The sequence below is a fragment of the Lonchura striata genome, chromosome 31 (assembly GCF_050655825.1).
Source record: "Lonchura striata isolate lonStrDom1 chromosome 31, ASM5065582v1, whole genome shotgun sequence".
In the NCBI taxonomy this organism is placed as follows: Eukaryota; Metazoa; Chordata; class Aves; order Passeriformes; family Estrildidae; genus Lonchura; species Lonchura striata.
Genome location: NC_140733.1, coordinates 548,082 through 618,404, shown reverse-complemented (window position 1 = coordinate 618,404; position 70,323 = coordinate 548,082). Strand labels below are relative to the sequence as shown.

At 53.0% G+C, this 70,323-nt stretch overlaps 1 protein-coding gene and 1 long non-coding RNA gene across 5 annotated transcripts; one reads left to right on the top strand and one right to left on the bottom strand.

Moving 5' to 3' along the window:
- The first annotated feature begins 37,501 nt into the window (after positions 1-37,501).
- On the top strand, positions 37,502-38,916 carry LOC146764718 (uncharacterized). Its single transcript, XR_014950531.1, has 2 exons — positions 37,502-38,609; positions 38,697-38,916. It is a non-coding gene; the product is annotated as an uncharacterized LOC146764718 (long non-coding RNA).
- Positions 38,917-41,249: 2,333 nt separating this feature from the next.
- LOC146764717 (uncharacterized) lies at positions 41,250-56,093 on the bottom strand. Of its 4 annotated transcripts, none has more exons than XM_085563687.1 (2): positions 56,015-56,093; positions 41,250-46,255 (listed from the first exon to the last, which is right to left on the bottom strand). In XM_085563687.1, exon 2 carries the CDS (start codon positions 44,556-44,558, stop codon positions 43,584-43,586), a length of 975 nt encoding a protein of 324 aa, XP_085419813.1. In that variant the 5' UTR covers positions 44,559-46,255; positions 56,015-56,093; the 3' UTR covers positions 41,250-43,583. The 4 variants fall into 4 exon arrangements, with proteins under 4 accessions (XP_085419813.1, XP_085419812.1, XP_085419815.1 ...); XM_085563686.1 differs by lacking the exon at positions 56,015-56,093 and adding an exon at positions 46,573-47,046; XM_085563689.1 differs by having other exon boundaries at positions 45,402-46,255.
- Positions 56,094-70,323: the final 14,230 nt, after the last annotated feature.

The following is a 70,323-nucleotide window of genomic DNA, read 5'->3' as shown; positions in this document are numbered from 1 at the left end:
AAGTGAGGGTCATGCATTAGAGGGGAATCTTTGGTATCAGGCATATCAGGAAGTCTGTACCGCTTAAGTGCCTCATCCAGTGTGGGAAGACAGAAGGGAAATTAGGGTAAAAACGAGGCTGCGTCCTCCAAAAATTGAAAAGACCTCAAGGGAATGCCCCATGGCCTCTCCCTTTATTTGAATAAAATAAAAGGACTCCTCTGTCTCTGTTTAGGACATAAACCTGTGGCAGCAGCTCTCTGGCCACAGAGAGAAACAACTTTCCCAGGCATTGTCCTGGGGGCAGGCTGTGAGAAGATCAGAGAAAAGAATGAGAAACAATTCTTATCTTCAGTTGCTGCACCTGCTGTTGTGAACATGTGGAATGGGTTATGGAGATTTGTTTACCAAAGGGTGTTTTTTTAATTAGCCAGTGGTGGTGGTGTTTGGATTAGTGGACCAACTAGGTCTAGGTGCATTATAACTGTATAAAAGCAATGGGTTTCTTAATAATGATATATAATATAATGATATATAAGATAATAAAGAGATGGACCAGCCTTCTGTGAATCCTGGGGTCAATACTAATTATTACCCAGCTGGGGGCCCGTGGCTATGACATAAACCTCTGGTGTTTGTGAATTAATTTTCCTGACAAGATCTTCCCAAACTGTTCCAACGGGGATCACTCTTCCACAGAGCGCAGTCCTTCAAGGACAGCCTGCTCCAGCTCGGGTCCCCCCAGGATCACACGTCCAACCAGGAAACCTCCTCTGGGGTGGGCTCCTCTCTCCACAGGTCTGCAGGTCCCTGCCAGCAATCTGTTCCAGCACAGGCCTCCCACGGGCTCACAGCCTCCTCTCAGGCATCCTCCTGCTGGGGCATGTGCTCCTGCAGGGCTGCAGGGCAATCTCAGCATCCCCGTGCCCTCCCTGTGCTCAGGGCTCAGCTGCCTCCCCAGGGCTGCCCCAGGGCTGCAGGGCAATCTCAGCATCCCCGTGCCTGGAGCACCTCCTGCCCCTCCTGCAGGGACCTGGCTGTCTGCAGGGCTGCTCCTCTCACACATCCTCGCTCCTTTCTGGACACAATTCCTTTGCTGCAATTGCTTTTCCCTTCTTCAGTGAGTTTACATACTCACAGCAATAACAGAGGCATCAGCACATCCCTGACGGGCCCAGCCCAGGCCAGTGGTCCTCTCCTGGAGCCAGCTGGCATTTGCTCTGTGGGCATGGGGGAGCTTCCAACAGCTTCTTACAGAAACCATTACTTTACCTACCAAAACCTGGCCATGCAAACCCAACAGAATTTCTTACCTATTTCCCACCTCCTCACTACACTAAGAATTTAATTCTAGTGACGATAATCATCAAGTGGTGACCAAGAGAGAAATTTAATATGTAAGTCTGTAGGCACTGAAGTTCGCACTGAAGACTAAATGAAAAAATGCCTCAAACCTACTCATCAGAGACTAACTGCTGGCACATTTGTACATGTGCATTTATTCAATAAAACTCATAATTAGTTGTAATGATTAGGCTGGATTCTAATTTCGCACCAAGACCCTCCTGCTTTTGGACCCAATCAAAATTGAAAGGTATTATAATAACCATTACATTTTTGGTAAAGACACATGCCTGATCCACATCCCACTGGAGCCACAGGTGGCACTGAATTTTAATGTTAAGAGGGACTGGAACATACTACATTCCTTATCATGATTTAAATTGACAGCTCACCCTTACTGCTTATGTGACAGCCCTCAGGTATCCAGCTGACACTACAGACTGTCTTTCCCAGGTTCAACACCTACACAAACAGAGAGATGGCCTCCCATCACATCTGCATAGGTAAGATGGGCAAAAGGAGAGAAAAATTTCCTTTTCTGATTCTCCAAGATTGGAGCACCAAGATGTTTCTTATTACCATCTGAGTAGGAGCTGCCTCTGGGCAGTTTTCCTTAACTCCTGTTAATGGCCCATCAATGTCTTGCCACATGGCTCAGAGACACTCTCCAGGAGACAGTTCTGTTCAACAGGTGATCAAGGACACACCTCATGACTCAGAATAACATCAGCCAATTGTGAGATGCTCCACCCAGGGGGAGGAGCTAGGCATTCCCGCCTGGATAAAACTGGGAATTTCTAGACAGAGAGGCAGCCTTTCCACAGGTTTCCAAGAAGACACAGCAACCACATCTGCCATTCCAAGAGGACTGCAGCCACTCCAATTTGGACTGCACCAGCATGCTGGCCAGAGGGGTGTTAGTTTGCATACTGACTTTGTCAGCGGTCTTCCTTTTGTATTATTGCACGTATTTTTGGTTTTTTCTCTTTTCCCAATAAATTGTATTTCTGATTTAGAGTCTCTCACTGGTTTTGCTTTCAAACCAGAACACTGATACTAAATAAAGAGGAAAGCTGGCAGTCCTCACCCAGAGCTCTGCAGAAGGCTCTACGGGAAGAGCACCTGACATTATTAAAGCTGTGTGTTCAGCCCAGAGCCCTGGAAAGATGGGATTGGTCTGGCTGCCTCAGCCTGTTTGGCGCTGGCTCTTGCACCGTTCTGGCCGTGCTGGTACAGCACTCACTGCTTGCCCAGCTTCCCTGCCATGTGTTGTACATGTTCCTGACCCATAAATCCTGTGAGACTATTGCTAATGGAATAGGGAGGAGTCACACTTTGAAAGAACCCTCTCCAGTTCCCCTTTGTTTGAAAAGATGTACAACCTCGACCATGCCTGGGAAGAGTTTCCTCAGAGCCTGCAGTGCACCCTCCAATCCCTGGAAGTCCGAAGGGAGCACTAGGAATTCCAGCATCCATTAATGCAGACAAGGATTGAAATCCTTTCTTACCTGAAAAGGGTAGGAAAATATATTGATACTGTGAAGAAAGTAACATTCCTTCCCAAAATGTTATGGGTTTGAGATTCAATGTTCAGTTTAGGAAAGCTTTGTCCCCATCACTGAAGTCCAGACATCATCACTAAACATTCTGAGGCCCTTTTCTCAGCTTCTCTGCTCCACCCTTCTTGCCAGCACTGGATGGCAGTGTCAGACTCCACTTGACACAAACTCCTCTGTGTGCTCCCCTCCTGCTGAAGGAAAGCTCCTGCCAAACTGTTCCTTCCCTGCTTTCCAGCCACAATGTCCACAGCCTCCTTCTGAAACATCCTCCCCTAAATGTCTGTCCCTGCAGAGGAGCACACACCCCTGGCTGTGCTTTGCACACAGGGTCTCTGTTTCTGTGGTGTTTGCATTTCAGCCTGTAAGGGGAGCACAGGGTGCAAGGAGAATGCCAGAGGCTAAAGATAACAGGAAGTCATCTGGTTGCAAACAAACAATTCTGAAAAGTTTATTCCTTTGCTTAAATCTATCTTATTAATGGAAGTTTGGTATTTATAACATTGAATACAGAGAGTATTTCTAACAATCAATAGAAAGCGTATTTCTAAAAATCAATAGAGTATTTGTAACAATCAATACAGAGATTATAGCAATCAATACAGTATATTTAACAATCATTACAGAGAAATAAGGACATTCTTAACCTAAGGAACTTAAGGAATTTCAAGCACCAAGTTTGTCTTACAGGAATGAAGCAATTGAAGAGGTAATTCAACAAGTCTATCCATAAATGCTGGAATATATCCTCCAGTTCTGCCCATGGAGATGCAAATGGCCCTGAGCAGCACAAGGGCTTTGTCAGGAAGGCCACTCCTTTCCAGGCTTTCCCCAGGAGCCCCGGGTCAGTCTTTTCTTCTCTGTGCTCCCCTCTGGCTCCATTTCTATGCTGCCTCCAGATCACGAACGTGGCAGGGACAGCCAAGCAAACCACCGTCCATGTGCGCCAATGGATCTTTCCTCCAGTTCCCACAGAGGCCATGCCAGACACTCCTGTCTGGCTTCCAGGTCTGCAGTTTCCTCCTCCAAGTGCAGCTGGTGCTGCCAAAGGATCACCTCCTGCTCCTTCATCCTCTGGACAATTCCTTTATCATCCTCAGGAGAAATCCTATTCTTTCCAGAGGGCTGGTTGATGCTGAGAATGGCCATCAGCACCAGGTACCTATGGAAGATTCCTTCAGCCATGGCTGATCCTTCCCTGAAAGAGAAAGAAAGGAGGACAGAGCCAAGATCCAGACTATATTGCCTCGGGAGGAGACAGGAAAGAGGCTCGCCCCTGGCAGGAAGGCTCTGGCCAGCCCTGCAGAAAGGCTGGAGGCCAGAGGTGCTCCTCAGGGCTCACCTGCTGCTGCCAGTTCCAGTCCAGCTGCCCAAAGAGGCTCCATGAGTACTTGGTGAGGAGGAAGAGGAGGAAGGTGCGAGACACAGGGACACAAACCTGAGCAGCCAGGTTTGAGGAGAGAGAAGCTCAGCATTGCAGATGGCAGAAGAAACCAAGCCCAGTCCCCCAAGCAGGAGGAGGAGAAGAAGGGCCCCCCAAGCTGGCTGCAGGCAGACAATGGAGACCTTGCCCAGATGTTCCCAAATGGGCTGGGGGGAGGGAATACACGGCCCTGCTTTCCAGCTGCTCCCACCACTTCTGACCCTGCCACTGCCTTGAGACAAAGCCCGATGAAATCCTGCTCAGCGTGGGCAACTGAGCCCTTGAAGGATTTAGTGTCAGGTCAAGGCTTCCTTTCCCTCCCAAAGCCTTTCCTTGGCAGCCTTGGGCAGGGGATTCATCCTCCCTCCCTCCTCCTTCCCACAGACCTGCTCGGAACCACTCTGTGGGCACTTTCCATTCTCTGTGTCTGTCCTCAAGTGCAGTGCCAACCTGGGTGAGTCCTGGCTCTGTCCTGAGCTCCCAGGAGCTCACAGGCTGAGATGGCAACGCTCAGCCACACCAGGGCCCTGCCCCTGCCAGCAGCACCCCCACAAGCAGCAGCAGCAGCGGCAGCAGCAGCAGCAGCAGCAGCAGCAGCAGCAGCAGCAGCAGCAGCTGCAGTCGCCTCTCAGCTGTTGGTGCCCCTGCACTGCAGCCCCTCCCGCTGGCACCAACATTCCCTCATGGCCTTGGAGACAGTCCTGAATCCATCCATGGGGTCACAGAGCCTTGGAATCCCAGAGTTCCAGGTTCCTGGAATCCTAGAGTCATTGAATCCTGAGAACCACACTCAGAGGAGGAGGAGGAGGCGGAGGAGGATGAAAAGGACGTGGAAGATGAGGAGGAGGAATAGGAGGAGGAAGAAGATGAGAATGAGGATGTGGAGGAGGATGATGAGGAGGAAGAGGATAAGGATGAGCAGGACAAGGAGGAGGAGGAGGAGGGGGAGGACTAGGATGACAAGGAGGACAAGGAGGACGAGGATGAGGAGGAGGAGGATGAGGAGTATGAGGACAAGTAAATGGAGGAGAAGGACGAGGAGGAGGAACAGGACAAAGAGGACGAGGAAGACCAGCAGGAGGAGGAAGATGAGGAGGATGAGGAGGAGGAGGCAGAGAAGGGGTTGTTAAAAGAGCAGTTAAAGAATGAGTGCTGGGAACCTGTCCCCATGGAGAACCCATCTCCAGATGTGCTCCATGCCCTTAACAATGCCCCCTGGGGAAATGGAAACCCCCTGGCTGTGCACGGCTGCTCCGAATGTGCAAATACAGCCCTGGGCAGTGAGACTGGGACTGCCTGGGAAATTGTTCTGGGTGTGATGGCCCTGGCAGGGCCAGCCCAGAGGCTGCAGGGCTGGACCTTCATGCACTGGAATTAGTCAGGATAAATCAGAAGCAAAGGAGAGTTAAAAATACAGGATCAGGAATCCAGATTCCTCCAGGACACTTTGGTTTGGTAACTGCTCACTGGAGCTTGGCCTTGCAAAGTGCTCCTGTCATGGGAGGAGGAACTGATGCAGATTATCAAGGAGAAAATGAAGTAATTTGGTTAAAGAATACTGAACAAGATTGGATTATTCAAACCCATGACAGGGTAGCACAGTTATTGATATTGTCAGTGTTTAAAACAATTGGGAAAAAAGGAGATCCACCTCAAATCACTGCTGTTGGTGGAGATAAAGGGTTTGGATCCAGCAGTGCTAATAATGGAGCCAGAGTGTGGCTCCAGAGGCCAAAAGGCCCTCCCGAGGGAGCTGAAGAACAGCTCCTGGGAAGGACAGCAGTGTTTGAATCCTGAAACCTGGGCAGGAACAATGGGAATGTGTCCCTGCAGCCAAGTGCTCTGTGTGAGAACAAGTAGATATTACAGGAGATTGTTTTACACATCCTGCCAGACCAAATCCCCCTCTTTGCCCCAGTTAAAACTTGTGACCTGGACTCCATCTAGGATGGAGCCAGGGCCAGGCTCTTGTACTGCCCAAGGTGTATCCCTTGAAGGCCTTTTAATAAATACCTGCTTTATTCCTTTAACACTGCCTAGCTCTGTTCTAGGCAGCCTCTCAAGGCATCACCACCAAACCAAGGGAGCACGGACCAGGTCTGGCTGGCTGGGCCTCCTGGGGACCACCTGACCACCTTGGCATGTCCAGGGCTGCTTCTCACCTGCCCTGAGGCACTGGGGCTCTGGGCTCTCCTTCCTATTGGAGAGAACTCTCCTTCTCCTCCATGGGCCATGGCCAAAACTGGGATTCCTCCTCCAAAACTCTGTACATCCAAGGATTGCTCCCAAGTGAAAACTGCCAGAACAGACAGGTCTGACTGCCCTTGGCCTCTTGGGAGCTGCTTGTCATCTGCTTTTGAAACACTGGGGCTTAGTGCTTTCCTTCCAATGAAAAGAATTGTCCTTCTTCTCAAGATGTCTGTGATAAAAATTGAGATTCCTCCTCCCAAATTCTGTGTATGCAAGGATTCCTCCATGACAAAAGCTGCCATGAAGATCATGTCTGGCTGTCTCAGCCTCTCAGAAGCCACCTCTTTCTTCATCTGCCTTTGAAACACTTTGGCTCTGGGCTTTCCTTCCTACGGAAAAACCTGTACTTCTCCAGGTGTCCATATCTGAAACTGTGATCCCACCTCTAAAATTCCCTACATCCAAGGGTTGCTACCAGCCAAAATCTGCCAGTACCGTCAAGTCTGGCTGGCCTTGGCCTCTGGTGGCTGCCCCTGCCACACTGGGGCTTGGTGCTTTCCTTCCCATGGAGATCACTGTGACACTGTGGGCACCTCATGGAACCAAGGGGATCATTGTGGCACCACTGGAGCCCATGGAACCAAGGGGCCATGGTGACACCGCGGGGCTTCATGGACCCAGAGACCATTATGACTCTGTGGGGCCTGATGGAACCATGGAGACCATTCCGACCCTTCAGGGCCTGGTGTCACCAAGGGGACATTGTGACACCTCAGGGCTGCCTGGAAGCCAGGGACCATTGGGACACTGTGGGGCCCCATGGAAGTGAGGGAACATGGACCAGGTCTGGCTGGCTTGGCCTGCCAGGGGCCACCTGACAGGTCTGGCTGATGTTGGGATGTCAAGGGCTGCTTCTCATCAGCTCCTGGAGAACTGCAGCTCCGGGCTCTCCTTTGTATGGAAAAGAACCATCCGTCTTTTCAGATGCCCATTGCTGAAACTGACACTCTGCCTAAAAAATTTCCTATATTCAAGGGTATCTCTTCAAACAAAATCTGGCAGCTCTGGCTGGCCTTGTCCTTAGGTGGTCACTTCTCATTTGCCCCTAAAACAGTGGGACTCTGTTCCTTCATTCCTATGGAAAAGAACTGGTCCTCATGTCCAGGAAGCATGGCCAAAATAAGAATTGGACATCAAGCCCAGCTGGAGTCAAATAGCCATATGCAGGCCCAGGGGTAGATACTGACTCTTCCAGAGCTTCCATCCTCCCTCCAGTGAGAGAAAAGACACAGGGCAGGCACACAGAGGAGCAACGTGAAGACACTGAGGTCAGGGAAGTTGAGTCCCAGATGGGAGGGATGAGGAGATGCCTTGATCTTGGGGCTGAAATCCTCTGCTAAAGCTGTGGAGAAGGATGTCATTGATACATCAGACTCTCTTTTTCCCTACAATGCATTGAAAAGTATGGGGAGATGACTTGTTCAGCAAAGGCCTTCATGCTAAAGTAGGGAAATGTTGAAGTAGCTGTGATCTCATGAGAAGTCTGAACATTAAAAGAGAGAAGAGTGATGAGACCCTGTGCCCTCAGGGAGAGAAGAAGGCGTCTGTTCCCAGAGATTAAGATGATTTCATAAATAGATGAAGAGATCCTTTGCTCTTAAACAGCAAATCTTGAAACTAATACCCCATAAGTTGGCATGGCCGCTAAACACAGCTGTGGGAAAAGCTGTGAAAACATGGGAGGGACTTCACAATTGAAGATTTTTCCAGGCAGTGGCTATTCATGGAAATGAAAAGCCATGAGATAACTGTTTTCTTGTGGAGAATTCTCCATAACATTAACCAGAGGTACTTCTCTCCTGATGTGAACTGAAGAAAGATTAGAATATTCTAGAGGTGGTAAACTGACTTGAAAATTTCAGGTTTTGTCTCTACATTGTCAGGTTGTATGGAGAGAGGATGTGATCTGAAAGTTTTGTTCATATTCTTATTACTCTTTTATTTAGTTACTGTTAATAAACTTTTCTTTACACTCTTTTAAAGTTTTGAGCCCACTTTTCCTTTCTCCTAATCCTATCTCACAGCAGGAAATGAGTAAGTATATTCTAGTGAGTGCACTGGTAATTAGCCAGCACTGAACCCACCACACTAATTGATGCGTTGACCGAGAAATATCAAATAGGCAAACCAAAACTACCATAGAAATCTACCTGATGAACTGCCGCAGACAAGAGGGAAATGGTTTGTCAGGACTTGCATGATCCTAATGAGTCCCGTGGTGCATTTGGAGCTGAGCCCTGGAACCTCAGGGCCTGAGAGGAGATTGCACAAACCTTTCCAGGAGGCAAAAGTCAGAAAAAAACCCCAAAGTTTCTCGAGGTATTAATGGGACCCACTGAGGTCCATCCCCAACAACGGTTCCTGATGGACTCCTTGGAGGAGTGAACTGGAGGCCAGGATGGCACAAAAACCTCTCAGAGACTCAAAATGGCACAAAAACCTCTCAGTTTTGGAAGAAGAATTCAAAGACCCTCACAAAAGTTGAGTATCTCAGAGTATTAATGAACCCCACTGAGTGTCAGTACAAAGCTCTCAAGGGACTCATTAAAGCAGATAATTGGGGCCATGATTGCACAGACTTCTCACAAAGTCTGTAACAAAAGTGAAACACCAAGTACCTTAAAAGAACTGAGTACCTTGAAGTATTAATGGGCCCCACTGAGTGTTGTTCCTGACAAAGCCTCTCCAGGGACTAATTACAGGAGATAATTGGAAGCCATGATTGCACAAAGCTCTCAGAGACTGCAAGGCAAAAGCAAAAGCCAAAGTCCTTTGAAGAACCTGCAGTCCCTGGGAGCATGAAGGAGCCCCCAGGGCCATTCCTGACCAAGGCTCCCCAGGGACTCCTTCCAGCAGATCCTTGAGGCCACTGGGATGTGGGCATTGGGGGGATGCTGAGGACAGAACCAGGGGCTGACAGTGCCCAGCCTGGCTGGGGCTGTGCCAGGAGGCCCCAGGGCCTCAGGACAAGGTGTCTCCTCACAGCCCTTGGTGGCACAGACCCTGCTGTGCCCCAGGGCACCAAGACTTGGCTTCTCTTTGTCCCCACCTGGCATCAGTGCCTCCAGTTCTCTGCTCTGCCTGTGGTCTGGGGACACTTTCTCAGTCGTGTCTCTCAGTGGGACCCATTAAAAGTCAGAGAAACTTTGGAGCTGGATTCTGACTTGGAGTTCTGGAGAGGTTTCTGCAGCTCCCTCTCAGGGCCTGATGTTCAGGGCCTGAGCACAAAGCCCCAGAGGGTCATTAAAGTCCTTGTGCTGTGTCTGTGCTGCTGAGCTGGGCCGGGCTCCTGGCACAGAGGGTGATGCTGGTAACCAAGCAGAGCTTCAAAAGCACATTTCTCTTGCTGAGCAGCTCTTCTCCCAGCCCAGCAGGGCTGGGGCACTGCCTGCAGCCAGCCCGGGCACAGCACAGAGGCACAGAGAGCTTCAATCCGTCAGGGCTGGGAAGGGGCTGAGAAGTGCCTGGGGCAGAATCACTGCCAGCCCTTGGCACAGGAACCTCTGGCTGCAGGACAATGCAGCTGCAGCTCCTGGAGCCATCTCCTAAAGCTGGAACATCCCAATGCCCACAGAGCCTGTGAGTGCATTCTCTGCTCATCTCCTGTGCAGAGCAGCCAGGGGTGCCCAGGGCTGTCCTGCAGAGCAGGGTCCTGCAGCCCAGGGCGCTGAGCTGGGCCAGGGACTCTGCTGCCTGCCAGGGACAGCTCTCAGCCGGCCCTGGAGCTGCTCCCAGCGCTGGCCAGGAGCTGTGGGGGGAAGGAGCCACCCTGAGCAGGGCAGGTGCTGCTGCTGAGAGGGGCTGGCTGGGGCAGGGCTGCTCCCAGCTCCAGACCAGCTCCGGAGGACACTTCCCAAAGAAGGTAAGCCTGGGTTTGCTGTAAAGGTCAGGAGCTTTCCTGAGAGTATTTTCAATTTTCTGCTTGGAGAAAGATGATGAAGTTGTGATGATGATAAAAATATTTTTGCTTTTATATATTTTTCATATATTCATAGTTCTGTAAATTACTGTTACGTAGTTTTAAAATTATAATCCTTAACTAACTCTATTAAACTCTTAAATAACTCTTTTTAACTACTATTATATATTTAATGTATTTATGATCCTTAATTAACTCTAGTATGTTTCCTTACCTTCTCTTGGATTTTAGAACTATAACCTGTCTAAATACATTTTTAAAGTGCTATATAATCTTTTTATCAGAGAAAGAACCCACAAGAAGAGTATTTTGGGTTTTGAATGTGAGCAGTGACAAGAAAAACTGGGACAAAGAAGGCCCTGGACTTATTCCAGTGGGTTGAGCCAGGGGTGTGTAACTGGGTACTGAATCTCCCATAGGATGTTCCTGTTCAATATCCTAAATAATCAACATTAACAAATTGTTGAAATCAGGGGCTGGGTGTGCCTCATCCCCACTGGGACACCTGGAAGCTTCCAATAAAGGTCTGGTTTTTACTTTACTCTTCTAATACTGTTGCATGGTCTTTTTTTCTCCTTCAATTATAGACAAAAGGGGGTTGAGAGAAGCAGAACAGGAATTGAAATCCCAGAATGACAGAACATTCTGAGTTGAAAGGGATACACAGGATCATCAAAGGAATGTTCGAACATGTCCAGAGACTCCAGAACTGTGACTTTGGCTGGTCAGTGTCTCTGCTGGGAGCCTCCCAAAGGGCCTTCAGCCCCTCCTCAGCCCTGGGCAGCAGCAGCATCACCTCTGCAGGGCCCAGCAGGGCTCTCCTGAGCTGCCCTTGCCCAGCTGCACACAGAGCCTGCCCCAGCCAGGGCCCTGCACACAGGCAGGTTTCTGTAGGGCCGGGCCGAAGGCACACAGGGTGGGATGGGCTCTGTGAGCGCTGGCAGGGACAAGGCACCTCTCAGGAGGGGATGTCCAGGCCCAGGGAGATGCTCAGGGAAGCAGAGGGGGCTGAACAGAGCAGTGCTGGGGGAACAAGCCCATCCAGCCCCTCACCTTCCTTCAGCCACAGGGAATCCTTTGCCTCTCACATCTCTCAGTGGCAAACTCTGAGTGCAGCAGGAATGCTGGGGATTTCTGACCTCAAAGAGACAGGAATCGTGTGTGGGTAGGAAATCAATTCCTAAATCCAACCCCTGCCATCAATTTCTCTTAGGAGTGTGAATGCAGATGGTACCAAGCCTTTCTGCAGTAGGAGTGATTCCCCTGACAGATCCTGAATATGCAGCCTTGTTCCTCTGCCCCATGGCTACAAACCCAGGGCAGCAGAGCAGGGATGGCTTCTCCAGAGCCCCCACATACAGCCCTTGCTGCTCCTGGCACACTCAGCCAGCACAACTGGAGCTCAGGCAGGGACCTGGGTGAAGGTTTTCCCAGAGCAGGAACAAGGGTGGGTGAGTCCCAGCAGGACAGGCTGCAGGGAATGGCCCAGGTTTGACTCCAAGAAGCCTCTCCTGACTTGTCCCTGTCCTTTCTCCATGAACAGGTGCCCATGTGCAGCCGCAGCGAATGTCCAACAGCAGCTCCATCAGCCACTTCCTCCTGCTGGCACTGGCAGACACGCGGCAGCTGCAGCTCCTGCACTTCTGCCTCTTCCTGGGCATCTCCCTGGCTGCCCTCCTGGGCAACGGCCTCATCATCAGCGCCGTAGCCTGCGGCCACCACCTGCACACACCCATGTTCTTCTTCCTGTTCAACCTGGCCCTCAGCGACCTGGGCTCCATCTGCACCACTGTCCCCAAAGCCATGCACAATTCCCTCTGGGACACCAGGAACATCTCCTACACAGGATGTGCTGCACAAGATTTTTTTTTCTTTTCTGTGCTGCAACAGAATATTTCCTCCTGACCATCATGTGCTACGACCGCTACGTGTCCATCTGCAAACCCCTGCACTACGGGACCCTCCTGGGCAGCAGAGCTTGTGCCCACATGGCAGCAGCTGCCTGGGCCAGTGCCTTTCTCTATTCACTGCTGCACACAGCCAATACATTTTCCCTGCCCCTGTGCCATGGCAATGCCCTGGGCCAGTTCTTCTGTGAAATCCCACAGATCCTCAAGCTCTCCTGCTCCAATTCCCACCTCAGGGAACTTGGGCTTCTTGTGGTTACTAGCAGTTTATCATTTTGTTCTTTTGTGTTCATTGTTTTCTCCTATGTACAGATCGTCAGGGCTGTGCTGAGGATCCCGTCTGAGCAGGGACGGCACAAAGCCTTTCCCACCTGCCTCCCTCACCTGGCTGTAGTCTCTCTCTTTGTCAGCACTGCAGAATTTGCTCAACTGAAGACTGCCTCGATGTCCTCCCCATCCCTGGATCTGGCCCTGTCAGTTCTGAGCAATGAAATCCTGCTCAGCATGGGCAACTGAGCCCTTGAAGGACTTAGTGTCAGGTTAAGACTTGCTTTCCCTCCCAAAGCCTTCCCTTGGCAGCCTTGGGCAGGGGATTCATCCTCCCTCCCTCCTCCTTCCCACAGACCTGCTCGGAACCACTCTGTGGGCACTTTTCATTCTCTGTGTCTGTCCTCAAGTGCAGTGCCAACCTGGGTCAGTCCTGGCTCTGTCCTGAGCTCCCAGGAGCTCACAAGCTGAGATGGCAACGCTCAGCCACACCAGGGCCCTGCCCCTGCCAGCAGCACCCCCACAAGCAGCAGCAGCAGCAGCAGCAGCAGCAGCAGCAGCAGCTGTAGTCTCCTCTCAGCTGTTGGTGCCCCTGCACTGCAGCCCCTCCCGCTGGCACCAACGTTCCCTCGTGGCCTTGGAGACAGTCCTGAATCTATCCATGGGGTCACAGAGCCATGGAATCGCAGAGTTCCAGGTTCCTGGAATCCTGGAGTCATTGAATCCTGAGAACCACACACAGAGGAGGAGGAGGAGGAGGAGGAGGAAGAGGGGGAGGAGGAGGAGAGGGAGGAGGGAGAGGAGGAGGATGAGGAGGAAGAGGACGAGGAGGAGGAGGAGGAGGAGGAGGAGGAGGAGGAGGAAGAGGACGAGGAGGACGAGGAGGAAGAGGACGAGGAGGATAAGGAGGAGGAGGAGGATGAGGTGGAGGACGAGGAGGAGGAGAATGAGGAGGAGGAGGAGGAGGAGGAGGACGAAAAGGACGAGGAGGACGAGGAAGAGGACGAGGAGGAGGACGACGAAGACAGGGACGTGGACGAGGATGAGGACGAAGATGAGGACGAGGAGGAGGATGAGGACGAGGACGAGGAGGAGGACGAGGACAAGGAGGACAAGGCGGCGGACCAGGAGGAGGACGAGGAGGACGACGATGACGACGATGACGACGACGACGAAGAGGAGGTGGAAGATGAGGAGGAGGAATAGGAGGAGGAAGAGAGAGAATAAGGACAAGGAGGATGATGAGGAGGAAGAGGAGAATGAGGAGGAAGAGGAGGATGAGGATGAGGAGGAGGAGGAGAAGGATGAGGATGAGGAAAAGGATGAAGATGTAGAGGACAAGGAGGAGGAGGAGGAGGAGGAGGAGGACGAGGACGAGGACGAGGACGAGGACGAGGAGGAGGACAAGGATGAGGATGAGGAGGATGAGGAGGAGTAGGAGGAGAAGGAGGATAAGGAGGACGACAACGACGACAACGATGGCGACGACGACGAAGAGGAGGCGGAAGATGAGGAGGAGGAATAGGAGGAGGAAGAGAGAGAACAAGGACAAGGAGGATGATGAGGAGCATGAGGAGAACAAGGAAGAAGAGGAGAATGAGGAGGAGGAGGAGGAGGAGGACAATGACAAGGAGGATGAGGAGGGGGAAGAAGAACTGGCCCAGGGCATTGCCATGGCACAGGGGCAGGGAAAATGTATTGGCTGTGTGCATGAGAGCATTGAGAAAGGCACTGGCCCAGGCAGCTGCTGCCATGTGGGCACAAGCTCTGCTGCCCAGGAGGGTCCCGTAGTGCAGGGGTTTGCAGATGGACATGCAGCGGTCTTAGCACATGATGGTCAGGAGGGAATACTCTGCTCCAAGGAAGAACAGAAGGAAAAAGAGCTGTGCAGCACATCCTGTGTAGGTGATGTTCCTGGTGTCCCAGAGGGAATTGTGCATGGCTTTGGGGACAGTGGTGCAGATGGAGCCCAGGTCGCTGAGGGCCAGGTTGAGCAGGAAGAAGAACATGGGCGTGTGCAGGTGGTGGCCGCAGGCTACGGCACTGATGATGAGGCCGTTGCCCAGGAGGGCAGCCAGGGAGATGCCCAGGAAGAGGCAGAAGTGCAGGAGCTGCAGCTGCCGCGTGTCTGCCAGTGCCAGCAGGAGGAAGTGGCTGATGGAGCTGCTGTTGGACATTTGCTGTGGCTGCCCATGGGCACCTGCTCATGGCGAAAGGGACAGTGAAGAGTTAGAGGAGATGCCTGTAATTAAAGTTAACGCCATTTCCCATACACCCTCCTCTGTAACACAGATGTATACACTTCTGTATTTGAGAGTTTTGTGGTTTTCTTTTTATGCTGCCTCCATGTTTCTCCTGGTATTCCTGGATATCAGAAACCCTCAGCATATCTCCTTCCCATTGAAGAACACAGTGAGTTTTCTGAGGAAAGATGATGAGTGGAGACTGAGAGGAGATTATTTTTCATTCTGTTTGGAGCTTCTCTGGGCTTTCATCTTTCTCACTTGAAGGATGGTCACACTCCCATGTTTCTCTTACAAACCCCGAGGTACAGGTAAGAGCAGATGGATCCACCACAGCTCGCTCCACATTTATAGCCAAGAACTCACTTTGCTCATTTCACCAACCCAGCAGCATTTTCAGTGTCACAACACCTCTACCTTTCCCCATCAATCTTATAACTCAGAGATGCTCTAAGACAGGTTGGCACCCTGCATTGAAGCTCCCAGCTTGGACTGAAATCTCAGGGACACTTCCAAGTGTCCCTCTGATGGCACTGGATGAAGGGAGATGCAGCTCCATCCCTGGTTGCACTGCCAGCATTGCCCAGAGCTGGGCACTGGGGATAGCTGTGTCACCCTGAGCCAGCTGTGCCCCCTGCCAGAGCCCCCAGTGCCGGGCAGCTGCTCCCAGCCCTGTGCTCTGCAGAGGGAACTGGGCCCGGGGCTGCAGAGCTGCCCCACGGCTCTGCTGCACGCCTTGGAGCCCCGGCCCTGAGGGCAGAGGCTTGGCTGGGGCACAGGAGGGAGGGGTCTTGTGCAGAGGGAGGGGCTGCACTGGAGGGGATCCTCTGGACATCTCTAAACCCTCTCTGCCTCAGCATTTCTGGGTTTTGTTTTCTCTCCTTCCCTGATCTTCTCTCTGCTTCCGGGAGATTTTCCTCCTGCAGGTGTTTCCCTGCGCCTGATCTCTCTGTGCCAGCACTCCCAGACCCCAAATCTCTGTGCACTCTCCTTGGCCTGACAGAACCCTGCCTGTTTGCAGGGCACAGGCTGAGGGCAGGTTCTGTTTGCAGCTTGGAGAAAAGACAGCTCAGACTGAGCCAGATGGCTCCAGCAAAGGTGATGCTGGTGCTGTCCATGGGCAGAGTGGCTGAAAGCACAATAGGGATCTCCTGTGAACCTACTGATCACTAAAAGTAACAGTTCAGACGTCTCATGCACTTGTCAATATTCATAATCAACCTTTAATATTTATCCTTCTTTCCCTGCCACTCTTCAATAGTAGACAGCTGACTACAAATACTTAGGAAATTTCCACATTTTTATCAAAATCCTTGTCTTGGAAATATTATATGACTAATCAGAAGCCCTCAGTATGTCAGAGCTTCATGAGCATTTCACCTCCCTTGCACCAGAAATATTCAGTACTCACAGGATCTGTGGGCATTGGGATGTTCCAGCTTTAGGAGATCACTCCAGGAGCTGCAGCTGCATTGTCCTGCAGCCAGAGGTTCCTGTGCCAAGGGCTGGCAGTGATTCTGCCCCAGGCACTTCTCAGCCCCTTCCCAGCCCTGACGGATTGAAGCTCTCTGTGCCTCTGTGCTGTGCTCAGGCTGGCTGCAGGCAGTGCCCCAGCCCTGCTGGGCTGGGAGAAGAGCTGCTCAGCAAGAGAAATGTGCTTTTGAAGCTCTGCTTGGTTACCAGCATCACCCTCTGTGCCAGGAGCCCGGCCCAGCTCAGCAGCACAGACAGAGCACAAGGACTTTAATGACCATCTCAGGGGCTGCTGTTGTTTTCATTAGTCTCATTCCCAGAGAGTGTGCTCAAAAAACTTCTCAAGAACTCAAAGTGTGATTGAAACACTGAAGTTTCTTGGACTTTTAATGGGTCCCACTGAGGGACACGACTGAGAAAGTGTCCCCAAGTAGAGCATAATGCTGGAGCAGAGATGACAGCAAGGGACAAGCAAGGGGAAGGTGTCTCTGGTGCTGAGCAAACCTCGATGTGTTTCAGGAATGCAAAGGGCCCAGGCCTGTGCCCCAGCCCCTGGCAAGGCAGATCCTGTCCCTCCCTCATTGCTCAGGGCTCTTCCCGGGATGGGCACTGGCATGTGGGGATGTGCAGTGCCAAGGGCAGGACCATGGGGTGGCCCCTGCCAGGCTGCTGAGCAGGGACAAGGAGGCACTGAGGCCCCAGGGCTGCAAGGGTCACTTGTCCCCTCGTGGCCTCAGGCCCAGGGCCAGCAGCCATGGCCAAAGGGCTGCACAGTTTGGCTCTGTCAGGGCCTTGCAGCTGCTGCACATCCCTGAGCCCTCTGCAGCCCAGGCTGTCCCACGGTGTCCCTGCCCTGCACCTCTGTCCCTGCAGGCTGTCGTCATCCCCGGCTGCCCCACCTCGCTGGCCCTTCCTTTGCTGGCAGCTCTGCCTCCTGCTGCCCCTGCCTGGCCACACAAAGCCTTGGGCTGCTCCAGGCTCCTGCTGGGGATGTGTTGCACCACAGCCCTGCCCTGGGAGGGAAATTCCCTTCTCCTGTGTCCAGTCTGTCCTTCCCCAGCTGCATTTGTGGAATAATTTCTCTCCCTGCCTGATTCCCACTATGGAGAAAAGCTCCACCATTTCGGAATTCACCTTTCAAGCCCTGCCAGGCCACTCCTGATCTGTCGTCAGTCTCTTCACAGCTGAGCCCAGGCACATCAGCCTCCATACATGGGTTATGTTCCTGAGGCCTGCAAAACCCAGCTCGGGAGATCTCTCGGCCCTCTCCAAGGTGTTTTCAAAGGAAAACATTCTGCTCATATCACCAGAGGCCAAGGCCAGGCAGAACTGTATGTCCTGGCAGCTTTTGTCTGGGAGCAATCCTAGGATAGATGGAATTTTGGCGGCCACATTCCAGTTCCTGCCATGGCCCCTGCACAAGAGGGTCAGTTCTTTTCTGCAGGAAGGAAGGCACAGAGCCCCAGTGCTTCTGAGGCAACTGAGATGCGACCATCAGAGGCCAAGGCCAGCCAGAGCTGGAAGGTTTTTTTCTGGCAGATACCCTTGCATACAGGAAATTTTTTAGGGGAAATACCAATTTTGTCCATGGGTGTCTGAAAAGAGGGACAGTTCTTTTCCATAGCAAGGAAAGCACAGAGCCCCAGTGGTTCATGGGCAGATGAGAAGCAGCCCTTGACATTCCAAGATCAGCCAGATCTGTCAGGTGGTCCCTGGGAGGCCAAGCCTGCCAGACCTGTTCCCTCTTCCCCTCATTCCATGGAGCCTGGTCCCTTGTTTCCAGAAGGCCCTGAGGTGTCACACAAATGCCCCCTTGGTGACACCAGGCCCTGAAGGGTCGGAATGGTCTCCATGGTTCCACAAGGCCCCACAGATTCATGGTGGTCTCTGGGTTCCATGGAGCCCCACGGTGTCACCGTGGCCCCAAAGTTTCACAATGCACTCCATGGTTCCTCCAGGTCCTCATCATGCCACCATGCTCCGCACAGGAAGGGAACAACCCAGCCCCAGTGCTGCAGGGGCAGATGAGCCACAGCCACCAGAGGCCAAAGGCAGCCAGATCAGATGGTGCTGGCAGATTTTGTCCTTGGATATAGGGAATTTTAGAGGTGGAATGCCAGTTTCAGACCTGGCTGCCTGGAGGAGAAGGACAGTTCTTTTCCATAGGAAGACAAGCACAGAACACCGGTGTTTCAGGGACAGATGAAAGGTGACCATCAGAGGCCAAGGGCAGCCAGACCTCTCCGTTGTGGTATTTTTTTGTCTGAAAGCAACCCTTGGATATAGGGAATTTGGGAGGTGGAACCCCAGTTTCAGCCATTTCTGCATTGTTAAGAAGGATGGTTCTTTTCCATAGGAAGGAAAGCCCAGAGCCCCACTGTTGCAGGGGCAGAAGCAGAGAGAGAAGGCTCCTGGGAGGCCAGGCCAGCCAGACCTGTTTGTCCTGGCAGCTTTTGTCACTGAGAAATCCTTGGACCTAGGGAATTCTGGAGGAGGATTCCAAACTTTGGCCATGGGCATCTGGTCGAGATGGATGGTTTTTCCCATAGGAAAGAGAAGCGTGGAGCCCAGGTGTTTTGGAAGGAGATGAGAGGTGGTCACCATAGGCCAAGAGAGCCAGACCTGTCTCTCTGGCACCTTTCATCTGGGGGAAATCCTTGGATATTCAGAATTTTGAAGGTGGAATCTCAGTTCTGGCCATGGGCACCTGGGCAGGAAGAAGAGTTCTTTTCATCATAAAGGAAGGCACAAAGCCCCAGTGTTTCAAAGGCAGGTAAAAATCAGCTCTTTGGAGACCAAGGCCAGCCAGACTTGTCTCTCCTGGAAGCTTTCACCTGGGAGAAATCCCTGGATATAGGGAATCCTGGAGGCGGATTCCCAACTTTGGCCATGGGTGCCTGGATGTGAAAGGTGCTTTTTTCCCATAAGAAAGAAAAGCACAGCGTCCCAGTGTTTCACAGGAAGATGAGAGGTGGCCCCTGGGTGCCCAAGCCAGCCAGGTCTGTCTGTCCTGGCAGGTTTCATCTGGGAACAATCTTTGCATAGAAGCAAACTAAGAAGAGGAATCCAAATTTTGGCCATGGGCACCTGGAAGAGAAGGACAGTTCTTTCCACAGGAAGGAGAGCACCGAGCCACAGTGCTCCAGGGGCAGATGAGCAGCAGCCCTGGACATGCCAAGGTCAGCTGGACCTGTCAGGTGGCCCCCAGGCGGCCCAGCCAGCCAGGCCTTGAGGCCTTGAGAGGCCACCTAGAGCAGAGGCTGGACAGTGTTACAGGAGTAAAGTGGGGATTTATTAAAAAGGCCTTCAAAGGATTCACCTGGGCAGTACAAGGGCCTGGCTGAGGGTACACCCAGGATGGACGCCAGGTCACGTGTTTACATACTTTTGTAAGATTTGGTTCATTTCCATATTGGGGTTAATTGTCCAATTATACCTTCAGGTTATGCAGCCCCACCCTCCCAGTCTGCTCTCCTCAATTCGCTGGTGTTTTCAATTTTTGGGCCCGAAGCTGCAGCGGTGTCTATGGTTCTCGGGCAGGAAAAGGATTGTTTTGTCTGACTACACTGTAAGAGAACTTGCTGACACTCTGTATGAAGTTCAGAGTTACAGACTGATACAGCACAGAATTGGGAAAATATGGAAGCTAAAACTTAAGGCATCAGCCTGTCCCATGTTCCCTTGCTTCCATGGGGACACACAGTGTTAAAATGGCTCCTCCATGATACTCTGGGCTCCACAGTGTCACCCTGGGCCCTTGGATCCATGGGAGCTTCCCAATGGTCTCCTCTGATTCCACGAGGTCCCCACAGTGTCACAACTGATCCATGGCTCGATGAGGTTCCCCAGTGTCACCAGGGTGTCCTTGGACCTGCCTTGTCACAACTGACCCATGGCTCCATGAGGCTCCATGAGGTTCCCCAGTGTCACCGTGGTCGCTGTCAGAGGCTGGATGAGATCAATGTTCCCAGACACCTTGGGCTGAGCTGTCGATCAGTCACTCTGCTGGGACAGCGCTGACCCAGCTCTGAACACCTGAGATATCAGAAGTCCCAGCTGGGGGGAGGCCCACGAAGGCCCAGGGGCTTAAAACCAAGGAGCACAAGGTCAGCCCCTGGTATGGACTCTGCCTTCTCCTGGGGTTTGTGTCTCACCCACACTGGAGCCCCAGGAGCTGGGAGCCACATGTGTGTCTTTCTGTGGAGCTTCTGTCTTCCTGCCTCTCTCTCTTTCCTCTCCTTCTAATGCTCTTTATATGGAACAGTTTTGGGCACCTGAACAACTGCAGTGTTTAGGGGTTTCCAGGTTAAATGGGCTGAGGGAATGAAGTTACAGCTGTGACAAGTGATTTAAGTTGGATTGGATTTGTATTAAATACTTTTCCAAAGTTCCTTGTTCTTTTGTACTTTGCCAGTAAAATTCTGGGGTCCCTAATGGGCGCTGAGGGCACTTGGGGGTCCCGGAGGGTCTGGGGGACACTGATGGGACAGATGGGGGCGGTACCGGGGTTCTGTGGAGCGCGGGGCATGACGGGCGTTGTAGTCCTGGCTTTAATGGGGCTCTATGGGGCCGCAGAGCATGACGGGAGTTGTAGGCAAAAGAAAAGATGGCGCAGGCCTTAGGCCCCGCCCCCAAAGCCGTGATTCCACGCGCTGATTGGTTGGAATCGTGATAGGCGGGAGCCTCGGCCAATGGGAGGCAGTGCGGGTGGGAACAGCCATTCAACCCCTCCAGTCCCTCCCAGCACAGCCCAGTTCATCCCCAGTACAGCCCAGTACAGCCCCAGTGCCCCTCCAGTCCCTCCCAGTACAGCCCAGTCCCTCCCAATACACCTGAGTTCATTCCCAGGCCCTCCCAGTTCCCCCCAGTTCCATCCATATCCCGCTCCAGTGTCCCCCAGCCTTCCCCACAGTGTTCCTGCCCATTGCGGGGCAGCGGCGCAGACGGAATGTCCTGCGGCCCAAACCTCCTGCTCCTGCCACACAGCGCCAGCCTTCTCCCCTCCTCCTCCTCTCCCAGCACGGCACAAATTCCAGCTCGGAGGAGGCTTCCCCAGAGAGGGCTCTGGCTCCTGTCTCAGCCCGAGTGTCCCTGCAGAGGAACAGGGCATCTTTCAGGCACTTCCACAAGCTCAGGGTTCCCATTTCATGGTGAATCTGGGATGAAAATGGCCTTTTTCAGAAAGACAAATGCAGAGGAGATGGATTAGAAATTATTTGGGAAAAGTGACCCTTCTTTCAGACAAAGTTCACCAAGTCATTGCCTGCATTTCTCCTTTTCAGATTCTTACAGTCATCTCCTGAAAGGTCCAGATTGTTCTGGTGCTTTTCATGAACTGATTGAAGTCTTGATATATATCAGTGCATGAGATGTGGAAGCTTCTAAAATGAACACAGAAACAAACTCCCTCTGTCAGTCCATTTTCATCTTCTACATCACTTTCAAGCTGTCCATGGGGATGTTGGAATGATTATCACACAGCTCTCCATTTCTGGCTGCAGACTCTGGAGATTCTTTCTCTGCATTCAGTCAGGCTTGCATTCCCTGACAATTCCTGGTAGCCCATCATGTTTTCTTAGGGTAGAACAATAACAGTGAAAATCTCACCAATGGCCCAACTGCCCAGCCCACAAGGAAAAGAAAGAACAAATTGTAAAATTTTTCAACTATTTGTCCCGCTTTTCTGCAAGAGTTGAGCTGCACACACGGTGTGGAAAGGCAAGAGAAGCTGCAGCTGATGGCACATCTTGTGACAGAAGCTGCTCAAACCTTCCTCGTTTTCCAGCCAAGGTTCTTGGAAACAGCAAACAGGACTGTGTAGAATATTCTAGGAAAACTGAAACAGCTTTTAAGAAATGAAATGAAAATGGAAAGAAAAAATCCAAGATGTTTTTCTCTGTTTATTTTTATGCTACCCTTTTCTATCTTTCACTACTTCTCCTTCCCACTAATTGCAAATGGATCTCACTTTTATAATCCACGACGTGGCAAGTTTTAGACAAGTTTTGAGGTTGTGTTTTTTTTTTTTTTGGATATCAGTGCTGGGGACTAAGTGCAGTGCTTGGGTCAGGTACAAATTCAGCATTCAGGGAATGTGCTCCAAGAGTGTTTGACCCTCAGCAGGGACAATGCACATTCCTGTGCCCCTGGGCAGGACTCCAGACTCTGGGTCTGGGCTGGACATGGCAAAGTTCCCGTGTTTGGACAGGCTCAGGGGCTGCCCCGGGGAGCGCGGGGCTGGGCACGGGGGCGAGCGGGCAGCGGACACACAGACACGGGGATACATGGACACGGGACAGATGGATACAGGGACACACGGACACGGGGAAACACAGACACGGGGACACACAGACACGGGGACACACAGACACGGGGACACACGGACATGGGGACACATGGACATGGACACACGGACACGGGGACACACGGACACGGGGACACATGGACATGGACACACGGACACGGGGACACAGGGACATCGAGCTTAAGCTGCAGCGGCAGCAGCAGCAGCGAAAGCAGCGAAAGCAGCGAAAGCAGCGAAAGCATCTGGCACTGGGGCGAGCTGGTGAGCGAGCGGGGCCAGCGGCAGAAGCCGGGCCGTGCCGGGCGGGGCTGAGCCGGGGCCCGGCAGGGTGGGAGCTGCCAGGATGCCTGGAGGGAGAGCGGGCGTGGGGCCAGCGCAGGGCGCAGAGCATCCCGGGCTGGCTGAGGGGTTCCCGACCCCCGGCACGGCATCAGCCCCACTGACGGCATCGTGCTCCTCCCGCAGCCCCACGGCACCAGCGCAGCCCTGGAGATCGCGCTGCTGGACAAGGTCTCCTCTGGCTGTGCTGGTGTCATTCAGCTCCAGGAGTGGCTTCAGCTCCCCGACAGCTTTGTGCTGGTGCTGGAGCATCCGGAGCGGTGCCAGGACCTGTCGGGTTTCCTGGCGGAGCGGGGGTTCCTGCCGGAGGAGGAGGCTCAGGGGCTGCTCCTCCAGGTGCTGGAGGCCGTGCGGCGCTGCCCCAGCTGCGGGGTCCTGCACAGGGACATCAAACCAGGGAACATCCTGCTCGACCTGGCCACCGGGCAGCTGACACTGATCAAATTTGGCTGTGGCACTTTCCTCCAAGACACAGCCTACACCCAGTTTGCAGGTGAGCCCTGCCAGGGGATGCTCCTGGGCATCTCATGGCCCAGCCGAGGTGCAGCACCGGGGCTTCCCCTATTGCAGCCAAGATGGGATTAATGCTGGAGCCAGGTTGATTTGTGTGGGCTGTGAGGGGGACCAACTCCCATCCCTGCCGACAGCCTTCAGCACCCACTGTGCCCTGGGCTGGGGCTGGAGCTGGGGCAGCCAGCCCGACAAAAACCCCCATGGAGGTAGCAGAGAGGGGGGTCTGACCCCATGCCCCAGACAGTTTGGTGTGCAGGTGAGAAAGGGCTTGGACTGCTCTGCTCCCCTTGTTTGCCTTGGCATATTAACATTTTGTGGGGCCATGCAAGCAGGGAGGAGAGGGGGTTTTCTCCACCACTGGGTGAGTTTCTTTTGTGTGTCATGGTTGTGCCTTCCCAGGGCTTCTACTGCCCTCTTACAGCACCAGTGGCTTCTTTTCCAGGCCTGAGTCTGTACACAAGTCCCAGGTGCTGGCGAGAGGGCAGCGGTCACACCGTGTGCCACTGGGGCAGCCCCCACATGCCCAGGGGTACTGGGGCCAGGCTCTGGGAGCAGCAGCATCCCCCTGATGAATGTATCTGTGTTCCACAGGAACCCTGTCCTACAGCCCACCAGAGTGGATCCACCACCAACACTACCATGGCGAGGCAGCGACGATCTGGTCCCTGGGCCTCCTGCTGCACCACCTGGTCATGGGGAAGCACCCGTTCAGGAGGGGCCAGGAGATATCTGGGAGCAGATCTTGTTCCCAGGATGGCTTTCTCAAGGTGGATCCTCATCTCTGGGCACAGGGGCAAAGCCAGGGCGGGGAGACAGCAGCAGCTCATGCGCATCCTGCTCTGGTAGCTGCTGAGGAGGTGGCACATGTCCTGTTCTCCTGCTCTCCTCCAAACAGAGAATCCATGGGGAAGTTTAGGCCCAGCTCTGGGCACACCCAGCATGGCGTGGGCACGGAAACAGGGGGCAACTTCTCCAAATGACTGGTGATTTCTGGTTTCTCTCCCCAGAGTGCCAGGATGTCATTAAGAGGGGTTTGTCCATGCAGCCCTTGAACAGGCCATCCTTAGAAGAGATTTTCCGTGATCCTTGGGTGCAGGGTGTTCCTCTGCCCTAGAAGATGGGAGAGATCCAAGTGCACAGTTGGATCCAGGGGCCTGGCAGGTAACAGCTCCACACATCTCTTGGCACTCAGTAGCAAAGCCAACCAGACAGGTTTTGTCCTGCCTGTAGCTCTGAGCAGGGATCAGCAGAAGGGAAGACGCAGCTCATGGGCTGGAGCTGAGCTGGAGACCTGGTGTGGCAAGCACTGGGGCCCACCATCCCCCTGGTTTTGCTTGCCATGGTTCATGGATGGCTGGGGCCCTGGGCAGAGCCCTGACAGCCTGGTCTGGCCCAGGGAAGGAGAAGGAGCCCCTGGAGAAGCTGTCCCAGGTGGGGCTGCTGCTGCTGGGGACAGTGAGGATGACGTCAAGGATGACAACCTCTTGCTCCACCTGGTCTCTGGCAGGCTGGAGATGGTGGACTTTGATTCTGACACCTTCTCCAAAGCCAGGTTCCACAGGGAATTTGCAGATGAGTCCACACACAGGGGGATGCTCCCAGATTTGGGCATTGTGCAGCCTGTCTGGGAACCAAAGGTTCCCCCTTTGCTGGGGCGGATGCAGCTGATCCTTCAGTCAGCTGCCAGGCTGCTTTTGGAAGGGCTGGGGACATGGGCTGGGGTGGATATGAAATGGGAGTGGGCTCCTGGCCCTGCCAACAGCCCCCAGCACCCACCGTGCCCCGGGCTGGGGCTGGGCTGGGGCAGCCAGCCTGACACAAACAAACCCCCATGGTGGGAGCAGAGGTGGGACTCCAGACACTGTGCAGGGGCTGCTTTGCTTTGCAGGCAAAGGAGGGCTTGGGCTGCTCCACTGCCCTTGTTTGCTTTGGGATCACCATGGGGGCCATGCAAGGGAAGGGAGTAAGCCTGGGATTCCCTCACCCATGGTGGGTTTTTCCCTGGCATGCAGGGGTTGGGCCTTCCTTAGGGCCCTGACAGAGATAAGATTTTTGACCTTTTTTCTTGTTCCCCTTTTTGTCTGTAACCTATTTTCCATAATTTGATGTTTGTTTTTCTAGAGGAAGCGTTTCAGGTGGAGTCCAGTCTGGATCAGGACGTGCTTGGGAGCAGCTGCAGCGTGGATGGGCCGTGCCCTTGGAGAAGGCTGAGGGCATCGTTTGGGAGCAGCTTTTCTTCCAGCGGGGGATGGCGTGAGGTGGGTCCTGTCTGCTGGGGATGGTGGGATCAGAGCTCTGGGGAGATGGCAGCGAGCACAGGAGCGTCCTGCTCTGGGCAGCTGCTGAGGGCTGGAGGTGCCGTGGCCGGCTGCAGGCTGGGCACATGTCCTGCCCTCCTGCTCTGCTCCCAAAGGCAGCAGTGATGGGCAGCTCTGGGCACAGCTCTGGCACGGCCAGCATGGCCTGGGCACCGCGGGCGGCTGGGACAAGGGGACAGGAGCCTTCAGCTGACGGGGCTTTCTGGTTTCTCTCCTTGCAGCCGGGCTCTGCGGGTGCTGAGGCTGCTCTGGGCTCTGCCAGGGCCCTGCTGGAGCTCAGCACCGGGCTGCAATCAGCCAAAGGAGAAATGAGGTGCCCTGCAGCACAGACTGGCTTGAGCATTTTAGCAATACAGCTCAAGAAAACATGCAGCCACCCAAAAAATAAACTTGTTCAATAACTTCTGAAATGAAATCAATCTGGGACGACCCCTAATGACTTTTTGCAGCTTGCTCAAGCTGTAGCTCAGCCCTTCTCTGAACTGTTCTCTCCCCCACCTGCCTTTTACTTCCCAGCTGCTCCCTCTTTTCCCCCAGTGAGTTCCCAGCCCATTCCAGTCTCCATCACACTGTTGCGTTCCTTGTTGCCCCTCCCCATGAGGAAGGCTGAGCCCCAGGCTTAGGGACTCATCCTGTCACTGGCTGAGGAGCAGCAATGTCTCAGAGGTCTGGTGGGATTTTAGTGTCATTCAGAGCTTCTCTCCAGCCCCCAGCTCTCCTCACTGCTGAGTTCCTGCTCCCTTTTCCTCGTCCTTGCAGCAGGATGAGCTCTGTGAATCCCCTGGAACCTCCCCACTCTTTCCAGCCCACGCACCCACCTCAGTTAGGCTGAAGCTGCAGCTTCTCTGTCCCCTCTGGCACACCAGTGCAGTCCCCTGTGCGGGGAGCCCCAGCCCCAGAGCACAGCACTCAGCAGTGCAGTCGGGGCTGGAGCAGCTGCCCTGCAGCCCTGGCTTGGCTCTTTGTGGCAGGGAATGCTCCCGGTTTGCAGCTGTCCCTGCAGGATGGCCCCAGGGCAGAGCCCAGCCGGGCTCCCACTGCAGCCCCTGAAGCTTGGGGCAGACAGTGGTCCCAGAGCTGAGGTTCCCAGGGAGCTCCCGGAGCTGTGCCTCGCACTCTGTTGCCGTGTGTCACCGTGCAGGCTGGCTTGTACGGGGTGAATGTACCAGCCCTGCTTTGACTGACAGGGGCCGGGCCCATCACATCTCTCCCAAGGCTGCAGGCATTGCCCAGGCCAGAATCTGAAGGGGCACAGAGATCAGAGCAGTGAAATCATCCAGACCGGGTTTTCAAAGGCCCTTTAGAAGGAAGGGCTTGAGAATAAACGTGCTCTGTTTGCCACACAAACATCAGGGTGAGTGGTCTCTTTGTCTCCAACCCACTTTCCTCCCTGAGCCAACGTTACCTTCTCCCTCACACGTCCCCCTCGTGCCTTCCCACTGCCTTGTCCTGTCAGGGCTTCCGCAGCCCCTCATCCCTTCATGGCCCCGTCCCCTCAGGGTCTCCCCAGCCCGGCCAACCTGCCCGGCTGCAGCGACGCAGCCCCACAGGAGCTCCAGAGGAGCCCCACCAAGAGGCACCTGGGAGCCCTCAGCAATCCAGCCAGCAACACACGGGCAGGAGGACACGGATGGCGCTTCCTGCCTGGGACAGGGCTTGTGGCCATCTCCAGGCACCGCTCTCACAGTGATCCCCACAGCTCCAGCCCCTGCCCATCTGCTCTGTGGGCAGCACGGAGGCTTCAGCAGAACCACCAAAGGCCAAGGGGCTTCTGGCCATTTTCCCTGCAACCCTGCAAGCCTGGGCAGCTTGCTGAGCCCAGGAACCATTTTCTCCCTCTTCCCCTAGGCCCTGCAGAGCCTGGGCAGCCAAAGAAAGATCCTGGGAGTCTGTCTATAGCAACACATCCTATATTAACATGCTAAAAAAAAACAAAAAGAAAGAAAAGAACAATCTTAACGAAACAAAACATTCCTGCTGGCTCAGGTGGCCCCAGCAGACAGAGCCTCTGGAATCAGCTCTGTGCAGAGCTCCAGCAGCGCAGCCAGCCGAGCCCCGACAGACGAGGCCGTCTCCTCCATGCCCTGCAGAGCCGATCACACAGGCTGTCAAAGATGGAATATGGAGCTCTCTCTGCTTCCTGGACGATGTACGGTGTTTGAACTGCCAGGCTTGCGACGTCGACACTGATGTCATTGGCTGTGCCTTCAAGGGCTGAAAGAGAGAGGAACAGAGCCATGGTCAGTTCCCACATCTGAGGGGACCCGAGGGGACTCTGTGCCAGGGCCATCCCAGCGGGCTCTGGCCATGGCCAGCAGGGAGCAGGGACCAGCTGGATCAGCCCGAAGCTGCTGGCCACGAATCCCCCAGGTGCCCTGAAAGCTCTGTGTGCTCTGCCCACGCCGGCCCTGGTCCACACAGGGAGCAGAGCCCTCCGCAGCCGGGGCAGGGCTCGCAGCTCCCCCGGCAGCCCCCGCTGGCAGCCCGCTGCCCTTGGTCACCCTCAGAGAGGAGCTGGAGCTCTTCCTTCCTCCCCCTCAGGTACCGCCCGGCCATCCCTGGGAACACAGAGCCTGTCAGGCCCAGGGCACAGCTCCCTGCCAGCGGCGCCGCCAGCCCTGTGCCCACACGCCCTCCTGGCCCGGCTCGTGGCTCACCCATGAACCTGACGGCCGCCTCTCGCAGGGGCTCCTGTGGGCTCTGCAGGTAGGGCAGGGCCCGGCGCAGGTGCTCGGCCATGCTGCTGCTGTCCTCTGCCAGCTGGAGAGAGCGGCAGGAGGGAAGGGTTGGCCCCGCAGCCCCCCGGGCCGGGGCTCCATGGGCACCCGGCTGGGGCCGCAGGAGCCTGGAGCAGAGCCCGCGCGGCCTCGGGCTGCAGCAGCGGGCAGGGGCACAGCTGCCAGCCCGCACACCGAGCACCGCGCTCAGGGGCTGCTCCAGGCTGGGGCTGCGGCTTCCCGGCCCTTCTTACCAGGCACTCGGGGAACTGCCACAGCTTCTGGTTCTTCACCAGCTGTTCAAGGTCCCTCCTCTTGAGGAACTCGGTCGCACAAAGCAGTGTTTCCTGAGAAGCCTGGAGAGCAGCAGAGACGCGGAGATGGCCCCACAGCCCAGGGCGCAGGACCCCGTCCCTGTGCCAAGGCCAGCAGGAGCTGCAGCCTGCGAGGCGCCAGGGCAGGGCCAGCCCAGCCCCTGCCAGGGGCCAGCGGCAGCTGCCGAGTCCTCACCTCTGCCACTCGCTGGTTCTCATCGTGGCAGTGGAAGAAGAGTGGTACCAGGCTCTGGCGCACGTGTGCCTTGAGGACCTTTTTTTCCTCTTCCGGAAAAAAATCCAGCATCTCTCGGAAGATAAACAGGGAGCACAACTGCACCTGGCTGTCCTCCTGTATGAAAGGAAGGAAGAAAGACCTCAGCGTCAGCTGCTTCAGGCCCACCTGGGCACAGCCTGTGAGTGCACAGGGCACAAAGTGTGCGGGCAGCACCCACTGGCCGTGGCTGGAGGGGCAGAGCCTTACGTTATCAAAGAGTGGCAGGAGCGCCTCAGCCAGCTGCAGGGCGAGGGCGCTGGTTACTGGGGCACCATTGCAGAAAAATAACGCTCTGAGGAGAACCGTGGTCATCCTGAGCATGGTGCTGTCATCTTCGTGCAGGAGCTCCACGAGCCTTTCATGCAGGCTCCACATCCTTATGGCCATCTACTTGTGGGACACAAGTGTGTGAAACACCATCCTGCTGCCACAGGGCCCAGGGGCCACAGGCCTGTGCCAAAGCCCTGGGGCAGCTGCAGCAGGAGGCAGGAGAGCTGGCAGCAGCTGCCCCAGTGCCCCAAGGCCAGCCAAGCCCCAGGGACTGCCTTCCCCAGCCCCACGCTGGCAGCACGGCTTCAGCCCCTGCGCTCTTCTCACCGAGACACTGGTGGTGCCGAGCGCCACGAGGCCTCGGAGTGCCAAGCGACGCCTCCCCCTGCACTCGCTCTGCAGGTGCTTGGACAAGAACTGCAGGAGGCTGTCACGGCACTCACTCACATTCAGGTGCTCCAGGATCTGAAAGGCACAGGCCGGTGACGGGGGAGCGGCCGGCGGGAGCCCAGAACCACCCAGGGCCGGGCCCAGGCAGCAGCACAGGGCGCGGGCTCCGTCCCAGGCACTGCGGCCAAGAGAGGGCAGAGAGCCGGGAGGCAGCTCAGCGAGGCAGCGCCGGCCTTCGGCCTCACCTCCACAAGGAACGCCAGGGCGGCCAAATCCCGGCACGGCGTGTCCTTGCTGAGCAGCCCGAGCAGGTGGAACGCAATCGCGGAACACGCGGCTTCGGATGCGCGGTGCATTTCTCTGACAGGAGGAAACACGAGTCAAAGCCCTCAGCCAGCGGGGGCAAACCTCTCCCAGGACTGCCTCACAGAGGTCTGGCCTTTCTCCACCACCCTGCAAGGGGCAGCTGAGCCCTCTGGGAGGTTGCTGCTCTTGGGCACGCTCCTCTCCCAGCCTTTTGCAGCCTCCTTGGCCATCCCTTGGTGACAAGGCCTTCTGGCCCACGGCCACAGGGACTGTGTGGGGCACCTCGGGCACAGGGCACACATGCCGGGGACAGCTGGGGAGCAGGGGGTCTCACCTGGCCAGCACGCCCACAGCACAGTGGTGGGTGTCAGCACAGAGCAGTGTGTCCCAGCCACGCTTGTCTTCCATGGCCACCACCACATCCTCATAGTGCAGTCGGCAGAGCAGGGCCTTCAGGGTCTGCTCTGCAAAGCTGTGCACAGAGCAAAGCCCAGGTCACGCTGGGAGCACTGGCCCTGCCCTGGGCACATGGCAGGGACAGGAGGACTGGCATGGAGCACCTGCTGGGGCTGGTGGCAAGGCCGTGTTGCTGCTGGCATCCCTTCCAGAACGTATCGACCTCCTCTGGCACATCCAGAGTGCTGAAGAGCACTTGGAAGAGCAGATGCACAAAGAGGCCGGGGAAATGCACGGTGACTACATGTGGCACACAGGGCAGCTGGAGGATCTTCCACATCACCACGGTTGCCTGCAAAGGACAGAGCAGCCCGAGACAGCGCTCAGTGCCGAGGTGTCCATGTGGTAGAGCCTGAGCACGGGAGGGAGAGGCCCGGAGAGACGCAGGGGGAGCACCGGGCCTGGTGGCCCTGGAGCTGCCCCGAGGCCAGGTTTCAGCCCAGCGCCTGAGGCAGGGAAACGCCGAGGGGGAGGGAGGATGGAGAGCTGCTGGAGAGGTGGCCTTGGGGCCAGCAAAGGCAGAAACTCACAGCCAGGGCAAGGACAGCCGTGTGGTCCCCATCGCAGGTGCACGTGCTGTGCTCTGGCCAGCTCCCCAGCACATCGAGGAGCACGAGCATGGCCGGCTCTGCAGTCCTCAGCGAGCACATGATGCTCTTCCACATGGCCAGAGCAGCTCTGTGGGGTCAGAACTCTGTCTCAGAGGAGTCTGGGACACAGCAGCGTGGCCTGGGCGGCAGCGGGGAGCTGAGCTGCTCTGCCAGCCCTGCCTCTGCCCACTGCCCCTCACTGGCAGCAGGCAGGCAGCCCAGCCCTGTGGGCACTGGCCCCTGAGGGGCAGGGGGAAAGCATGGCAGCACGCTGGGGGGCTGGCAGGGGCCAGGGCTGGCAAAGGGAGCAGCCAGAGGGCCCTGGAATTCTCTGTGTCAGACACCTGGGACAGGCTGCACAGGGGGAAGGGCTGCTGAGCCCTGAGCCCTCTGGGCAGGTGGGCACCGTACCTGTCACACAATGGGGCCACACGCAGGAGAGCCATCACCACGTCAGAGGGCTGTGCCTCTGTCAGATCCAGAAGGGGCCTGTACAGATTGTACTCAGGAAACTCATTGGCCATGAGCCACTGGTGGATGTACCTCACCATGGCCGGCACCTGGAGAAGGCGGGGGAGACTTGGAAAGCTACTGGAGGAAGGAATGTGCCCAGCTGCCCCAGAGAAGTGCTTCCCTTGCCACCACACTGCCATGGCCTCAAAGGCTCCCAGGGAGCAGCAGGCGTGGCTTGGGAGGCCAAGCAATTGCTGGGAGAAGAATAGCCAGGCCACAGGCTGCTTACTTGCTTTGGGCTGGAAGGACCCTCCTCCACAAGCATATCCAGCAGGGCAGCGCTGGTCTTGGTTTTGAAGATGGGAGAGTACGCTCTGAGCACGGTGCCCATGGCGCTGCTCTCTTCCTCCCGAATCCTCTTCATGAATTTGCAAACCATCTGCAGCAGAAGGGCAAGAAGCCCGGGATGCTGCATGGAGTGCTCCGAGCACAGTGCTGGGCTGAGCAGTGCCAGCAGGCCCAGCCCAGGTGGGGATGGCTGCAGGTACCTGCGCTGTTCTGCGGAAGCGGCCACGGGTGCGTTCCTGCTCTCGTGTGCGCTGCACGGCTGCACCTGGCAAAGAGCGAGCGCAGCCCGAGCTGAGGGGCTGCGGGAGAGGCCGGAGAACACAGCCCAGCCCTGCGCTGCCCAGGCAGGGACAGCCCCGCGACAGCCCAGGGCACGGAGCACGGCTGTGGGGTGTCTGCCCGGCCCCTATTCCATCCTGTCCATGGGCATGGCCCCAGGGGATGGCATGGCATGGCATGGCATGGCATGGCATGGCATGGCATGGCATGGCATGGCATGGCATGGCATGGGGCCAAGCTGGCTGCAGGCACCAGCCCTGTGGCCCAGCTCTGCCACTCACCCTTCTGCCGTGGCTGGAACTGCTCCAGCTCTTCAGGCTGCTGTGCTGGGGCAGCTCCAGGGCCTTCTTTCTCCTCCTTCCCCCAGGCTAGTGTGGGCACGCTCGCAGGTCTGTGCTCTACGTCACTGCCTGGATTCATGGCTGCTTGCAGAAGGTAAAAAGGAAAAGGTCCAAGTCAGCAAGTGCTGCAGTCGTGCCTTGAGGGCACCTGCAAGAGTGAAGACTTGGCAAGGCTACAGGACGGCAAGTCCTGCACTCTGGTCCTGGGGGCTCCAGCCACAAGGAAAGGAGACTCCTGTCAAGGGCAGTGAAAAGCAAATGCCACAGTCTGCCCTCGAGGGCAGCTGCAGAAGAGATGCCTCGGGAAGGCCAGGGGTCACCAAGTGCTCTGGTCTGGCCACGAGCTCACCTGCAGGAGTAATACCTCGGGAAAGCTCCGGGTCAGCAAAGAACGAGTGGCTGTGTGAGGGCTCCTCACAGCACCGCTCTCTCGCGTCCTCTCTCGTCGTGTGCACCGAGCACTGTGGAGTGTAACTGTAACTTGTAACTGCCAAGACCTCTGCCAGAGCGTGTCACCAAGGGCCCTTGGAATCCCTGCCCCGTTCCATTCCACGGTGACCATGCTGCACCGTGTCACCAAGGGCCCTTGGATCCCCTGTCCCATTCCATTCCACAGTGACCATGCTGCACCGTGTCACCAAGGGCCCTTGCACGCACTGCCACCTGCCCTGGGGCCACCCCCAGCCCCCCAGAGTGGCCCAGGGTGGAAGGAATGCCTTGCCCCAGGTGTGTCAGACAGCCCAACAGGATCTTTAGGAAGGGCTCAGCCCATCAGCAAACGCTGCCCTGCTCTGCGGGCTCAGAGCAGCAGGAGCCCCCGCAGCTGCCGACGCAGCCGCGGCGGGAAGGGCACGGGGCCTCCACAGAAGCTGGCACGGCCTCCTCGGGACACGTCCCACATGGTGGCCATCCTAAGCACGGCCGTGGGACACAGACCAGGAACGTGTGGGCCAGGGCAGGAATGCTGCTCTGAGCCCTGGGGCCCGGGCAGCGCTGACAGCAGCAGGTGAGGCACAGTCCCCGCCCAAGCAGAGTTCCCCCAAGCCCTGGCAGCACCGGTGCCCGTCTCCTGCCCAGAAACCTGTGCCCCAAAAGGGCTTCTCTGCCCGAGGGAAGCCAAAGCTGGTGTGCACTGGGGGCTGTGCTCCGTCCTACAGGGGCTGTTGGGAGCAGCACCTGGAGCAACTGGTGGCAACACTTGGTGAGTGTCAGATGTTGTTGCTCCTTCCTGGGATGATTTTTTCATGGAAGGGATTAGCAGCAGCACAGAAACACCAACAGCTACTGAACTTCACAGGACAAAGAGACTCCACCAAAACACTGTCATGTTTCCTTGTGCTTTTGTGTCTTTCTTGCACTCTGAAAGAAAAAGAATTGCCCAGGCCCTGCTATTCAAATCTCCAGCTGCTGTGTGTCTGCCTGTGGCAGCTCCCTGCAAACACAACTGGCTGCCTGCTCAGCTGGGCAATGGACAGCCACAAACAGGGAGGGCCCTGGTGAACATCTCTTTGGTCTCGTGGGGCAGCGAGGGCACAGGAGACAAAGACTGCTCCTCCCGAGTTCATGGGGCAACAGAGAGATTTTATTTCCCAAGCCCCCCCTTACACAGGGCATTTGAAAGACCAGGCCTGGAAGCTCTCATTGGTTTGAGCTCCATGCCCCTTCAGGTTCTGGCCCGTGAGGTGCCTGCAGTTTTGGGAGATATTTGATTGGTCAAGACCCCTGTCAATCATGGTAACACCTCACCCTTCTTTTCTTTATAAAATTCTGTGTATTGTTCTCTGTCACCCATCTGCAAGGGCCCTTTGCCAACATGCTGACAGAGGACAGCGTGCATCTAATTTGCACTGGAGCTGCAGCATTCCCCTCCAGAAACTGTTAGGGGAGAACTCAGGCCACAGGCATAATGCTTCTTGGTTACAAATTGAACTTATCTCTAAAAGCAGAAAGCTATTTAACCCTGAGCCCATTTAACCCTTAGAGAAAAACCCAATTTTAAAAAACAACCTTTAAGCACTTGATCCCTTGGGGAAAAACTGAACTCCCAGAAAACAATCTGTAAACAGAAAAACTGTTTGTAAACATGAGAAATAATTTGTAAACAAATCAAGTCCTTATATGAACTGTCCATGAGGCAGGTGATCATTTGTAATGCTGTCTGTGGTTTCCAGTGTCCATATTTTAGGCAGCTGTATTGTACTGTTGTAGGATTTATTGTAAAACATGAGAACAGACTCAGAGGGGAGGAGGGTGTACCCTCAATCCAACCCCTTTCCCCTTTTTTCGTTGTCTAAGAAATAATAATAGGATTAGAACATGGATTTTGAATACTATTAACTTATGCAAAATTTCATCCACGTTTACTGATAATATTTTTCTTTACCAGCCAGGTTCAGGGCAAAGAACTTGATTGGGAGATGTTTTGATCAGGGCAAGGATCTTGGTTAGGAGACATTTTCTGTATTTCTATTTTTTCTAGTGCAAACCATATACTTTTTTCCCTTTGTTCAAAGTTAGAAATTTTGTTGTTGACTTTAATAGCTGACTTTTAAAATGATGACAAGTGGCAGAATTTCAGTGAAAAAACTTTGCAACTGCAATTTGCTTATGATAAATCGATGTTCTATGTGTACCTCAGTGGATATTCTTTGAATCATACCAGTTTATCTTGAAACAATGCAAGAATAATTACTAGAATATTAAGAAAAGACATGTTAATGCACATACTAGGACTTCTTTAGGACAATGATTTACTGAAATATGAGTATCAATTTAATATCTATATCCAACTGAGATGGACAAAAACTCTCTAAGGGTTTAAAGTTAGAAAGTGTATGTTTATTGAGACAGCCGGGCAGTACATGGGATAATTCCCTAATGCACACTGCAAAAATCACAGGTATTACAAAGCTTTTTTATTTGCAGAAGTCTTGAATACACAAATATGAATGCATATTCATATCCCTGTCACTTCCTCTGCTCCGCTTCATGTGCTAATTGGCAAAAAGGCAATTAAGCATGTGTAGTTCTGTTCCCTGAAATGAGTTGGGGGTCCATTTTGGGGAGGGGTCTCCAAAATGAAGAAGCAAAATAAGTCTTCCTCGTTCTGACCTTTCTGCCTTTCCCATGCATACGTGACAAATGAATCTTTGCCGTTTTCCTGTGCTTAATGGATCCCTAAAGTATGGGAAGTCTGCAACTGTTTTTGTGCCCCTGAAATCTATCACCAGGAACGGGGCTGGGATGTGCCCTGGTGCCTGGGACATCACCAGGAGCGGGGCTGGGATGTGCTCTGGTGCCTGGGACATCACCAGGAGTGGGGCTGGGATGTGCCCTGGTGCCTGGGACATACCAGGAGCAGGGCTGGGATGTGCCCTGGTGCCTGGGACATCACCAGGAGCAGGGCTGGGATGTGCCCTGGTGCCTGGGACATCACCAGGAGCGGGGCTGGCTCTGATGCTCTCCGGTGCCTGGGACATGACAAGGGGCGGTGCTGGCTGCGGTTTGTTTGGTGCCTGTGCAATCCCAAGGGCAGTGTCACAGCGGGGCAGCTCTCAGTGTCCCCAGCAGGTCACAGTGTCCAGGGCAGCCCGTGCCAGCGGTCACTGCGCACACGGGGCAGGCTGGGCTGGACAGGGGACGGGTCAGAAACGCTGCCCTGGGACTGGGGTCTCCCCCTGCCTCTGGGGCCCAGCCCCTGCTGGGAGCGCCTTGGGCAGGGCACGGGGCTGCTGCTGGGCCAGGGGGACAGGCCGTGCCCCCTGTCCCCTGCTGCTGGGCCAGGGGGACAGGCCGTGCCCCCTGTCCCCTGCTGCTGGGCCAGGGAACAGGCCGTGCCCCCTGCCAGCTGCCCAGGCCCCTCTGATGCCTGTCCCTCGTCCCTGTGGCTTCTGTCCCCACCACTCCCCACCACCTTCACTCCCTCTGTCAAAGCCCCACTCAAGCCCTTCACGCTGCAGTGGCTGCGGCACCGCCACGGCGCCACGTGGCGCCTGCTGGCCTTCGACTCGGCCGCCACCCGCCGCACCGAGGCCGCGCTGGGGGTGCTGCTGTTCCTGGGGGGCCACGGGAGCCCCCCCGGCACCGCGCAGGTGAGGGGAGGGGAGGGGCTGCGGAGCCCTGCAGGGACAGTGGGGGGCGCCACCGAGCGGGGGGGGGGGGGTCGGGTCCTTCCGGCCGCCTCCTGGCCACTATGGGGCGCCACTGGGCAGCCTCGGTCCTCCCAGCTGTCAGGGGGCGCTGTGGGCATGGAACCGCTTTGGTCCTCCCGGCCACCAGGGGGCACTGCGGGCACTGGAAAAAACTCAGTCCTCCCGGCCGCTAGGGGGCGCTGCAGGCATGGAACTGCATTGGTCCTCCCAGCCGCTAGGGGGCGCCACTGGCAGTGGGTGATTTTGGCCCTCCCGGCCACCAGGGGGCCCTAGTGGCATGGGACAGCCTCGGTCCTCCTGGCCGCTAGGCGGCGCTGTGGGCAGTGAACAGTTTTTTGAAGGTTTTGGGAGCATTTTTTGTGGCTTTTTGGGAAGTCCTGGCTGGTTTGGTGGGTGATTTTTGGGGGGTTTGTGGGGTGGGGTTTTGGGGCATTTTTTGGGTTTTTTGGGGGGAGTTTTGTGGGTGATTTCTGGGGGCTTTTTTTGTGTGTTTCTGGGAGGGTTTAGCGGGTGATTTTTGTGGGTTTTGGGAGCATTTTTGGTGTTGTTTTTTTTTTTGGGGGGGGGTTCTGGGGGTTTTTGGGCACGGCCACGATCCTCCCAGCCGCCGGGGGGCGCCGCTGAGGCCGAACGTTTCCTCGGTCCTCCCAGCCGCCGGGGGGCGCCAGGGAGGTGTCGCTGCAGCTGCTGCCGCTCTCGGTGTCGGACGACGGCGCCTTCGTCTGCTCCGTGAGCGCACCCCAGGGCAGGTGCAGCAGGTGCTGCGGCTGCACGTGATTGGTCAGTGCCGGGAATGGGCGGGGCCGGGGCTCCCAGTATGTCCCAGTCCCTCCCAGTATGTCCCAGACCCTCCCAGTCCCTCCCAGTCCCTCCCAGTTCCTTCCCAGTCCCTCCCAGTATCCCCAGCTCACTGTCCCGTGTCCCAGCCCCTCCCCGGGTGTCCCTGCTGCCGTCCCGGCTGTCCCCGGGGCTCCCGGCCGAGCTGCGCTGCGACGCCGTCGGCTTCTTCCCGCTGGATGTGGAGATCCGCTGGGAGCACCGTGCCCATGGACACACCCGGCCACGCCCGGGGGACACTGAGGGGGACACCGAGGGGGACACTTTGGTGACCACCCTGGGGCCCGGCTGGGATGTGCCACACCGGGTCACTGTGGTGGTGGCGGGTGAGGGACACATGGGGACATCAGGGATGGGGTTTGGGGACACCTGGGGACATCAGGGACAGGGTTTGGCCACAGCTGGGGACATCAGGAACGGAGTTTGGGACACTTGAGAACATCAGGGATGGGGTTGGGGACACCTGGGGACATCAGGGATGGGGTGTGGATGGTCTTGGGACACCAGGACTGGAGCTGGGGACACCTGGGATGGGGTTTGGGACATTGAGGATAGAGTTGGGGACACCAGGACGGAGTTGGGGACATCAAGAGTGGGGTTGGGGACAGCTGGGGACATCGGGTTTGGAGGGTCTTGGGACAGCAGAGATGTCTGGGGACACTGGGGACAGGGTTGGGGACATCAGGAATGGAGTTGGGGACAGCTGGGATATGGCTGGGGACAGCAGGGATGGGGTTGGGGACACCGGGGATGGGGTTTGGGACACTGGGGACACGACTGGGATCTCCTAAGGGACATCAGGAGCAGAGCTGGGGACATCGGGGGGTGGCCGGTGCCACCAGGACGGGCTCGGTGCCACCCGGAGGTGTCGGTGCCACCCGGGTGTGTCGGTGACACGTCCCCAATGTCCCCACAGGTGCCACCAGTCCCAGCGTGGAGAACATGGCGGGGATGGCCCTGGTGGACATTTGGGGAGGTCTGGGGAGGTTTGGGGACATCTGGGGAGGTTTGGAGACATTTGGGGAGTTTGGGGACATTTGGGGAGGTTTGGGGATATTTGGGGACATTTGGAGAGTTTGGGGACATTTGGGGAGTTTGGGGACATTTGGGGCGTTTGGGGACATTTGGGGAGGTTTGGGGATATTTGGGGATATTTGGGGACATTTGGAGAGTTTGGGGACATTTGGGGAGGTTTGGGGACATTTGGGGAGTTTGGGGACATTGGGGACACCGGTGGGGTTGGTGACACTTGGGGAGTTTGTTCCAGTTTGGATTTTAAGGTTCTTTTTTAAAGCATTGATTAAAAAACCCAAAGCACGAATTTAAAGTCATTAAAGAACCAATTACCCAGCTCCAATTGTTCATTGGATTTTTTTTAAAAAGCAATTTTAAAAAAGTTCCGTTTCCCATTTTATCGATTTTTCATCAAATCTTCGCTTTTGTCATGGGAGAGGGGCAAAAAAAGGAGAAAAAAATGGGAAAAAAAAAGGAAAAAAAAGGAGATTTCCTTTCCCATTGTTCCTTCATGTCCACAAATCCAAATCAATAGCAGAGAGTTAGCAATGATCAATAGTAGGGAGTTATCAATAATCAATAGTGAGTTATCAATAATCAATAGTGGATTATCAATAATCAATAGCAGTGAGTTATAAAAAATCAATAGCAGATTATCAATAATCAATAGCAGTGAGTTATCAATAATCGATAGCAGATTATCAATAATCAATAGCAGGGTGTTATCAATAATCAATAGCAGGGAGTTATCAATAATCAATAGCAGTGCATCATTCAATCGGCATTTTTCACAATATTACAAAGAAATCAATCCAATATTATTTATTGATTATTGATTATTGATAATTTATTATTAATTATTAACCATTACAAATAAATTTATCCGATATCAACTATTGATTATTAATTAATCAACACTAAAAATAAGTTGATCTATTATTAATTATTAAGGATTAATTAATCAATATTACAAAGAAATCTATCCAAAATTAATTACTAATTATTGATTATTAAGAATCAATATTACACATAAATTAATCCTATGTTATTAGTTATTTATTATTAATCAATATTACAAGGAAATCAATCCTATATTATTAATTATTATTAATATTACAAAGTAACAAATCCAATAGTGTTAATCAATGTTAAAAATAAAATAATCCAATATAAATTATAAATTATTAATCAATATCACAAAGGAATCAATCTATATTATTAGATATTAGTAATTATTAATTATTAATCACTCGATATTACAGAAACTTTTATCCACTCTTCATTATTATTTATTATTAATCAATGCTACAGAGGAATCAATCCAATGTCAATTATTTATTATTAATTAATCAATATCACAAATTAATAGCTCCAGTATTAGTTATTTATTATTGATTATTGAGCAATGTCACACAGGAATCGATCCAGCATTAGTTATTAATTATTGATTATTGATCAGTGTCACACAGGAATCGATCCAGCATTAGTTATTGATTATTGATCAGTGTCACACAGGAATCGATCCAGCATTAGTTATTGATTATTGATTATTGATCAGTATCACACAGGAATCGATCCAAAGCTCGTTCCTGTGTAACGTTTCCCGCTCGCCGCGAGCTCTGAAAGCGCCGATCGCGGGTCTGTAAAATCACAAACTAATCACTAATTACACAAGTTAATTAATAATAAACTAATTATTACACAAGTTAGTTAGTAATAAATAACTAAACAAGTTAATTAGTAATGAAATAATAATTATAATAGCGATAAAATCGGAGCAATAAAAACGTGGACAATGAGGGTCAGGACACCACGAGATTATAAAAAATGAAGAATTTTGGACACCCAGGAGTTCTTGGACACTGTGAAAACACTGATCACTTGTTCTTTAAATGTTAAAAGTTTATTAATAATAAAATAGTTATTAAAAATATAAAATAAAAAATTAAAATAATAAAAATAATAAAATTAAAATACAAAATAAAATCAGAGTTATCAAAATCTGGACAATGACATTTAGGCAACCACAAGGCGATAAAAAGAAAATCATTTTGGATGCCCGGATGTTTTTGGGCACCGTGAAAAATGCCAGTCTGGTTCTTTAAAATATTTTAAAAATTACTGATTCAAACAAGTTAATTAGTAATAGAATAGTTATAAAAATAGCAATAAATAGGAGTAATAAAAATTTGGACAATGAGGGTCAAAGCACCACGAGATGATAAAAAATGAAGAATTTTGGACATCCAGGAGTTTTTGGGCACTGTGGAAAATAACAATCAGTTGTTTTTTAAATTTTAAAAGTTTATTAGTAATAAAATAGTGAGTAAAAAAAAACAAACAAACAAACCAAAAAATAATAAAATACTAAATAAAATCAGAGTAATAAAAATGTGGACAATGAGGATGAGAACACCACAAGATGATAAAAAATGAATTTTGGACATCCAGGAGTTCTTGGGCACTGTGAAAAGCACCACTCGCTGGTTTTTGAAATTTAAAAATTTACAAATTCAAAAAGTTAATTAGTAACAAAATAGTTATAAAAATAGCAATGAAATCTGAGCAATAAGAATCTGGACAATGAGGGTCAGGACGATGACAAGACAATAAAAAGTGAAGAATTTCGGACATCCGGATGTTTTTGGGCACTGTGGAAAACACCAGTCAGTTGGTTTTTAAAATTGTAAAGGTTTATTAGTAATAAAACAGTTAGTAAAAAAACAGCGATAAAATCAGAGTAATAAGAATGTGGACAATGAGGTCAGGACAGTGACAAGACAATAAAAAGCGAGGGATTACGGACGTCCGGATGGTTCGGGCACTGAGCTGCCAAAACCACGCCTTGAACAAGGAATAACCTAAAAGCAGCAGCCTGTTGCATATTCATCGATCTCATGCATGATGCATAAATCCTGTCCAGTCACAGAGCCCGGAGCAGTGGCAGCCTCTTCTCAATCCCGCGGCGCCCGCAGGGCTGAGCGGGGCACGGAGAGTGAATTTCCTTTAATCAGGGAGCGCTTGTGGCAGCACATTGCTCTGCCTCCCAGCATTTTCCACAGAGGAGCACAGAGGGAAACGAAAGAGAAATCAATTTCTGTTTCTGCTCCTTGTTTTAGCATGTGGAATGTGTTTGGAGAATTGTTTACCAATTTGTTACCCAAATTGTTGTGGGGTGGTTGCTGGGTTGGGTTCTGGTGAGGATCGTTTGAGCCTGGGGCCAATCCAACCCACCTGGGGCTGGAATCTCAGAGAGGGTCACGAGTTGTGAGGAGTTAGATTTGGGAGTTAGAAAAAGCGGGTTTGTAGTTGTAGTGTCTCCTTTAAACAGTATATTAATAGAAAAAGCAGGTTTGTAGTATTAGTGTCTCCTTTAAACAGTATATTAATAGAAAAAGTAGGTTTGTAGTTTTAGTGTCTCCTTTAAACAGTATATTAATAGAAAAAGTGGGTTTGTAATTTAGTATCTCCTTTAAATAGTATATTAATAGAAAAAGTGGGTTTGTAGTTTTAGTATCTCCTTTAAACAGTATATTAATGTATATTAGTATAGTTCTAATAAAGAAACCATTCATCCTTCTGAGCTGGAGTCAGGCATTGTCATTTCTTCCCCCCGGCTCGCCTGCATTTACAATAAGCTGTAAATTCTTTTTCTCTGGAAGATTTCGGTGTCCTGCGGCTGCCGTCCCGGTGCAAGTACCTCATTCCTTTCTTCCCACGCACAGAGTTTCTATTTTAACCACAAAAGCTCCATTTTAACCACAAATCTACATTTACCCTACCATTAAAATGTTAATACAGCACTACTAATCAATGTAACATAATACAAATCCTATTCAATTTAATACTTGCAAAAGCCAACCATAAAATATGCATTTTTCACAGAGGACATCCCGAGGCTGCTGCAGGGACAGCGATGTCACCGCTGTGACATCGTCGGGGACGGTGACATCCTCAGGGACATCGCTGCTGTCACTTCTCCCCCCTCCCCAAACCACACTGGATTTGAGACGAATTCGGGGAATTTTCTGGGAATTTTCATTGCAATTGTCCCAAATGCTGATGGGAATTCCTGGGGTGACGTCAGTGGGGACACTTGGGGACATTCTGAGGACGCTCTGGGGACACTGATGGGGGTGCCGGTGGGTCAGGGGCTGAATGAGCCCCTCGGTGCCTTGCAGCAGAGCCGGGTTATAAATGACAATAGAATAATCAGCTTTTGAAATTCTGTATTGCCTTCTGCACGTTGTTATTGAGCACGAGGATTTTGCTGTGGTACTTGATATTGATTACTGATAATTCCTTGCAGCTGCTCGCTGGTACAACAAAATCGATCCATTTATGTGTGCACCATATAACAAATTTACTGCTAGAGTAATGAACAGATATTATATCATAGGCCTTAATATATTAAAAATAGATAAACATTAAATAGATCAATAATAAACATTGAAATAGCGACTATGCAATGTTAAAATGCTTTTGTGTGACTGACTCAGGTGTAAAACAATTCAGTTGTTTCCCACATCTGTGGACCAGCCTCACCAGGTGATACCAGTGACACAAAGCTCAGAAGAATTTATGAATTTATCAGGGGGCCTGAAACAACAGGGTGGAACCATGAGAAGAAATCAAAAATATAGACTTAATCTACAGAATGTCCTGCAGACAAGTCAGAGGTGAGACCCAAACACGAGTTCCTGGGACACACAAACCTCCCGGGAGTGTTTGAATAATGTCAAAACTCAGGAGTGTGTTCCTGGCCCTGCAGTGGAACCGGATCCGGAGAACAAAGGGTTAAGTTGAGGGCGAGTTCTTTGGCCAGCCCCAAAACCCTTTTTTATCCCTGATTAAACTTTGTTTAGTAATCCCTTAGTGAACTTTGTTTTTCACACCCGGCTGGGATTTGGGGGGGCCGGGGGGGTCCCTGGACAGCCCCCGCTGCTGAGCACTGACCCCCCCTCACCGAGCACCGGGACCCCCCAAAAACCGCACCTGCACCCCTTCAGTGCCCCCGACCCCCCGAGCACCGGGCCCGGACCCCCCTTTGTGCCCCCCACCCATCACGGGGGTTCCTCCCCCTCCCCTTTGACCCCCAGAGCCGCGGGACCCCCGGGAACAGCGCCGGGAACGGGGGGGCCCAGGGATGTGAGAATTGGATTCGTAAAGGATTCCCAAATCCTGGCAGAAAGCTCACACTGCCTTGGACTTGTCCATGCAAACTCTGAGATTTTATTGTGCCAGCGAGCAGCTGCAAGGAATTATCAATAATCAGTATCAGTATGAGCACCTCAGCAAAATGCTGGGGGTCAATAGGAACGTACAAAAGGCAACAGAGAAATGCCAAACCCAACAGAAAAAGCAGAAAAATGCAAAAGGCAGCAGGGGAATGCAAAAGCCTTCTGAGTCCTCTCAGAATGGCCCCAGGTGCGGCTGGTAACGTCATCCCAGAAACTCCCATCAGCATGTGGGACAATGCCCATGAAAATTCCCAGAAAATTCTCCGAATTGGTCTCAGATCCCTCACGAGGAGGGGACTGGTGACGCCAGCGCTGTCCACCAGGATGTCACTGTCCCTGATGGCATCAGAGCGGTGCCATCGCTGCAGCAGCCTCGGGAGATCCTCCATGGCTTTTTGGCACCGCTGGGCCAGGGCGTGCCTGCTGGGGCCACCAGGGCCGCCGGAGCCACCACAGGGACTCAAGAGGAGGTCGTGGATGTCCCCAAGTGTCCCCAGCAGGTGATCCTTGCCCAGGCAGGCACTGGCATCCCACGGCTGCTCAAACTCGGCCACTTCGGCCACCAAGGCCTCAGGGACATCGGGGGACGCCTTCTTTGTCCCCTCCAGGATGGCCTCGATGTCCCTGAGCCGGCGCTGCAGCTCCTCGGGGAACCACCTGCCTCCTTCACACTCTTCCACCAAGCGCTCCAGCGGCCCCAGGGCCACCTGTGCCCAATGTCCCCTTCTGGTGGCCACCATAGCTTGGCTGCTGGCCACCACGGCCTCTCCCACGGCCTCGTTGGTGGCCGCAGCCACCTGGGCCTTGTGCGTGGCCCTGCCAAGGCCCTCTTTTCCCTGCCCAGGGCCACCTTCAGCTGCTGGGCTGTGGCCACCAGGCTGCTCCCAGCTGTCCTCCTGCGGGTGGCCACGTTCTGCAGGTCCCCGGCCCGGATGGCAGCGATGGCCGCGTCCCAGCGGGTGTCATGGAGCTCGGTGGCATCCCAGGCCAGCAGGGCCCGGCTGTCCTCGAGCCTGACCACCAACTCCTGCCAGGCCCAGCCCGCAGCTCTCACATCGGCCCAGGTGGCCCCTGGGGTGGCCCCAAGCACGGCCAGGGCCTGGCCCAGGGAGGGGACACCATGGTGGCCCAGGGAGGTGACACCGCCCTGCTCCAGGGTCTCACCGAGACTCCAGGTAAAGTTCCTCAGGTTCCCGTGCAGGGACTCTGGGGACATGAGCTGCTGCTCGTCCCTCTGTAACCTGGTCACGGTGGCTGCCACCTCACCCAGGGTGGCCACCACGTTCACCCGTGACTCCAGCTGATACGGGGACACCTGGGGAAGGGACAGGGGAGGTGTCACAGACCTGGTGGCACTTGTGGCCTCCTGTGGTGGCCCCAGTGTCCTCCCAGGGTCCGCTTTGTCCCCTCCCTGGAGGGCTCTGCTGTCCCCTCTGTCCCTTTGTCACCCCCTCATCCCCTCTGTCACACCCCTGCCACCCCCCACTGTCCCCTCTTCTTGCCCAGGGAGACAAACTGTGTCTGTGTCTCCCACAGTTTCTGCTCAGTCAGGCCTCAGATATCAGGCCCCCTTATCAGCTCCATTGCTTTTCTCTCTGTTTTATTCCCCATACCGGGGTACCAGGGCTCTGCCCAACGGGGGTCACTGGGGATCATCCAGCCCGGATCCTCCCATGGGGAATGGAGCTGCAGCAGTGCACCAAGCTCTTCCTGCACTCTCTTCCCTCACTCCAAACTCTTCCCTCACTTGGGGCACTCACAGGGCTTCCCTTACTGGTGCCTCCGTTGGTGTTTGGCCAAGGTTGAGCTCATGGAGAAGCTCTTCCCACACTCCCCACACTTTGTGGATGCGCCGGTGCACGGTGAGGTCGGAGTTGTGCTTGAAGCCCTTCCCGCAGTCGGGGCAGCGGTAGGGCCTCTCCTCGGTGTGAATCCGCTCATGTAGGAGGAGATTGGAGCTGGTCTGAAACCTCTTCCCACACTGGGGACACTCATAGGGCCTCTCCCCAGTGTGGATGCGCTGGTGTCTTCTCAAAGTAGAGCTCCACCCAAAGCTCTTCCCACATTCCAAGCACTCATAGGGCCGTTCCCCAGTGTGGATCACCTGGTGCATCATCAGGCCAGACCTGTCTCTGAAGCCCTTCCCACACTTCCCACACTCGTAGGGCCTCTCCCCAGTGTGGATCCTCTGGTGTTTGATCAGGCTGGATCTCTGGCTAAAACCCTTCCCACATTCCAAGCACTTGTGGGGCTTCTCCCTGCCATGAGGCTTCTCCACCAGCTCCGAGCTCTGGCTGGATCTCCACCCGCCTTCCTGGCTCAGGGGGGCTCTTTCATCCCTGCAGCTCCCTGGGCTGGGTTTGCAGCTCCTCCTCCTGCAGCATCTCCGGGGCTTTTCCTCCTCCTCCATCCAGCCACACTCACGGAATTAAAAATCCTGGTTTGAGGGAAAAAAACAAGAGAAGAGCTCCTTGGACTGGGGGTTCCTCCTTGCCCAAGTTCATCTCAGGAAGTCATTGGGAATCTCGTATCTGTAAGAACCTCTAAAACACCAAGATTCAGCCCAAAAATCAAATCTCACAAATTTCAAGACACAGAACAAAAACTCCCCAAACATCACAAGTCAGCAAAAACCTACCCCAAAAATAAAGATTCAGCTGCCACATAAAACCAAAGCACCAACATTTAGCCCAAGCAAGCTCAGAAACACCAAGATTCACCCTGTGAAAATCGTGGATTCCCCTCCACAGTCACCTGCTGCATGTGGGGGGAGCAGCGCTCCTGGGGCTGGGGGGAGGCTGCAGACACAGGGAGGGGTGGAACCTTCTGCTGCTTCCTCTTTCTGCTCCTCCTCCTCCTCCTCCTCCTCCTCCTCCTCCTCCTCCTCCTCCTCCTCCTCCTCCTCCTCCTCCTCCTCCTCTTGTGTCTCTACTCTTCCTCACACTCCTCTTCCTCCTGCTATTCCTCCTTCTCCTGCACAATCCCACCCTCTCCTGCCACCTGCATCCTTTGACCATTCTGTTCCTCAAGCCTGCTTCTCCTTCCCTTCTCCTCCTGCCTCCAGGCCCAGCACCCACTGCCGGCTCCCTCTTCCCCCCAGCCCCACAGCATCCCAGCGCAGGGGCAGGGATGGAGCTGGGGCAGGTCGGGCTGGGGCAGCGCTGGGCTCTCGGCCGCTCCCGCCCGCACTCGGTCCCGCCCGCACTGCAGCCGCTCCCGCCAGGACAGCGCGGGGGGGCCCGGCCTTGGCGCTGCCCCACTCCCACCTCCCCAAATTCCCCTCGCGGGGCCACGGGGCCGAGGGGGGGCGCAGGTTGGTCCAGGTGGGGAATGCTGAGATAATTTCAAGAGTGGGTCCCCAAGAAGAAGAATTGGAATTTGTGGTAGACACAGGGGCAAAAAGAACCTTTATGTTAAATATTCCAAAAGGTTATAGTGTAAGCAAAGATACTGTAAAAGTAACAGGAGCAAAAGGAGAGAGTTTCACAGTACCCGTTATTAAAAATGTGGTAATAGAGGGAGAAACTAAATTTTGGATGAGGGATGTTTTCTTGGTCCCAGGGGCAGGTAGCAATTTATTGGGACAAGATTTACAAGTGAAATTAGGAATAGGGGTTGTTCCAGAAGATGGGAAGATGACAGCTAGACTTTTAAAACTAGGCCAGGAGGATGGAAGAAGAATTAACAAGGAAGTTTGGGCTGGGGAGGGAAATAGGGGAAGATTAAATATTGACCCCATAAAGATTACAACTGAGGAAAAAAAAATTGTCCCATACATGTATGGCAGTATCCTGTATCTTTAGAAGGACGGGAATGTTTAAAGCCAGTAATAGAAGGACTAACAAAGGATGGGACATTAGAACCTTGTATGTCTCCCCATAATACCCCAATACTCCCAGTAAAGAAGCCTGATGGGAGCTATAGACTGGTACAAGCCTTAAGGGAGGTTAACAAAGGAACTCAGACCCGCTATCCAGTGGTACCAAATCCTTATACTCTTTTCAGTAAAGTTCCTCCCCAGCATCAGTGGTTTAGTGCAGTAGACCTTAAAGATGCCTTTTGGGCTTGCCCATTAGCCCAGGAGAGCAAGTTATCTTTGCTTTTGAATGGAAGGACCCACTAACTGGAGAAAACAGCAATTAAGATGGACAAAACTATCACAGGGGCTTACAGAATCCCCAAACTTATTTGGACAAGATTTAGAAACAATACTACAAACTTTCCCCACTCCCCCTGAAATACAAATTATCCAATAAGTGGATAATCTTTTACTTTCTGGGGAAGCTGAAGCTGGAGAGGCTACTATAAAGCTTTTGAATTTTCTTGGGGAAAAAAGATTAAGGGTATCAAAAGGGAAGCTGCAATTTGTAGAATCAGAGGTAAAATATCTTGGACACTTGCTTAGTAAGGGTAGTTGGAAGCTCAACCCAGACTGAAACACAGGGATTCTATCCCTTCCCCCTCCCTCTTCAAAGGGGGAAATCAGAAAGATACTCAGATTATTGGGATATTATAGATTATGGATTGAAGGATATACACAGGCAGTAAAATTTTTGAATAAAAAAAACTGACAGAGGGAGATGATATAAAATGGATCAAAAAGGGTAATGAAAAACTAAGAAAAAAGAAGTTAAAACTAGCCCCAATATCAACTTTAAGCTTACCTTCACTAGCAAAACCCTTTCATTTGTATGTAAATGAAAAAAAGGGGGTAGCTCATAGGGTTTTGTTTCAAGAGTGGGGAGGAGTAAAGAGACCCGTGGCTTATTTATCAAAGATGTGGCATCCAGTAAATCAAGGCTGGCCAGTGTGTATTCAAGCTATAGCAGCTACTGCAATCCTGGTAGAGGAAAGCCATAAACTGACTTCTAGAGGTAAATTAATTGTGTGCACACCTCATGCAGTACTAAATTTCTTCCAATTTGCATTGTGATTTTTATCTTGAAATACATAACTTACTGTACTCTAGGATTGAAAAACTAGTTTACAGCTGTGACATAGCAAAACCTGCTATTAATTTGAGTCAACGCAGGCTGTTCAATCAAGTGTTCTCAGTGTGTAAAGTTAAACTAAAGGCAACACCAGCTGCTTGGTAGGTCAATGAGAAACAATTTTCCTTCCAACCAGTTCTTTTTTCATGTACCCAAATGTGTTTTGCTTTCTTCGTTTTTTTGTTTTGTTTGTTTGCTGTTTTTTCTGGAAGTGCTAACTACTTGCAGTGTATCTAGAACAGCAAATAAAATTGTGCATACAAAACACTTGTAAAAAAATAGGGCTCATTTTTTCCCACAATGGGAGGTGGCTACATATAGAAAAGGGAAACTACAAAGCTAAATAAAGAAAAAGTTTCAGTATCTTCTAATGTAAACAATTTGTTACTTCCAGCATCACAGTGGGTGTGTGACACACACATATGAAAAAGATGGTGAGGGAGATCTCTGTTTACTACAGTTTCCTATTTCTTGAATGAGTTAGAGAGCTATGAAGCAATTGTGATTCCTTGTGTGGATTGCCCAAGCCTGCAGGGAGGGCTTGGCCATGATTCCCTCTGTGCTGCAGGCAGCCCTGCAGCGTGGCAGCAGTGGCTTGCCTCTGGTGAGTTTGCAGGCAGGGTGCTCCAGCACTGCAGTGCTCAGGGGCAGTTTCCTATTTTGACACCAAAGCTTAAATTCAAGAGTGCCTCTTCCCATCCAGTTATTGTTTGTACTGTAAGAACCCCTTCAGAGAGTGTCTCCTGGCAGTCAAAAAGAGAGTATTGCAGAGATGAATTCCTTACTTGCTGTCTCCCCCACTGTATCCACATTTTGTCTATTCCCTCTTCAAATTATAGATTTGTAAAACTCATGCTCTGTGTCCTCAGATGCCCTTCCCAAATCAAACCTTGGCTTCTTTGCAAATTACATTGCACTAACAAGCATTGCCTCAAATTTTTTATTGCAGGCAAGATCACTTCAGAAGTAAGTTTTTGTTTACCTTGTTCCTACAACCCTTTCAAGTTTGTGAATGGAAAATTGTGACAGCAAAATAAGTCTTTAGTTTTAGCACTGTCAGGTGTGGGTAGCTGGTAGCCCTTGGCGGAGGGTGCCGTGAATTAAAGGCCTGCAGAACACACATAACAAAAGTAATTAAATTTGTAAGGAAGTTGAAAAAGGAGGGAGAGGTGATTGGCAGACTCACCTCTCCAGGATGTAGGACTAATGTTAGAAAGTGGACTGATATTGGAATGTGGATGTTGAAATGTGAAGAGAGAAAAAGAGAGCGAAAGAGAGAGAAAGGGAGAAGAGAGAAGAAGAGAGAAGAAGAGAGAAGAGAGAAGAAGAGAGAAGAAGAGAGAAGAAGAGAGAAGAAGAGAGAAGAAGAGAGAAAAAGAGAGAAAAAGAGAGAAGAGTGAAAAAGAGAGAAAAAGAGAGAAAAAGAGAGAAAAAGAGAGAAGAAGAGAGAAAAAGAGAGAAAAAGAGAGAAAAAGAGAGAAGAGTGAAAAAGAGAGAAAAAGAGAGAAAAAGAGAGAAAAAGAGAGAAGAGAGAAAAAGAGAGAAGAGAGAAGAGAGAAAAAAAGAGAAAAAGAGAGAAAAAGAGAAAAAGAAAAAAAGAGAGAAAAAGAGAGAAAAAGAGAGAAGAAGAGAGAAAAAGAGAGAAAAAGAGAGAAAAAGAGAGAAAAAGAGAGAAGAGTGAAAAAGAGAGAAAAAGAGAGAAAAAGAGAGAAAAAGAGAGAAGAGAGAAAAAGAGAGAAGAAGAGAGAAGAGAGAAAAAAAGAGAAAAAGAGAGAAAAAGAGAAAAAGAAAAAAAGAGAGAAAAAGAGAGAGAAAGGGAAAGAGAGAGAAAGAGAAAGAGTGAAATACACCCCAAAATCCCCATACCGTCGCTATTTGTAAGTTCTCCCCCATTCCTGCTAGACAGAGTGACAACAAGGGGAGGGGAGTGAGGAAGTACAGACAAAGGCAAAGCTGTGAAAAAGAGGGAGAGCTGGACCACCAATAGAGATAAGATCAAAGCAGAGATAGCTGACTCTCACAATGTGCTTTATTTTTTTAAACAAGACTTCTTTTTTTTCCTTCTGATTTTTGTTATTAAGGAAAGGAGGCTTTTGTTCTGAAGAATGGGTCTGTAAGACTAAAACAGTTGGATGTTGCCTAAAAAGCAAAAAACCAAGAGATGTGATACATCTTGTGTTAAATTTGGGCTAGTCTTTTTTTTATTTAACTAATTATAGCTCACAAGAAGAAGAATTGGCCTCTGCAGCAATTAGCACAGCTGGATACAAGAAGAAGAAGCAGCTACAGAAAAAGTTTTTAGTTAAACCCAGAAAGTTTTGAAGAAAACTAATGGTGAAAGTTAATGCAGTATTGTTTTTCTTTTCTTTTAACACTGTGTTATTAAGAAGTCCTTTCCAGGTACTACTAAAGCAGCAATCCCAACCATGGAAAAGAGGGTGAATTCATGCCAGCAAAATAAAAGAATTTGTGAAGAAACGTGAGGAATGGACTATCACATCTAAACCAGGTGATACCAAATTGACTTTCAACCAGGACTGGGTGGTAATGGTTTGGGAAGAGCCAAATGATCCAAGGCAGGTACAAAGAATAACACCTAACTGAGAAATAAGGCAAAGCTTGCATCACTGGTTCTAAGCCCTGCCTGAATAAGCCCTGAGACGCCTCCGACACCTCCTTGGCAGAGGAACACTGCCACTTCAAACAGGAGGGTCGGGAGTGTTTGAGTCAAAGAGTTCTTATAGTCTGGCCTTAGCCTGTGACTTGTACAGGCAAGAAGGGAAATTACCATTAATACTATGCTGTATACTTTATTTGATTCATCCCCATATTGGACATGGCAGCTGGGTTATAAGTGAATGTTTAAATTATGAGAATAATTGGCATTGTAGCTCACAAAATCTATGTTCTTGTGGCAAGAAGTATTGAGTACTGAATCAATCCCCTATACAGAAAGACCTCAAAAACTGAAGTAATAAACTGCTTTTGTAGATGGGGATTATCAATGCCTGTGGACTGAGAGATACCTGAGGAATGGTGGAAAACCACAGTTAAAAGGTGTCAAAAACAATTTGCCTGGAAATGAGTAAAAAAGGAGTGACAAGGGAAACAGAGGGCAAGCCTGGATTGAGCACTGTACTCACCAGCGAGAAGATCACACGTACCTGCTGTGGGCAGCAGCCCCACAGGCAGGGGAGGTGGGGGTATAAGCCACGCCAGACCTCTGTCATTCCTGTTTCTGTCTCTCATTTGTTGTCTTTTCCCTTCTGAGATAGCAGCAAGATCGTGTCACAAATGCTACAGAAAGTATCACATGGAAAGAAACCAAAGTTCCTTTTTGTTACACACACCCATGTCAACAGCCACTGTTATAACCCATCCAAATTAAGTACCTTCAGGAAAAAGGGGGAAAATTATCACATTACAAAGAACTTAGGAAAAAGTAGTAATACTTGGGGCATGGAATGTCCAAAAGGAGAGATGGATTTGTTTTACATTTGATCTTAGAAATATAGTCCAATATAGTCCAAGATTCGGTAAAGAGACAGTTAGTAAAAAAAAAGGTAAAACAAGCACAGCAGTCTAGCTCTGTGTTAACCCCAAATTATATCCTGAGTCATATTAAATGACTCCAAGCAGTTATAGAGAAGATAATAAACAAAGCTGCTCAGGCATTGGAATTAATATTGAGTCTGCAAAGCCAAACATCACCTGCAGTGCATTAAAATAGGTTGGCTTTACACTATTTATTGGCTAAAGAATGGGGTGTACAGATTGTTGAAAATAGATGGCAATGAGGATGTCATCCTAGAAAAAACAAAGGATATCAGAAAAAAATTATGACCCAGGTATCAGTCCAAAAATGGGAAAATAATGTTAAAAACTAGCAGGTGGGGTAATGTATTGAGAATGGGATGCTGGAAGAAATTAGGATTCTTCCTTTTATGTGTTACAAGTGTTTTGTTATTTCTTCTTTGTTTAATCCCATGTTTTATTTGATTACTAACAGAGTCCAAAGAATGCAAGAGGACAGGAAATATTCTTTATAAATCATTTGGCTTGAGCAGTAAGAGGTGAGATTGTGAAAAATGCATATTTATGATTGGCTTTTCGCAAATGTTACAATGAATATTATATGTGTCATGTTAGAAAGTTATGCTGTATTAATTCCCTTACGTATTGTGTTAAGTGTAGTTTTAGGTTACAACATTATGTTAAAATAGAGATTATGTATGTGGGGGGAGTTTTCTTTTTAGGAATGAGATGCTCCCTTCGAAGAACACCTAAATCTTCCAAAGGAGAGGAATTTATGGCTTCTGATCAGGAGAAGCTAATTTCTTCAGGCCTTGCTCAGACTTGAAGACACCAGGGGATTAAAGGGAACAGTTGACATACAACAGAGTTTCTTGTTTAGAACAGAATGTATGCATAACCATGAAGAATGTATGAATATGCAACAAGTGTCTTGGTTTAAGGGTGATTCCTTTGTTCACAAGTCAAGCTTTTCTTGACTTAGTGTCCGAGAGCATCTGGACGTCCGTAATTCTTTGCTCTTTTGGTCTTGTAATTGTCCTAACTCTAATTGTATTATTATTTTTATAACCATTTTATTATTATTAAACTTTTAAAATTTTAAAAACCAAGTGATTAGAGTTTTTCAAAATTTTCAAAACTAGATGAGATTTAAAGGTGACCCTTTAACTCATAAACAATAAATAGATCATTTGAAGGAAAAAAAAAAGCAGCAGGTTGTGGGGGGGGCACAACTGAGGCTGCTGAAGGCTGCTGTGGAAGAGAAGCTGCATTCCAGGCACCCAGGAGGAGCTTCAGAAATGCAAATTAACACTGCTGGGGCAAACTGGGGACAATGTACCTGGCTCTTCTTGCCTGGGGCAGGAATTGGCTGATTCCCTCTGCCCCACACCCCAAGCTCTGCCTGCTTGCACAGATGGAATCTGCACAGCTGAAGGCAGAGCCCATGCTGAGGATCTCTGACTCTGCAACAGAAATGGCTGAAGCTGCAAAGGGAAACAGCAAATGGAGAATGTTGGGAAAACTTCACTAAAATAAGGGGGGGATCATCCCTCTGCCCACTCCAACATCTGCTGTCCCTGTCTGTGCTGTACAGGGTGTATCAGAGCACTGGGGGTTTTGCTAGAACAAGTTCAGGGAAATCAGTTGGAATTCGAGTATATATGAAGGAGTAAGAAAAAAAATGGTCAATTGATGCAGCCCCAGCTTGAGGGAGCGCCCAAAGGTGGGGAAAAGATGAACGGCCACCAGAACAAATCCTACAACACCATGGACCAGCCCCTGGGAACCAAAATGATTTTGTGAAAAATGCATGTTATATGGCTCTGTGCAGATAGTTACTATATGTATTATGTTATAATGATAACTTGTGCTGTATGAACATCTTAATAGTATGGTAAACGTAGCTTTGTAGATAAAATTAAGCTTTAGTAATTAAAAGAGAAAATATGCATGTGTGTGTGGGGGGGGGGGGGGTAAAGGAATGAGAACACCTAAATTCGCTCAAGGAACACCTAAATTCTCCAGAGAAGAGGAATTTATGGTTTTCTTACTAGAAGAAGTTAATTTCTTCAGGCCATGCTCAGACTGGAGGATGCCGTGGGGATTAAAAAAAAATAGCTGACATACAACAGACAGAGTTTCTTGTTTGAAATAGAATGTATGCATAACGATGAAGGATATAAGAATATGCAACAGTGTATTTTTTTAGGGGCGATTCCTTTATTCACAAGGTATTCTTGTTGTGGCTTAAGCACCCAAGAGAGCATCTGTCCATCTGTAAGTCTTTGCTTTTTAATGTCTTGCAATTGTCCTAACCCTAAATTTTTAGTAGTCTAATTGTATTTCTACTTCTATAACCATTTTACTAGTATTAAACTTCTAACATTTTAAAAACCAAGTGATTGGCGTTTCTCACAAATTCATATCAGGAGACAGAGAACCCATTTTTCATTTGAATGGCATAATTTGATTACAAGCTGTCCTCAGAATAAGAACCAACCAGACAGCTCCAGCTCCTGACCTTCCTGCCGACCAAGCCACTGAAATGAGGAACACAACATTTCAGCAGGAGATGGGATCAGATTATCTGTGAACAGAAAAAGGAGGAGTTTGTGGAAAACTAAATGGCTCAAACTGCTCTTGGCAAAGAGATGACGAGAAAACTGCTAAAAATTATAAGAAAGGAAATAGGAGAGCAGTTTATGTATTGGTCCAAACATGGAAAGGATGGGAATGGGACACACTTTCCTGGCTCCCCAGCACACCAGGGGTTAAAGGAATGCTGCTTCTCCTCTTCTGTGCTGCAGCAACTCTCATCTTTTTACCATGCTCCACACCTTGGCAGTGCAGCTCATCCAGCAGCTGAGCCAGGGCATGCAGGTGGCAGCCAGGCCTCCTGATCCACAAACGGCTACAAAAGGACAGGGAATGAGGGCACCGAGAATAATCCCAAAACCAAAGAGGACCCGGGAAGAACAAAACAGAGTCAAGGAGTCAATCTGCCTGGAGATAGGGCCGGGCACTTGTAGAGAAGGGGAGAAACCATCAGTTCCAATAAATGGTACAAATTGACCCAGACAGCTGCTCAAAGTCCCGCTACATTCCCGAACTTCGAGGAGAAGAACAAAGACTTAACAGAGCCATGAATATCGGCTGTTATACAAAAGGAGGGTGCACATTAACGAGGACAGGCTCCAGGCGCATCGGGAAGTCGGAACCTTCCAAGGAACTCAGCCGGTGGGCAAAGGCAGCGGGAGATGCGGCCGGGAAAATGAGGATAAAAAGGAGGCTGCGGGCTACAGCCACGGCAGAGAGCGCACAGCAAATGCCCCACGGCCTCTGCCCCTGCTCGGCAATAAAGTCACTTTGACAGGACTCCTCGCTCTCCCCGGGCACACGAACCTCCGGCGACGGGAATTTCCCCGCCCGCTCCCGGCCGCGGGGCAGCCCCTCTGTCCTACCCACAGCAGCCGGGCCGAGCCAGCGCTGCTCCGGCAGCGGCTCCTGCCCGGCCCCGGCGGGAAGGAGACCGCGGGCAGCCGCTCCCGCAGCGCCCTCAGCCCGGGGCCGGCACGGGCCGGACACGGCACCGGCGAGCCGCCGGAGCCCCCTGCCGCCCCCTCCGCCCGCAGCCGGCCCCGAGCCCCCGCAGAGCCCAGCGCGGCTCCCACCTGCGCCGGGGCCGCCTCCGAGCTCCGGCCGCTGCCGCCGCTGCCGGGCCCGCACAGCCGCTCGGCCAATGGCGGCGCTGCGCGGCCACGGCCGCCCTCAGCCCGCCGCCGGGGCCGCGCCGCGCCCCGCTCCCACCAATCAGCGCGCCGCAACCGCGACTGACGGCACCGGCGGCCAATGGCAGCGAGCTCGGGGCGGGCTCTGCGCACGGCCCCGCCTCGCCCCGCGCTCTCGGCGCCCCCGGGCTGCGTGAGGGGAAAGCCGGAGATGAGGAACAGCCCCGGCACGGGCCCGGGCCGAGCCGGGATTGAGCTGCCCACACAAACAAACTTCTCCGCGCCTCCCGCCACGGCTTTCCCGGCCCTGCGCCTCCCGTGCCTCCGCCTCTGCGGGAAGCCCAGGAGCCTCACTTCTCCTGCCCCTCGTTATGCATCAGAGCTTCGCTTTGATTTCCCCCGAAAAGGGAAACCTGCCCGAAGCCCTGTGGGTGGGTGGGGCAGGGGAGAGATTTCTGGCAGAAAACTCCAAAGACTCGGAGCAGGAGAAGGAGAAGTCAGTGCAGAGCCTTAAATGCAGCTTTCCCCACGCCTCCCTGCTCCCAGCTGCACCTCCTCCCCCGGCAGGGCAGGAGACAGGGAATGGGGCCATGCTCAGCTCATCCCCCGGGGCTTCTCCCTCTGCTCAGGGACAGGAGTCGTTCCCTGCTGCACCCTGCGCTCTCTCCCGGCCGAGACTTCTCCAGGAACTTCTCGGAGCGGAGTCCATCCCCTGGGCACAGCCCCCTCCGAGTGCTGCAGCGTGGGTCACTGTGCCACGGGCTCAGTCCTGCCAGGACAGGCTGCTCCAGCGGGGCCCCTCTGCCCGCGGGCTCACAGCCTCCTCTCAGGAATCGCCGAGCTCCGGCCCGGCTCCTCCAGGGGCTGCAGGGGATCTCTGCATCCCCATGGACCTGCAGGGGGATCTCTGCATCCCCATGGACCTGCAGGGGATCCCTGCATCCCCATGGACCTGCAGGGGGATCTCTGCATCCCCATGGACCTGCAGGGGATCCCTGCATCCCCATAGACCTGCAGGGGATCCCTGCATCCCCAGGGACCTGCAGGGGATCTCTGCCTCCCCATGGATCTGCAGGGGATCTCTGCCTCCCCATGGAGCTGCAGGGGGATCTCTGCAGCCCCATTGTAATATATGTTATGGCACAATTCGTGATTTTGTAAAATATACATCAAGTCAGTTGTGCTTGTAGAAAAAGATTCTTAAAGTTTTAAATGACCAGTGGCTGCAGCCGGGGCTGGAGAAACCACAGTTGGCAGAGAAAGAAAGACCTAATTTACAAATGAAAAACGGTGTCTCTGTGCAGAGATGGGCCCTTTCCGGGAACAATCCAGGAGACACCCAACCTATAACCCCTGGTCTGCCAGGGAGCCTGGAAACCAGGCACACGGGCATCCCGCCCTTGCAGCTGCTGAGGAGGCTGCTGGGCTGTGCTTCAGCAGAGGAGATGGAATGTGGCTTAACACTCTGCCCTTCTCTAAAAACGGAGAATGGGTCAGGAGGTTTGGGCTCTGAGCACACAGCAGCCTGGCCCAGGCACAGGCCGTGGTGGGACAGGGGCACAGGAGCCTTCTGTGACTGACCGTGGCTCTCTGGTTTCTCTCTGCAGGCTGCCAGCTCCTCATGCCATGGAAACGGCCCCACTCGGCTGCCAGTCTGGGAGGGCTGGAGGGCTGTGGGTACTCATTTGCTGTCAAAAATAAATTGTGTTTTTTTGTCATTGTCATTGTCATCATCAGAACATTTCTTTCATCCTTTTCCAAGTTTTTGGCCCCTCCAGGGTAATATTCTTGTGTCCTTCCTCAGACAGTTGATGGCATTTGGCAGGGGGGGTTTAGCAATGTGAAAAGTTCAACAACAGCTCCAGTTGCCAACTGCAGCAGCCCCTTCAGGAGCCCTGAGCTACCAGCGAGGTCCACGTGTGCCTTGCAAAAGGGAGTGGTTTGCAGCGATGGGGTTGGTGCCCTGCTGCAAAAGCTGGGAGCAGATCAGAAGTGGCAAAATGCCATTTTGGCTCAACCCCCACCCAGGTTCTTTATCTTTTCCCTCTGCTCGGTGATAGGCAGACAGGGCTGGATCCAGCGAGGTTCAAGTTCTGGGTTCTCCCTGGCATCAAAGGGATCAACTAAACTCTTGTATGCAGTGACTGCAATAGGGCTACTGAAGGAAAAAAGGGAATGTCATGAGATGGGGAATCCTTCTTGTCTCCTCTGTCTCCCCAGGAGCCCCTTGGAAAGGGAAATACCCACTGGGTTTATCTGACTCCTTCCCAGCCAGCCCTTCCCTCGCTCCCGGGTCTCATTTGCTCCGCAGGATTCACCAGCTCGCTCAGCTCAGAGGAGCTCTCAGAGGAGAAAACGCTGCCTGGCGTGGGGCTGCCTGATCCCTGTCTCACCTTGATTCCATTTGCCCCCTCCCTGCCCCATCCAAGAGACCGAAGGATCCCCCACAGCCCCACGGTCCTGCAGCAGATCCCGGCACGTTCCCTGCTCCGCTCCTTGGTGCCCTGGGAGGCTCCAGAGCCCTCCCTGTGTGCGGGACAGCGGCTGCAGCACCGCTGCGCCCGCGGGCGAGCAGCGCCCAGGAGCAGCTGCGCCAGCTCCGAGCCTGAAGCGGAATCCTCAGCGCACACAAATGACAGCTGGCACTTCAGGGGCTGGCAGGAGAAGCTCAACCCATCTGCTCGCTGCCCTTCCCAGCCATGGCCACGCTGGTGCAATTGGAAGAGTCGCCCCTGCCCAGGAAGCTCTCAGGTCAAAGAGAGGAGCAAAAGCCACGGGTTTCAGAGGTGTTAGCTGCCACTGCCTCTGGTTTTCCTTCCAATTCCTAAGGGGTTTTGACTGGTTTTACCATTTCAACACTTTCTGTGTAGAATGCTTATTTTATGATTGGCTTTTCACAAATGTTACCATGAATATTATATGTGTAATGTTAGAAAGTTTTGCTGTATTCATTCTCTTAAGTAGTGTGTTAAATAGAGTTTTAGGTAACAACATAATATTAAAATAGAAACTCTGCTATGTAGGATTTTTTTACTTGCCCAAGCAAGAGATGAGATAATCAATAAACTCTTCACACAGGGATGGCAGTGACTTGGGGCACATAAAGAGTTACAACCTCCTTATCAGAAAAGACAAACATTCTTCCATCTTGTCTCCATCTTTATGGAAGCACCAGGATTAAGGGAAAGAAGTTGACAAAATCCAGAAAAGTTCCTAATTTGCAAGTAATTTATGCATCATGTATGAGATACATGAATATGCAATAGGCTATTGCTTTTAAGGTTATTCCTTTGTTCACAAGGCATGCTTGTCCTGGCTTAAGTGTCTGAGAGCATCTGGACATCTATAATTTTTTGCTTTTTATTGTCTTGTAATTGTCCTAACTCTAAATTTGATTACTCTAATTGTGTTACTATTTTTATAACCATTTTATTATTATTAAACGTTTAAAAATTTAAAAACCAAGTGATTAGCGTTTTTCACAACGTTCCAGGCTCCCGGGGACCCCCTTATCGGTCTGGCTGCAGGCCTTATCGCAGGCTGCAGAGGGTCCCCCCGCTCCGGTGCCGCCCTTCTCCGCTCCCCAGCCCCGCCCCGCCGGTACCGGGCGATCCCCGGTGGCTCCGGGCTGACGATGCAGCGCCTGCCCCGGGCAGCCCAACCCCACCGCGGGAGGGTCCCACGCATCCCCGGCCCAGCGCCGGGGCTCTGCCGGCAGCCAGCACCGGGACCCCAAAATTCTGCTGTCCCGGGGCCACCGAGCGGGCACCCGGCCCTTGGCCCTGTTATAGATACATATTATAATATTGGCTTTTTGCAAATATTCCATTGGATTTTATATGTGTGGTGTTACAATAACTTTGTTATATAGTTTTTATTTCTCTTGTTCATTGATTACGCTCAGACATAGTAGTGCCATAGCTGATAGAAGCATGCTTGTGTTAAAATTCCTGCTTGGATGGGATAACATCCAGTGAGCACAGGATGAGGACACCTGTACAGATCTGCCAACCATCAGCACTCACCGTCTGAAGGCAGTGTCGGCCGGGGCCAAAACTGAAGATGATGATAAAAAAGGACCAAAACCACAACCAAGGAATACACATGCCCTAAAAAGGTGGAACCGAGGAGGAGCCATGCTGAACAGTTCTTGGAATATGTAAACTAGCTTGGGAAAAAGTTTACTATGCATAAGGGACTATGAATATGCAACAGGCTGGTGTAAGGGAAAAGGTATTCAAGGGGTATCTCCGGAGATAACCGTGTGCTCTTGGCTCAGTGCCGAGATGCACCCGGCCGTAAGAACCTTTGCTCTATGGCCTTGTCTCCTCTTGTCCTGTATTAAACTTTTTAAATGTTCCCAGGGCAGTGAAGGTGTTTTTCCCAGCCCCGAGCAGAGAGCTCTGCCCGGCGGCTCCCGGGAAAGGCGGCGGCGCTCGGCAGCGGCCCCGGCCCGCCCGGCCCGCGGGAATTCCCCGCAGCGGGACAAAATCCTGCCCCGAAGGAGTGCTCGGAACGCCGCCTGCGGCTCCTCCGTGCCCCGCAGGTGCCGCAGCTGCCCCGCTGCGGCAGGCGCGGCTCTGGAGCAGGGAGGCTCTGCGGGACCCCCGGGCTGTGCCCCCTCCCGGGCCGTGCCCCGGGGCTGATGCTCGGCCCGGGCTCTCTCGCTGTCCCGGCTCCCGCAGGCTCCCGGCGGGAGCGGCACCGCCCGCCCGGCGCCGCAGGGCCGAGCCCTGCCCAGCAAAGGCTCCGTGTCCACGGCCGGGCCCTGCCGGGGCTGCGGCCGCTGCCCGGCCCGGCACAACCCGCAGCGCCCGGCGCGGCTCCCTCCAGCCGGGCACTGCGGCTCCAACCAGGCGGAATATTCAGCGCACGGAATCTCTGTCAGCGCTGCTCACATTGCAAAACCAGCTGCTGCCGAGGCAATCCCAGCTCCCACTGAAGCCTCCCACCCAAAATGCTGCCTTCAGCTCGGACACACCGGTAAGAAACCCAAGAGCAAACTGAAAGCTGATTAGAGAATCTTGCACAATCACACCCAAGAACATTTTGTTATAAAATCACAAATATTAACAGAAGCTGAGAAAGTCAACAATGTTAGAAAACAAGCTTCCAACAATGGGACTCAAAGAGCTAAGAGCATGTGTTTGAATGGAATAAGCCCTCTCTGACATGTGAGCAATGCCATGGAATTTCTCAAACCAGGGAAATAGGGAGGCCTGGCAGCAGCAGCTTCACACACAGCAATGACAGAGAACAGGGCAGGGCAAAAGGCTGACAAAACTCTAACCGCTACTTGCAATGAAGTACCTTTGTTTCCAGTTCTAATCTAGCCACTATTAATATAGAGTCCAAAAGACTAAAAATACTAGTAATAATAACAACAACTGTACCATTAATAGCAAAAAATTGAGAGAATAGAAATAATAAGAATTAATAGTGGTAATAAAAACCCTACCATACTTATACCAGGTTTGCATGGCCAGGTTTTGGTAAGGCAGGGGATCTAGGAGCAGCTTCTGTGAGAGCAGCTGTTCCTCCATGTCCCACAGAGTCAATTCCAGCTGGCTCCAGGACAGACTGGCTGCTGGACAAGGCTGGCCCAGTTAGAAATGGTGGTAACACCTTTGGAATAAGAGATTTAAGGAAATGGGTGATCCTGGAATTGTGGCTGTGAGCAGGGAGGAACAGGGTGAGGACCTGTGAGGGGAACAGCTCTGCACACCCCCAGGGCAGGGCAGGGCAGGAGGGGCAGGAGCTGCTCCAGCTGCTGGAGTTGATTGCCCTGAGATTCCCTGGTCAGTCCCTGGGGAGGCAGCTTGGCCCTGCAGCCCATGGAGGGCACGGAGGGCAGAGATGCACCTGCAGCGCCTGGAGGAGCCCGTGCTGGAGCAGGGGGATGCCTGAGCGGAGGCTGTGACCCCATGAGAAACCTGTGCTGGAGCAGGGACCTGGCAGGGACCTGCAAACCCCTGGAGAGGAGCCCACGCTGGAGCAGGGCCCTGCCAGGACTTGTGAGCCCATGGAGGAGCGAGCCACGCTGCAGCAGCTTGTGGAGAACTGCTGTCCGTGGGATGAACTCACTGTGGAGAAGTTCATGGAGAAGTGTCTCCAGGAGGGACCCCTGGCACAGCAGGGGAATGACTCCTCTCCCCGAGCAGCAGGAGAAACAACCGGGGATGAACTGACCAGAGCCCCCATTCCCTGTCTCCCTGCACCCACTGCGGGGGGAGGTAGAGATGGGAAGGAGGGAGGAAAGGGCAGAAGGTGTTTTTAAAGCTTTGTTTTACTTCTCACTATCCTGCCCTGATCCAGATAGCAAAAATTCCATTAATATCTCCAATTTTGAAAATGGTTTGCCCATGATGGCATTTGCTGAGTGATCTGTCGCAGTCCTTAGCTCAACCCATGAAGCCTTCATTCTGTTTTCTCCCTCCTGTCCATCTCTGGAGGGGAGTGAGAGAGCAGCTTTGGTGGGTGCCTGACATCCAGCCAGGGTGAACAGACAACACTTCCTTTCCTTCATTCATTCTTTCTTTCCAGAGGTCACTGTGAAGGGGTTGAGTGGGGCTTTGACAGAGGGAGTGAAGGTGGTGGGGAGTGGTGGGGACAGAAGCCACAGGGACGAGGGACAGGCATCAGAGGGGCCTGGGCAGCTGGCAGGGGGCACGGCCTGTTCCCTGGCCCAGCAGCAGGGGACAGGGGGCACGGCCTGTCCCCCTGGCCCAGCAGCAGGGGACAGGGGGCACGGCCTGTCCCCCTGGCCCAGCAGCAGCCCCGTGCCCTGCCCAAGGCGCTCCCAGCAGGGGCTGGGCCCCAGAGGCAGGGGGAGACCCCAGTCCCAGGGCAGCGTTTCTGACCCGTCCCCTGTCCAGCCCAGCCTGCCCCGTGTGCGCAGTGACCGCTGGCACGGGCTGCCCTGGACACTGTGACCTGCTGGGGACACTGAGAGCTGCCCCGCTGTGACACTGCCCTTGGGATTGCACAGGCACCAAACAAACCGCAGCCAGCACCGCCCCTTGTCATGTCCCAGGCACCGGAGAGCATCAGAGCCAGCCCCGCTCCTGGTGATGTCCCAGGCACCAGGGCACATCCCAGCCCTGCTCCTGGTGATGTCCCAGGCACCAGGGCACATCCCAGCCCTGCTCCTGGTATGTCCCAGGCACCAGGGCACATCCCAGCCCCACTCCTGGTGATGTCCCAGGCACCAGAGCACATCCCAGCCCCGCTCCTGGTGATGTCCCAGGCACCAGGGCACATCCCAGCCCCGTTCCTGGTGATAGATTTCAGGGGCACAAAAACAGTTGCAGACTTCCCATACTTTAGGGATCCATTAAGCACAGGAAAACGGCAAAGATTCATTTGTCACGTATGCATGGGAAAGGCAGAAAGGTCAGAACGAGGAAGACTTATTTTGCTTCTTCATTTTGGAGACCCCTCCCCAAAATGGACCCCCAACTCATTTCAGGGAACAGAACTACACATGCTTAATTGCCTTTTTGCCAATTAGCACATGAAGCGGAGCAGAGGAAGTGACAGGGATATGAATATGCATTCATATTTGTGTATTCAAGACTTCTGCAAATAAAAAAGCTTTGTAATACCTGTGATTTTTGCAGAGTGCATTAGGGAATTATCCCATGTACTGCCCGGCTGTCTCAATAAACATACACTTTCTAACTTTAAACCCTTAGAGAGTTTTTGTCCATCTCAGTTGGATATAGATATTAAATTGATACTCATATTTCAGTAAATCATTGTCCTAAAGAAGTCCTAGTATGTGCATTAACATGTCTTTTCTTAATATTCGAGTAATTATTCTTGCATTGCTTTAAGATAAACTGGTATGATTCAAAGAATATCCACTGAGGTACACATAGAACATCGATTTATCATAAGCAAATTGCAGTTGCAAAGTTTTTTCACTGAAATTCTGCCACTTGTCATCATTTTAAAAGTTAGCTATTAAAGTCAACAACAAAATTTCTAACTTTGAACAAAGGGAAAAAAGTATATGGTTTGCACTAGAAAAAATAGAAATACAGAAAATGTCTCCTAACCAAGTTCCTTGCCCTGATCAAAACATCTCCCAATCAAGTTCTTCACCCTGAACCTGGCTGGTAAAGAAAAATATTATCAGTAAACGTGGATGAAATTTTGCATAAGTTAATAGTATTCAAAATCCATGTTCTAATCCTATTATTATTTCTTAGACAACGAAAAAAGGGGAAAGGGGTTGGATTGAGGGTACACCCTCCTCCCCTCTGAGTCTGTTCTCATGTTTTACAATAAATCCTACAACAGTACAATACAGCTGCCTAAAATATGGACACTGGAAACCACAGACAGCATTACAAATGATCACCTGCCTCATGGACAGTTCATATAAGGACTTGATTTGTTTACAAATTATTTCTCATGTTTACAAACAGTTTTTCTGTTTACAGATTGTTTTCTGGGAGTTCAGTTTTTCCCCAAGGGATCAAGTGCTTAAAGGTTGTTTTTTAAAATTGGGTTTTTCTCTAAGGGTTAAATGGGCTCAGGGTTAAATAGCTTTCTGCTTTTAGAGATAAGTTCAATTTGTAACCAAGAAGCATTATGCCTGTGGCCTGAGTTCTCCCCTAACAGTTCCTGGAGGGGAATGCTGCAGCTCCAGTGCAAATTAGATGCACGCTGTCCTCTGTCAGCATGTTGGCAAAGGGCCCTTGCAGATGGGTGACAGAGAACAATACACAGAATTTTATAAAGAAAAGAAGGGTGAGGTGTTACCATGATTGACAGGGGTCTTGACCAATCAAATATCTCCCAAAACTGCAGGCACCTCACGGGCCAGAACCTGAAGGGGCATGGAGCTCAAACCAATGAGAGCTTCCAGGCCTGGTCTTTCAAATGCCCTGTGTAAGGGGGGGCTTGGGAAATAAAATCTCTCTGTTGCCCCATGAACTCGGGAGGAGCAGTCTTTGTCTCCTGTGCCCTCGCTGCCCCACGAGACCAAAGAGATGTTCACCAGGGCCCTCCCTGTTTGTGGCTGTCCATTGCCCAGCTGAGCAGGCAGCCAGTTGTGTTTGCAGGGAGCTGCCACAGGCAGACACACAGCAGCTGGAGATTTGAATAGCAGGGCTTGGGCCAATTCTTCTTCTTTCAGAGTGCAAGAAAGACACAAAAGCACAAGGAAACATGACAGTGTTTTGGTGGAGTCTCTTTGTCCTGTGAAGTTCAGTAGCTGTTGGTGTTTCTGTGCTGCTGCTAATCCCTTCCATGAAAAAATCATCCCAGGAAGGAGCAACAACATCTGACACTCACCAAGTGTTGCCACCAGTTGCTCCAGGTGCTGCTCCCAACAGCCCCTGTAGGATGGAGCACAGCCCCCAGTGCACACCAGCTTTGGCTGCCCTCTGGCAGAGAAGCCCTTTTGGGGCACAGATTTCTGGGCAGGAGACGGGCACCGGTGCTGCCAGGGCTCAGGGGAACTCTGCTTGGGCAGGGACTGTGCCTCACCTGCTGCTGTCAGCGCTGCCCGGGCCCCAGGGCTCAGAGCAGCATTCCTGCCCTGGCCCACACGTTCCCGGTCTGTGTCCCACGGCTGTGCTCAGGATGGCCACCATGTGGGACGTGTCCCGAGGAGGCCGTGCCAGCTTCTGTGGAGGCCCCGTGCCATTCCCGCCGCGGCTGCGTCGGCAGCTGCGGGGGCTCCTGCTGCTCTGAGCCCGCAGAGCAGGGCAGCGTTTGCTGATGGGCTGAGCCCTTCCTAAAGATCCTGTTGGGCTGTCTGACACACCTGGGGCAAGGCATTCCTTCCACCCTGGGCCACTCTGGGGGGCTGGGGGTGGCCCCAGGGCAGGTGGCAGTGCGTGCAAGGGCCCTTGGTGACACGGTGCAGCATGGTCACCGTGGAATGGAACGGGGCAGGGATTCCAAGGGCCCTTGGTGACACGGTGCAGCATGGTCACCGTGGAATGGAACGGGACAGGGGATCCAAGGGCCCTTGGTGACACGGTGCAGCATGGTCACCGTGGAATGGAACGGGGCAGGGATTCCAAGGGCCCTTGGTGACACGCTCTGGCAGAGGTCTTGGCAGTTACAAGTTACAGTTACACTCCACAGTGCTCGGTGCACACGACGAGAGAGGACGCGAGAGAGCGGTGCTGTGAGGAGCCCTCGCACAGCCACTCGTTCCTTGCTGACCCGGAGCTTTCCCGAGGTATTACTCCTGCAGGTGAGCTCGTGGCCAGACCAGAGCACTTGGTGACCCCTGGCCTTCCCGAGGCATCTCTTCTGCAGCTGCCCTCGAGGGCAGACCGTGGCATTTGCTTTTCACTGCCCTTGACAGGAGTCTCCTGTCCTTGTGGCTGGAGCCCCCAGGACCAGAGTGCAGGACTTGCTGTCCTGTAGCCTTGCCAAGACTTCACTCTTGCAGGTGCCCTCAAGGCATGACTGCAGCACTTGCTGACTTGGACCTTTTCCTTTTCACCTTCTGCAAGCAGCCATGAATCCAGGCAGTGTCGTAGAGCACAGACCTGCGAGCGTGCCCAAGCTGGCCTGGGGGAAGGAGGAGAAAGAAGGCCCTGGATCTGCCCCAGCAGAGCAGCCTAAAGAGGTGGAGCAGTTCCAGCCACGGCAGAAGGGTGAGTGGCAGAGCTGGGCCACAGGGCTGGTGCCTGCAGCCAGCTTGGCCCCATGCCATGCCATGCCATGCCATGCCATGCCATGCCATGCCATGCCATGCCATGCCATGCCATGCCATGCCATGCCATGCCATCCCCTGGGGCCATGCCCATGGACAGGTTGGAATAGGGGCCGGGCAGACACCTCACAGCCGTGCTCCGTGCCCTGGGCCGTCGCGGGGCTGTCCCTGCCTGGGCAGCGCAGGGCTGGGCTGTGTTCTCCGGCCTCTCCCGCAGCCCCTCAGCTCGGGCTGCGCTCGCTCTTTGCCAGGTGCAGCCGTGCAGCGCACACGAGAGCAGGAACGCACCCGTGGCCGCTTCCGCAGAACAGCGCAGGTACCTGCAGCCATCCCCACCTGGGCTGGGCCTGCTGGCACTGCTCAGCCCAGCACTGTGCTCGGAGCACTCCATGCAGCATCCCGGGCTTCTTGCCCTTCTGCTGCAGATGGTTTGCAAATTCATGAAGAGGATTCGGGAGGAAGAGAGCAGCGCCATGGGCACCGTGCTCAGAGCGTACTCTCCCATCTTCAAAACCAAGACCAGCGCTGCCCTGCTGGATATGCTTGTGGAGGAGGGTCCTTCCAGCCCAAAGCAAGTAAGCAGCCTGTGGCCTGGCTATTCTTCTCCCAGCAATTGCTTGGCCTCCCAAGCCACACCTGCTGCTCCCTGGGAGCCTTTGAGGCCATGGCAGTGTGGAGGCAAGGGAAGCACTTCTCTGGGGCAGCTGGGCACATTCCTTCCTCCGGCAGCTTTCCAAGTCTCCCCTTCCTTCTTCAGGTGCCCGCCATGGTGAGGTACATCCACCAGTGGCTCATGGCCAATGAGTTTCCTGAATACAATCTGTACAGGCCCCTTCTGGATCTGACAGAGGCACAGCCCTCTGACGTGGTGATGGCTCTCCTGCGTGTGGCCCCATTGTGTGACAGGTACGGGGCCCACCTGCCCAGAGGGCTCAGGGCTCAGCAGCCCTTCCCCCTGTGCAGCCTGTCCCAGGTGTCTGACACAGAGAATTCCAGGGCCCTCTGGCTGCTCCCTTTGCCAGCCCTGGCCCCTGCCAGGGCTGCCATGCTTTCCCCCTGCCCCTCAGGGGCCAGTGCCCACAGGGCTGGGCTGCCTGCGTGCTGCCAGTGAGGGGCAGTGGGCAGAGGCAGGGCTGGCAGAGCAGCTCAGCTCCCCGCTGCTGCCCAGGCCACGCTGCTGTGTCCCAGACTCCTCTGAGACAGAGCTCTGACCCCACAGAGCTGCTCTGGCCATGTGGAAGAACATCATGTGCTCGCTGAGGACTGCAGAGCCGGCCATGCTCGTGCTCCTCGATGTGCTGGGGAGCTGGCCAGAGCACAGCACGTGCACCTCCGATGGGGACCATGTGGCTGTCCTTGCCCTGGCTGTGAGTTTCTGCCTTTGCTGGCCCCAAGGCCACCTCTCCAGCAGCTCTCCATCCTCCCTCCCCCTCGGCGTTTCCCTGCCTCAGGCGCTGGGCTGAAACCTGGCCTCGGGGCAGCTCCAGGGCCACCAGGCCCGGTGCTCCCCCTGTGTCTCTCCGGGCATCTCCCTCCTGTGCTCGGGCCCTGCCACACGGACACCTCGGCACTGAGCGCTGTCTCAGGCTGCTCTGTCCTTTGCAGGCAACCGTGGTGATGTGGAAGATCCTCCAGCTGCCCTGTGTGCCACATGTAGTCACCGTGCATTTCCCCGGCCTCTTTGTGCATCTGCTCTTCCAAGTGCTCTTCAGCACTCTGGATGTGCCAGAGGAGGTCGATACCTTCTGGAAGGGATGCCAGCAGCAACATGGTCTTGCCACCAGCCCCAGCAGGTGCTCCATGCCAGTCCTCCTGTCCCTGCCATGTGCCCAGGGCAGGGGCCAGTGCTCCCAGTGTAACCTCAGCTTTGCTCTGTGCACAGCTTTGCAGAGCAGACCCTCAAGGCCCTGCTCTGCCAACTTCACTATGAGGATGTGGTGGTGGCCATGGAAGACAAGCGTGGCTGGGACACCCTGCTCTGTGCTGACACCCACCACTGTGCTGTGGGCGTGCTGGCCAGGTGAGACCCCCTGCTCCCCAGCTGTCCCCGGCATGTGTGCCCTGTGCCCGAGGTGCCCCACACAGTCCCCGTGGCCGTGGGCCAGAAGGCCTTGTCACCAAGGGACGGCCAAGGAGGCTGCAAAAGGCTGGGAGAGGAGCGTGCCCAAGAGCAGCAACCTCCCCGAGGGCTCAGCTGCCCCTTGCAGGGTGGTGGAGAAAGGCCAGACCTCTGTGAGGCAGTCCTGGGAGAGGTTTGCCCCCGCTGGCTGAGGGCTTTGACTCGTGTTTCCTCCTGTCAGAGAAATGCACCGCGCATCCGAAGCCGCGTGTTCCAGGATTGCGTTCCACCTGCTCGGGCTGCTCAGCAAGGACACGCCGTGCCGGGATTTGGCCACCCTGGCGTTCCTTGTGGAGGTGAGCCTGAAGGCCGGCGCTGCCTCGCTGAGCTGCCTCCCGGCTCTCTGCCCTCTCTTGGCCACAGTGCCTGGGACGGAGCCCGTGCCCTGTGCTGCTGCCTGGGCCCGGCCCTGGGCAGTTCTGGGCTCCTGCCGGCCGCTCCCCCGTCACCAGCCTGTGCCTTTCAGATCCTGGAGCACCTGAACTTGAGTGAGTGCCGGGACAGCGTCCTGCAGTTCTTGTCCAAGCACCTGCAGGGCGAGTGCAGGGGGAGGCGTCACTTGGCACTCCGAGGCCTCGTGGCGCTCGGCACCACCAGTGTCTCGGTGAGAAGAGCGCAGGGGCTGAAGCCGTGCTGCCAGCGTGGGGCTGGGGAAGGCAGTCCCTGGGGCTTGGCTGGCCTTGGGGCACTGGGGCAGCTGCTGCCAGCTGTCCTGCCTCCTGCTGCAGCTGCCCCAGGGCATTGGCACAGGCCTTTGGCCCCTGGGCCCTGTGGCAGCAGGATGTGTTTCACACACTTGTGTTCCACAAGTAGATGGCCATAAGGATGTGGAGCCTGCATGAAAGGCTCGTGGAGCTCCTGAAGGAGGATGACAGCGTCATGCTCAGGATGACCACGGTTCTCCTCAGGGGTTTGTTCCTGTGCAATGGTGCCCCAGTAACCAGCACCCTCGCCCTGCAGCTGGCTGAGGCGCTCCTGCCACTCTTTGACAACGTAAGGCTCTGCGCCTCCAGCCACGGCCAGCGGGTGCTGCCCGCACACTTTGTGCCCTGTGCACTCATAGGCTGTGCCCAGGTGGGCCTGAAGCAGCTGACGCTGAGGCCTTTCTTCCTCCCATCCATACAGGAGGACAGCGAGGTGCAGTTGTGCTCCATGTTTATCTTCAAGGAGATGCTGGATGTTTTTCCAGAAGAGGAAAAAAAGGTCCTGAAGGCACATGTGCGCCAGAGCCTGGTGCCACTCTTCTTCCACTGCCACGATGAGAACCAGAGAGTGGCAGAGGTGAGGACTCGGCAGCTGCCACTGGCCCCTGGCAGGGGCTGGGCTGGCCCTGCCCTGGCGCCTCGCAGGCTGCAGCTCCTGCTGGCCTTGGCACAGGGACGGGGTCCTGCGCCCTGGGCTGTGGGGCCATCTCCGCGTCTCTGCTGCTCTCCAGGCTTCTCAGGAAAC

Excerpts from the sequence above, each read along its gene's own strand:
- LOC146764717 (XM_085563687.1), bottom strand. The coding sequence starts at position 44,558 with ATGGTGGCCACCAGAAGGGGACATTGGGCACAGGTGGCCCTGGGGCCG.